General features: G+C 46.2%; 1 pseudogene; it reads right to left on the reverse strand.

Moving 5' to 3' along the window:
• Positions 1-6,988: 6,988 nt before the first annotated feature.
• On the reverse strand, positions 6,989-57,578 carry LOC139052054 (regulator of chromosome condensation-like; annotated as a pseudogene).
• Between the last annotated feature and the right edge of the window lie 14,511 nt (positions 57,579-72,089).

Here is a 72,089-nt window from a genome sequence, read left to right on the forward strand (position 1 = left end):
AACATTGCATTCCATCCTAATAGCACAAACCAGCGCTAACAATTTCTCTAATAAAGCTTTGTAGCGTCAGCCAAACGCTAATGTCCAACTGTTATAAGCTTTAAAACCGTCAATGTTGCGCTGTGTCATGTCACAAACAACGCAACATTTTAATCCATCCTAATAGCACAAACCAGCGCTAACAATTTATGTAATGAAACTGTGTAGCGTAAGCCAAACGCTAATGTCCAACTATTAAAATCATTAAAACCTTCAATCAGTGTTGCGCTGTGTCTTGTCACAAGCAACGTAACATTGTATTCTATCCTAATAGAACAAACCAGCGCTAACAATTTATGTAATAAAACTTTTTAGCGTCAGCCAAACGCTCATAACCAAGTGTTGAAATCTTTAAAACCTTCAATCAATGTTGGTCCATGTCCAACGCAACATTGTATTCCATACTAATAGCACAAACAAGCGCTAACAATTTCGGTAATAAAGCTTTGTAGCGTCAGCCAAACGCTAATGTCCAACTGTTAAAATCTTTAAAACCTTCAATCGATGTTGCTCTGTGTCATGTCACAAACAACGCAACATTGTATTCCGTCCAGTGCTAACAATTTATATATTAAAACTTCGTAGCCTCAGCCAAACGCTTATATCCAACTCTTGAAATCTTTAAATCCTTCAATCAATGATGCGGTGTGTCATGTCACCAACAACGCAACATTGTAGTCCATCATAATAGGACAAACCAGCGCTAACAATTTATATAACTAAACTGTGTAGCGTCAGCCAAACGTTAATGTCCGTGTGTTAAAATCTTTAAAACCTTCAATCAGTCTTGCACTGTGTCATGTCACAAGCAACGCAACATTGTATTCCATCCTGATAGCACAAACCAGCGCTAACAATTTATGCAATAAAACAGTAGCGTCAGCCAAATGCTAGTGTGCAACTGTTAAAATCATTAAAACCTTCAATCAGTGTTGCCCTGTGTCTTGTCACATGCAACGCAACATTGTATTCTATCCTAATAGAACAAACCAGCGCTAACAATTTATGTAATAAAACATTTTAGCCTCAGCCAAACGCTCATATCCAACCGTTAAAATCTTTAAAACCTTCAATCAATGTTGGTCCATGTCCAACGCAACATTGTATTCCATCCTAATAGCACAAACGAGCGCTAACAATTTCTGTAATAAAGCTTTGTAGCGTCAGCCAAATGCTAATGCCCAACTGTTATAATCTTTAAAAACTTCAATGTTGCGCTGTGTCATGTCACAAACAACGCAACATTGTAATCCATCCTAATAGCACAAACCAGCGCTAACAATTTATGTAATGAAACTGTGTAGCGTAAGCCAAACGCTAATGTCCAACTGTTAAAATGTTTAAAACCTTCAATCAATCTTGTGCTGTGTGATGTGAGTAACAACGCAACATAGTATGCTATCCTAATAGCACAAACCAGCGCTACCAATTTATGTAATAAAACTTTGTAGCGTCAGCCGAACGCTAACGTCCAACTGCTAAAATCTCTATAACCTTCAATCAATGTTGCGCTCTGTCATGTCACAAACAACGCAAATTTGTATTCCATCCTACTAGCACACACCAGCGCTAACAGCCTATGTAATAAAACATTGTAGCGTCAGCGAAATGCTATTGCCAACTGTTAAAATCCTTAAAACCTTCAATCAATGTTGCTCCATGTCATGTCACAAACAACACAACATTGTATTCCATCCGAATAGCACAAACGAGCGCTATCAATTTCTGAAATAAAGCTTTGTAGCGTCAGCCAAATGCTAATGTCCAACTGTTAAAATCTTTAAAACCTTCAATCAGTGTTGCGCTGTGTCATGTCACAAACAACGCAACATTGTATTCCATCCTAATAGCACACACCAGCACTAACAATTTATGTAATAAAGCATTGTAGCGTCAGCCAAACGCTAATGTCCAACTGTTAAAATCTTTAAAACCTTCAATCAATCTTGTGCTGTGTGATGTCAGCAACAACGCAACATTGTATTCTATCCTAATAGCACACACCAGCGCTAACAATTTGTGTAATAAAACTGTAGCGTCAATCGAAGGCTAATATGCAACTGTTAAACTCTTTAAGACCTTCAATCAGTGTTGCGCTGTGTCATGTCACAGACAATGCAACATAGTATTCCATCCTAATCGCACAAACCAGGGCTAACCATTTTTAAGAAAACTTTGTAGCGTCAGCCGAAGGGTAATGTCCAACTGTTAAAATCTTTAAAACCTTCAATCAATGATGCGCTCTGTCATGTCACCAACAACGCAACATTGTATTCCATCCTAATAGGACAAACCAGCGCTAACAATTTATGTAGTAAAACTTTGTAGCATCAACCAAACGCTAATGTCCCACTGTTTTAATCTTTAAAACCTTCAATGTTGCGTTGTGTCATGTCACAAACAACGCAACATTGTATGCCATCCTAATAGTACAAACCAGCGCTAACAATTTATGTAAGGAAACTGTGTAGCATCAGCCAAATATAAATGCCCAACTGTTAAAATCTTTAAAACCTTCCGCCAGTGTTGCCCTGTGTAATGTCACATACAATGAAATATTGTATTCTATCCTAATAAGACAAACGAGCTCTAACAATTTATATAATAAAACTTTGTAGCGTCAGCCGAAGGCTAATGTCGAACTGTTAAAATCTTTAAAACCTTCAATCAATGTTGTGCTCTGTCATGTCACAAACAACGCAACTTTGTATTCCATGCTACTAGCACACACCAGCGCTAACAACTTATGTAATAAAACATTTTAGCGTCAGCGAAATGCTATTGCCAACTGTTAAAATCGTTAAAACCTTCTATCAATGTTGCCCCATGTCATGTCAGAAACAACGCAACATTGTATTCCATCCGAATAGCACAAACCAGCACTAACAATTTCTGTAATAAAGCTTTGTAGCGTCAGCCAAGTGCTAATGTCCAACTGTTAAAATCTTTAAAACATTCAATGTTGCACTGTGTCATGTCACAAACAACGCAACTTTGTATTCCATCCTAATAGCACAAACCAGCGCTAACAATTTATGTAATAAAACTTTGTAGCGTCAGCCAAACGCTAATGTCCAACTGCTAAAATCTTTAAAACCTTCAATCAATGTTGGGGTGTGTCATGCCACCAACAGCACAACATTCTATTCCATCCTAATAGCACAAACCAGCGCTAACAATTTATGTAATGAAACTTTGTAGCATCAGCCAAACGCTAATGTCCAACTATTAAAATCATTAAAACCTTCAATCAGTGTTGCGCTGTGGCTTGTCACAAGCAACGTAACATTGTATTCTGTCCGAATAGAACAAACCAGCGCTAACAATTTATGTAATAAAACTTTTTGCGTCAGCCAAACGCTCATATCCAACTGTTAAAATCTTTAAAGCCTTCCATCAATGTTGCGTTGTGTCATGCTAAAAAACAACGCAACATTGTATTCTATCCTAATAGGACAAACCAGCGCTAACAATTTATGCAATAAAACTGTGGCGTCAGCCAAACGCTAGTGTCCAACTGGTAAAATCTTTGTAGCCTTTAATCAGTGTTGCGCTGTGTCATGTCACAAACAACGCAACATTGTATTCCGTGCTAATAGCACAAACCAGTGCTAACAATTTATGTAATGAAACTTTGCAGCATCAACCAAACGCTAACGTCGAACTGTTATAATATTTAAAACCTTCGATGCTGCGCTGTGTCATGTCACAAACAACGCAACATTGTATTCCATCCTAATAGCACAAACCAGCGCTAACAATTTGTGGAATAAAGCTTTGTAGCGTCAGCCAAATGCTAATGTCCAACTGTTAAAATCGTTAAAACCTTCAATCAATGTTGCTCCATTTCATGTCACAAACAACGCAACATTGCATTCCAACCGAATAGCACAAACCAGCGCTAACAATTTCTGTAATAAAGCTTTGTAGCGTCAGCCAAATGCTAATGTCCAACTGTTAAAATCTTTAAAACCTTCAATGTTGCACTGTGTGATGTCACAAACAAGGCAACATTGTATTCCAACCTAATTGCACAAACCAGCGCTAACAATTTATGTAATAAAATTTTGTAGCGTCAGTCAAACGCTAATGTCCAACTGCTAAAATCTCTAAAACCTTCCATCAATGTTGGGGTGTGTCATGTCACAAACAACACAACATTCTATTCCATCCTAATAGCACAAACCAGCGCTAACAATTTATGTAATGAAACTTTGTGGCATCAGCCAAACGCTAATGTCCAACTTATAAAACCATTAAAACCTTCAATCAGTGTTGCGCTGTGTCTTGTCACAAGCAACGCAACATTGTATTCTATCCTAAAAGAACCAACGAGCGCTAACAACTTATGTAATAAAACTTTTTAGCCTCAGCCAAACGCTCACATCCAACTGTTAAAATCTTTAAAACCTTCAATCAATGTTGGTCCATGTCCAACGCAAAATTGTATTCCATCCTAATAGCACAAACCAGCGCTAACAATTTCTGTAATAAAGCTTTGTAGCGTCAGCCAAACGCTAATGTCCAACTGTTAAAATCTTTAAAACCTTCAATCAATCTTGTGCTGTGTCATGTCACAAACAACGCAAAATTGTATTCTATCCTAATAGCAAAGACCAGCGCTACCAATTTATGTAATTAAACTTTGTAGCGTCAGCCGAAGGCTTATGTCCAGCTGTTAAAATCTTTAAAACCTTCTATCAATGTTGCGCTCTGTCATGTCACTTACAACGCAACATTGTATTCTATCCTAATAGCACACACGAACGCTAGCAATTTATGTAATAAAACATTGTAGCTTCAGCCGAAGGCGAATGTCCAACTGTTAAAATCTTTAAAACCGTCATTTTTTCGCCGTGTCATGTCACAAACTACGCAACATTGTATTCCATCCTCATAGAAGAAACCTGCGCTAACAATTTATGTAATAAAACTTTGTAGCGTCAACCGAAGGCTATTGTCCATCTGTTAAAATCTTTAAAACCTTCAATCGAAGTTGCTTCATGTCATGTCACAAACTACGCGACATTGTATTCTATCCTAATAGGACAAACCAGCGCTAATAATTTATGTAGTAAAACTTTGTAGTGTCAGCCAAAGGTTAATGTCGAACTGTTAAAATCTTTAAAACCTTCAATCAATGATGCTCTGTGTCATGTCACGAACAACGCAACATATTATTCCATCCTTATAGGACAAACCAGCGCTAACATTTTATGTAGTAAAACTTTGTAGCATCAACCAAACGCTAATGTCCCACTCTCATAATCTATAAAACCTTCAATGTTGCGCTGTGTCATGTCAGAAACAACGCAAATCCTAATAGCACAAACCAGCGCTAACAATTGATGTAATGAAACTGTGTAGCGTCAGCCAAACGCTAATGTGTGTGTGTTAAAATCTTTAAAACCTTCAATCAGTCTTGCACTGTGTCATGTCACAAGCAACGCAACATTGTATTCCATCCTGATAGCACAAACCAGCGCTAACAATTTATGCAGTAAAACTAGCGTCAGCCAAACGCTAATGTCCAACTGTTAAAAATCTTTAAAACCTTCAATCAGTGTTGCGCTGTGTCATGTCACAAACAACGCAACATTGTATTCCATCCTAATAGCACACACCAGCACTAACAATTTATGTAATAAAGCATTGTAGCGTCAGCCAAACGCTAGTGTCGAACTGTTAAAATCTTTAAAACCTTCAATCAATCTTGTGCTGTGTGATGTCAGCAACAACGCAACATTCTATTCTATCCTAATAGCACACACCAGCCCTAACAATTTGTGTAATAAAACTGTAGCGTCAATCGAAGGCTAATATGCAACTGTTAAACTCTTTAAGACCTTCGATCAGTGTTGCGCTGTGTCATGTCGCAGACAATGCAACATAGTATTCCATCCTAATCGCACAAACCAGCGCTAACTATTTTTTAAGAAAACTTTGTAGCGTCAGCCGAAGGGTAATGTCCAACTGTTAAAATCTTTAAAACCTTCAATCAATGATGCGCTGTGTCATGTCACCAACAACGCAACATTGTATTCCATCGTAATAGGACAAACCAGCGCTAACAATTTATGTAGTAAAACTTTGTAGCATCAACCAAACGGTAATGTCCCACTGTTATAATCTTTAAAACCTTCAATGTTGCGCTGTGTCATGTCACAAACAACGCAACATTGTATGCCATCCTAATAGTACAAACCAGCGCTAACAATTTATGTAAGGAAACTGTGTAGCATCAGCCAAACGCTAATGTCCGTGTGTTAAAATCTTTAGAACCTTCAATCAGTCTTGCACTGTGTCATGTCACAAGCAACGCAACATTGTATTCCATCCTGATAGCACAAACAAGCGCTAACAATTTATGCAGTAAAACTAGCGTCAGACAAACGCTAATGTCCAACTGTTGAAAATCCTTTAAAACCAATCAGTGTTGCGCTGTGTCATGTCACAAACAGCGCAACATTGTATTCCATCCTAATAGCACAAACCAGCGCTAACAATTTATGTAATAAAACTTTGTAGCGTCGGCCAAACGCTAATGTCCAACTGTTAAAATCACCTTCAATCAATGTTGCGCTGTGTCATGTCACAAACAACGCAACATGGTATTCCATTTTAATAGCACAAACGAGCCTTAAGAATTTATGTAATAAAACTTTGTAGCGTCAGCCAAACGCTAGTGTCCAACTCCTAAAATCATTAAAACTTCAATCAATGTTGCGCTGTGTCATGTCGCAAACAACGCAGCATTGTATTCCATCGTAATAGCACAAACCAGCGCTAACAATTTATGTAATAAAACTTTGTAGTGTCAGCCAAGCGCTAATGTCCAACTTTTAAAATCGTTAGACCTTCAATCTATGTTGCGCTGTGTCATGTCATGTGAAAACGCAACAAAATATATTGATGAAAGAAAAAAATTATTATTAGGCAACTGCCTATATCATGTGGCGAGGATGACAGGATGTTGGCCACCTCCGGAGATGACCAGCCCCTTTTGGCGGTGAGCTCATCTGCGACAACCTTCGGCTCAAACAAATCATTGTCGCCGCCATGGCCCAGTTGGCCATTTGTGCGAAAGCCCCAGGAGTGCAAGCGTCCTGCTAATTATTGCACCATCAAGAAAGGGAGAGAGTTGTGTTTCAATTCTGAAGCCCCAGTATAACTTGGTACACTCCATTTCACATATATGGGGTGATAATTGTTAAGTTTTCTGGAATTCATATATTTGCGTAAGCAGATAGAGTAAAACCATGGTGATACAATCACGGCTGGTGCAAATTTCAGCACGATATAAATTTCTAACATTCCCTGTCCGAAGTACATTGCTTACAATACGAAAAACATCCGCAGTTCCGAACGCATTCCGAACCAAGCCAGTTTAGTCGCCAAGCAACCGGCTACATCACGTGGCTGCGCAATCTCTCATTAGTGCCCCGTCGAGTGGACGGGGCCATATCACACAGCCCGATGCTTTGAGCAGCGAGGAAAAGACCACTGCAGCAACGACAATCGCGGCCTTAAACGCTCCTTGCCCTCAACATGCTTAGGCGTTCAGTGGCATGCGAAAACATTCTTAAGGTCACATGCACGCACTTTTACACCTTCTGCAATGCGATCGTTGATTTGGGCAAGAAGAAAACGCACATCGATAGTAGAACCTCGTTCATGAACATCTTGAAAAGGCCTGCAAAAATATCTAAGAGCCAGGAAAACGTAACTGTGAGGGAGGCCACCAATCGCCACAGCTATGTCAGAAACAGCTCTGGAATGGCTTCCAGTACAACTATTAGATGTCTCAGCGCACATACTGTTGACAAGGATGGTGCATGCACGTGTGTATAATAAATGGACATGTACAATGTTTTGTGACAGTGGCCCCTTTCTACTCTTCATATGCTTGAATGCAATATTTTGCTTATGCTTCACCGTATAACATGGCTTAATTGCGGCGAAGCTCAATTCTTACACGCCCTCTATTGTAATGCGCACCTGTTTTCCTTGACAAAAAAAAAAGAAGTCCTTTACAGTACCATGCCCCTCATTCTTTGATACAGGAATAGAACTTTCTCTCATTTGGAAAAACAAAGGTTTACTCCCAATACACTAAGGAGTAAATAAAAAAATCTTCCAGTTTCGCCCGAAAGGCGAAGCATCGATTATGGTAGCAAATTAGTAGACAGGTATACGAAACGTAAGTATAGTAGTTTTATCAGCCGTATAAACTTTTAAACTTTCACTTACAAACTAAATTAACAAGTATGGCGTCACGTGCGCACGAGCAAACACGAACATGTCGCACGCAATGACCGCGGAAACTCGGTCAAAACGCTGGAGTAGGGAAGTGTGGACAGGCCGCCATTGGAATATGAACTTGGCAACGTTTAAGGCTAGAACTTTAACTTTAACTTTGGCAACGTTTAACGCTCCAAATTGCTGAAATAAGCGTAATGCACATGGCGCCGCACAGACAATTGCGCAAAAACAAAAGTGCTGCCGTTGTAGCATACGATATTGGACCAGTGCATGCGCCATGCCGCTTACGCTGTATGCCTCCTCCTCCTCCCTGGAGGCCTGCCTAAACACGGGCGTCTTTTACGGCTTCCCAAAGCTGCACACGGCTGTTGCTCACTGATCTCGAAAGCTGTGCCATCGTGACGGTTTGTCCAGTGCGGGGCGCAAGCTGCCATGCACTTTCTTTTTATTGTGACTGGGCTCAAAGCGTTCGTTGTAAAAATATGGCGATTTAAAGAATGTTCGTTATATCTGGAAGCAGTTTTAATCGACATGGACAGCAAATCGTAAATAAATTGAAATGTGGTCATTATAGCCGATAGATGGTTATATGTGGGTTCGACTGTACTGCAGTAGAACTTCATTAAACTGTATCTGCTTAAACGGTAGTTTCGTTTTAAAAGTAGTAAAATCAAAGCTTCGACTCAGCGGCCACTGAGCATAACGCATTTTATATCTGCATAATCTGCACCAGCTTACTGTACGCATATGTTGGTTAACACGTAGTGTTTCCGCGTTTCGTCACACAATCACGGGTGCAGTGGTACGTTGGCCTGGCAGAACAACGAGCCTCACAGATCGGAATGACTTCCTAGCCCAAACGCAAAGGGTGCTTGGAAAGGTGACGCCACATCAACATAATTTCGGCGCCATGCCAGAGAGTTGTGTTGTGGCGTTATGCAAGCTAAGACTCGCGTCATGCCGAAACTTAGACACAAACCGCGTGCTCAGCATAGAAGAAAAATTGGACGTCATTCATGCTATCGAACAATGGCACGAAATAGTCGGCACTGGCACGCGATAAGGATCTACCGTTGACTACTGTGTGTAGCATTTGCAATGCGAAGGAGGAGTTGCTTAGCAGTGCTGCTGCGACCACGAAAAGATGTTGGGCACGAGTTTCAACTTTTCGAGGTTCGATTTTTCGCCATCGTTGCCTTGGTTGCCAAAGGGTCAGCTAACGACAGTGATGAGGACAACACGACAAGTGACAGCTCGGGCTATTCAGGCCCAACAGTGGCAGAAGTTACATCATTATGTACGGCATTACGTCAACCTGATTGGGGTGTTTTCAGAGAGGAGGCTGGCGGAAAAGCTGGCTCGCAGCTTAAGGGGGACAAGGTGAATAGAGTTACCCTTACCTATTTCTGAACCAAACTTGATAAAAGTAGGCATGCTTGTTTAGCTTCTTCTCGAGATTTAAAAAAATTAATTCCATGATTGAGACAACAATGTCTTTTGTTCTTAACTACAACAGATAAATAACAGTCACACAAAAATATACAAGTGTCATGAATAAATAGCAGAAAGCACATGACATGATTGGGTCAATATTTCTTACTTTAGAGTACATGGAACTCCACTGTTCTGAACATGGCCATGCATTGGTCACACAAGACAAATTTTGAAAACTCTGTGCTTCAAACATCTAGCTTCATGATGCAAAAAGAATTATTCTATATGCGATAGCTACTGAAGTATCACGGTAAATGTCTTGTTGTGGGTGCACAATTAGTCTTTTGCACAAATAAAAACAAATGACTCACCTTCCCTATAGTTACTAAATTAATAGATTAGGGCTTAAATATCAGCATACGAGATAAGAAACTTGGCAGATTAAGATACATTCAGAGTCTTGGTAGATGCAGAATCCAAATATGGTATTTTGCAGAGCTCAATTTTTTGGTAACCTTTTAGGCCTAAAGACCTATGTCAAGCGAGTTCGAGGCCGCTGTCGTTGCTGCTAGGCCGCCACGGCATCGAATGAAAATAAGTCTTTTGTTGCGCAAAGTGAATAAATACAGCATGTTTTTTGCCCTTTCATCGCACTCTTGCTGAGTTCCGTTTTTGAAAGGCAAGTGGGTGATCTCATGCCATTTCAGTTAAGCAGCGCTATCGTTTAGTACGCACTTTTTCCAAGCTCTGGCCAACTACGGTTTAACGAGTCCTTTTTCAGACTCCTTAGGAAACTTGAATATATCAGAAAAAATGTTCATGTATACCTTTTACTGTCACCAAGGGCTCAAACCATTTCAGGCCTGTCTTAAATACAGTAGACTCGTTAAACAGAGCCTTAAGGGACCGGATAAATATGTTCCGATAAACAAGAGTTCTAACCCGCCGTGGTTGCTCAGTGGCTATGGTGTTGGGCTGCTGAGCACGAGGTCGCGGGATCGAATCCCGGCCACGGCGGCCGCATTTCGATGGGGGCGAAATGCGAAAACACCCGTGTACTTAGATTTGGGTGCACGTTAAAGAACCCCAGGTGGTCGAAATTTCCGGAGTCCTCCACTACGGCGTGCCTCATAATCAGAAAGTGGTTTTGGCACGTAAAACCCCATAATTTAAAGAAGAGTTCTATTAGCTGAGAAAGATGTGAAGGCGTGCAGCACAGTATGCAATACACCGTTTTAATACTGTTATTGATGTTAGGCATCAAGGAGTATATGTACATAGCAGCTAGTTCATCCCTGGTTTGGGCGCAGTCAGCAACTTCTGGATTCACTAGGCTTCGCTAATTTTGGTTTATAGGAGGCACCGGCGGCTCATCAAAACAGATACATCACTCTTAGTACTAGAATCAGTGGCGGAATTAGCACGAGGTAGTGGTGATGGATCACAAGTTCTCTGATGGCATGCTGCAAGGCGCCAAATATTTCGGCCATCCAAGGCGCGAGTGGCAGTGCCGTGAAGCTGCCAGGACTGCGCATGCTATACATTACGTATATATATTAAATTTTTGCTTCCTTGAATCTTTGCCACCGTTCTTTAGGGATGGCATTCTGCTTAGATTACAAGAGCCTAAAAAATGATTTTTAAAAATTTTTCTGTAAAAAACAAATACTTTAGAGCTTGCTTCTGAAGTTACTTCTGTAGTTCGTGTACTCCCAGTACACCAACGAAAGTTTTTTCCATTATATAAATAAAACACCAACCAAATTAGACGCGGTTATTCCGTTTATTGGGCAGTTCCATTTAACTGATTTCCATTTAGCGAAATTCTACTGTAGCTTTGAAGGCCTGTCAATACATTTTTTAGGCATCCTGGTGTTCGTGCTGCAAGAGGAGGTGGCGGGTGTATGCGTAACTAAGGAATAGATACTGTCTATCTTGCCAATGGCCCCTTGCCACTCTTGGTATGCTTCACCACAATACACCATATATGCTTGACCGCGTAGCACCACTGTATGCAGGCGAAGCTGACTTTTTGGTAGTCGGCATTATGTAATGCTTGACCCTTGCAGTGCTTTCCACCCTTCAAAGCCATCGGCAAGGATGACAAGGTCGACGCCCTTGCTTGCACTGGCAGATCATTTTAAAGGAGTCCTGAACCACCAGTCAGGCTTGGCAAGAAAACGCAGTGCGCTGTAGCACACGCTGCTGTGAACATCTCAGGCAAATTTTACAATGTGCACGGCCTGCGGAGCTCCGAAGCTGAGCATGAACTTGCATATAGTTCTCAAAAACTTTACCAACAGTGCCTTCTTACCCTCTTTAAAGCTACTGGTGGCTTGTATATGTCGTCCTATGCAAAATTCATGTATGGTCACAGTAGCGCTGCAGAAGTCACGGAGCGCCTTTTTCATCGCGGGGTGCGGTTCTTGTCACGACGATTGCATTCATGAGGCTGATGTAACGCGCAGCTTCTGCCACTGTCAGGCCTGAACCACCTGTGCTGTCACTTCCTGTGTCGTCCTCATCACTGTTGTTAGGCGGCACTTTGGCAACAGAGAATGATGACGAAAAGTTGAGCCTCGTAGCCGAGATTTTTTGGGCGGTCGTAGCAGCGTTGCTCAGTAACTCAAATATTAATTATAATTATGGGGCTTTACGTGCCAAAACCACTTTCTGATTATGAGGTACGCCGTAGCGGAGGACTCCGGAAATTTCGACGACCTCGGATTCCTTAACGTGCACTTGAATCTGAGTACACGGGTGTCTTCGCATTTTGCCCCCATCGAGATGCGGCCACCGTTGCCAGGATTCGATCCTGCGGCCTCGTGCACAGCAGCTTAACACTATAGCCACTGAGCAACCGCGGCAGGTGCCGAGTAACTTCTTCATATTCCAAATGCACCACACTGTAGTCAATGGCAGATCCCTTTCGCATGCCAGCTCTGACTTCTTCGTGCCACATTCAATAGCACAAATGATGACCAATTTTTCTTCTATGCTGAGCACTTGGTGTTCTTTATCCAAGCTTCGGCATGATGCGAGTCCCTGCTTGCATGACACCGAAATGATGTTGACGATGTGGCTTCACATGCAAACGCACAGGGCACTTGGAGGCCACTGTTCCGATCTCTGAAGCTTGTTCTGACAGGTCGTCCGATGGGGACTATGCCGGACTATGCACCACCATGATTACATGATGAAAAGTAGAAACACTATGTGTTAACCGATACAAAAGCAATAAGCTGGTATGGTTTATTGCGGATACAAAACGCATTATGTTCAATGGTGGCTGAGCTGGGGATTTGACTTTACTACTTTTAAAATGAAACTACTGTTTAAGTGGGTGCGGTTGAATTAGGTTTTACTGTTGTACATTTTCGCTTGAAGTGCAGCACGCATTACCTTTTAGTGGAGTGTTTGCGTGTAGCACAAAAGCACTATTGAGTTTTTGCACGAAAAAAGTTTATGGTGTTTTCCCTATAAATATTAGGTTGCGCAAACCAAACCTGTTGAAACCGGTTTGAAACGTTTTTCTGTAGTTTGAAGATGATATTTAACAGCCATTTTTTTCTTGAATAGGAATGAAATTGAAAAAAAAGATATTTGGCAAAGTAATAGACATCAGAAAGTAAATTTAGCTGTGATGTCTACTTACCGCTGGGCTTCGGTATGGAGACTGGTGGGCTTGAGCAGCCCTAGTGAAGGAGTGCATGCTGTGCGCAGGGAGGTCCGCACAGGCACTCGTCCCAGCTGTCCTTGCTCTCCGCATCCCATAGTCAGCACATCACCCTTAACTGTCAGCATCACCACATGATCACTGCCGGAGGAAATGCGCGTCACGCAAGCAACGAATGCTTCAGATCGAGCCTACAAATAAATAACGTGCTGCCTCATTGCAGTTCTACCAGTGTCACAGAAGCCTTTTCAAAAGCCTTTGAAAAGAATTTGGCGACTCAGCAGCGAAGTGCCTGCCGATACCCTGGTAGCTAGAAAAGCTGACTATCCTCTACCAATATTTCAAAGGCCTTCAAACAGTGGCCACCCTTGTCGTTACCTTATTTATGCAACAAAATAGAAATGATTTCTGTTAAAGAGGCCCTGAAACCCTTTAACTAATCACAGAATGGCATCACTATTGTATTACATCACCTCAGGAAGCTCCTGCTGCAAAAACTTGCGAATCCTTCAAAAACAAGTGAGGTCAGACGTATTTATTGAACCAATTATTGGCTTTCAGTCTCGGTTCATTTCCACTAGCGACTAGCACGCTGGAAGCTACACAGCGGAAACGGCAAGGGAGTGCAAGGGACCAATGCTCCACTGCCCCCCCCCCCACCCAAAAGAATTTGAATGCGAGACTCCTTGTGGCGACACCCCATGAAATTCACAGTATCTATGCTGTGCTTCTTGTCTTGGAGACAATGCGCAGCAGATGCAGCAACACGCAACTGTCTTTAGACCGGCAGTACGAAGATGAAATAGTTATTCTCTCAGAGATAGCACACACACATATCATACATATGTTTTATTCCTTTAACTGAAATGAGCAATAAGCATACAACTGAGCACATTCGCACGATCAAGAAATGAGCCAATAGCTATTGTGGGTCCATCTGCTTGTGACGGTGCTGCATGATGAGATTGCAGAAGCGAGAGCAAGGCATATTTCATTGCTTTTGACACAGCCTTAAAAAACCCCGCTGCATACAGTCCAAAAATATTTCATTCGCATCTTTACAGTAGCCTCGTTAACAGATCAACATTTTCCTACTATGTTCAAAAAGTGTTTCAGGACTCTAATTGGACTGACGAGATCAACAAAATCGTTCGAATTCGGCGTGTTGAATGAAACAAGATACAAAAAAACGCCATAACAGCACCGTTTTATTCAGCAGATCTTTAAATCTTCTAAACAAAGATCTAACACGGTCCGGATTTTTTAGCAAGAAAAAATGTGCAAGGGTCAAATATTTGTTGCACAATGGCAACCGGTTTTTAGAGTCAGCTTCGCCGCACGATTACAAAATTTACCGTCGCCGCAATACACAAGTGTCCTGCGGTAAAGCAAATTGTAAAGAAAAAATTTAAAATCGAGAATGTGCAGTCGGTAAAACAAAAGATCGACGACATTTCTTCTCACCTTAAAAGTGAAGTGCATGCCGATAAACAACGCTACTACGGTGAATTGCTACCAAGTTTCATAACCACGGCTCCAGAGAAATTTTGGTGTTCTATTTCTCCGACCTCCAAGGAATGTGATTTATTTCATGTTGATGGTAAGGCAGTTCACAAAAGCAAAGAAATGGCAAATTCGTTTAACAAACACTTTAAATCCGTCTATACAAATGATAATGATGTAATGCCACCTTTCGAAATGTCTGTGCCGTCAGTACCCGATGTTCAAATAAGCGAACCAGGTGTACTAAAGATGCTTTTACAACTGAACGCTAAAAAACCTTCTGGCCCAGACAACATACCAAACGTATTTAAAACGGTATGCAGAATGGACATCAAAGTACTTGCACGTTCTGTTCACAAGGTCATTGTGCGAGGAACAAGTACCGAGTGACTGGAGGACAGCCAGAGTGAAGCCACTACATCATCATCATCAGCAGCAGCCTGTTATGCCCACTGCAGGGCAAAGGTTTCTCCCATACTTGTCCAACAACCCCGGTCATGTACTAATTGTGGCCATGTTGTCCCTACAAACATCTTAATCTCATCCGCCCACCTAACTTTCTGCCGCCCCCTGCTACGCTTCCCTTCCCTTGGAATCCAGTCCGTAACCCTTAGTGACCATCGGTTATCTTCCCTCCTCATTACATGTCCGGCCCATGCCCATTTCTTTTTCTTGATTTCAACTAAGGTGTCGTTTACCCGCGTTTGTTGCCTCACCCAATCTGCTCTTTTCTTATCCCTTAACGTTACACCCATCATTCTTCTTTCCATAGCTCGTTGCGTCGTCCTCAATTTAAGCTGAACCCTTTTCGTAAGCCTCCAGGTTTCTGCCCCATATGTGAGTACTGGTAACACACAGCTGTTATACACTTTCCTTTTTAGGGATAGTGGCAACCTGCTGTTCATGATTTGAGAATGCCTGCCAAACGCACCCCAGCCCATTCTTATTCTTCTGGTTATTTCAGTCTCATGATCCGGATCCGTGGTCACTACCTATCCTAAGTAGATGTATTCCCTTACCACTTCCAGTGCTTCGCTACCTATCGTAAACTGCTGTTCTCTTCCGAGACTGTTAAACAATACTTTAGTTTTCTGCAGAATAATTTTCAGACCCACCCTTCTGCTTTGCCTCTCCAGGTCAGTGAGCATGCATTGCAATTGGTCTCCTGAGTTACTAAGCAAGGCAATATCATCAGCGAATTGCAAGTTGCTAAGGTATTCTCCATCAACTTTTATCCCCAATTCTTCCCACTCCAGGCCTCTGAATACCTCCTGCAAACATGCTGTGAATAGCATTCGAGAGATCGTATCTCCCTGCCTGACGCCTTTTTTTATTGGGATTTTGTTGTTTTCTTTATGGAGGACTACGGTGGCTGTGGAGCCGCTATAGATGTCTTTCACTATTTTTAGATATGGCTTGTCTACACACTGATTCCGTAATGCCTCCATGAGTGCTGAGGTTTCGACTGAATCAAACGCTTTCTCGTAATCAATGAAAGCTATATATAAGGGTTGGTTATCTACCTGATTGATAGTGTGAATATGGTCTATTGTTGAGTAGCCTTTACGAAATCCTGCCTGGTCCTTTGGTTGACGCAAGTCTATGGTGTTCCTGGTTCTATTTGCAATTACCTTAGTAAATACTTTGTAGGCAGTGGACAGTAAGCTGATTGGTCTATATTTTCTCAAATCTTTGGCGTCCCCTTTCTTATGGATTAGGATTATGTTAGCACTCTTCCAAGATTCCGGTACGCTTGAATTTATGAGCCATTGCGTGTAGAGGGTGGCGAGTTTTTCCAGAACAATCTGCCCACCATCCTTCAAGAAATCTGCTTTTACCTGGTCCTCCCCAGGTGCCTTCCCCCTTTGCATAGCTGCTAAGGATTTCTTTACTTCTTCCGGCATTACTTGTGGGGTTTCAATTTCCTCTAGACTCTTCTCTCTTCCATTATCGTCGTGGGTGCCACTGGTACTGTATAAATCAGTGGCACCCACTGCATAAGCCACTGCATAAAACAAGAAAAAAGCACTGCATTCATAACTACCGTCCAATTTCTTTAACATCTACGGTATTTAAACTTTTGGAACACATAGTCCACAATCATATCTCAGAATTCTTGGAAAACAGTAATATGTTAACAAAAGATGAACACGGATTCAGAAAAGGCTAATCTACAATTACCCAAGTAGTTTTAATAGTGCATCACTTTGCAAAAGCAATTAACAAAGGGAAACAAATAGATGCTATTTTCATGGACTTTTCAAAGGCTTTTGACAGGGTCTCACACAAAAAAGCTACTTTACAAATTGAGCAAGATACTGAAAAACTCCAGACTAATTAATTGGCTCACAGCATACCTTGATGGCACAGAACAGTTTGTTGTTTTTAATAATCACTCTTCTCAACGACTTCCGGTAGACTCTGCTGTTCCCCAGGGCTCGATCCTTGGACCTCTCTTGTTCCTTTTATTCATTAATGATATGCTGCATGGTATTCCCATTTATGGTTAAGCTTTATGCTGGTGACTGTGTATTGTACTCAGAGATAGACAATATTACTGACCAGGAGTTGCTGAACAATGCTTTTCGACAAATTGTCGAGTGGTGCGATGCCTCGCAAATGTCAATTTCGAGTAAAAAATTTTTATATCCATTTCACATAAGGAGCATAAGCTAACGTTTGCGTACGGTATTAATAAAATATTTCTGAAGTAACACTTTATAAGTGTCTCGGACTCTGGATCACAAACGACCCCACTTGGGCTAAGCACCTTGAATATGGCGTAGCTAATGCTAACCGCAAGCTTTATTTTTTAAGGAGGGCTTTGAAACTTTCTACTCCCACTGTATGCCTACTCGTATATAAAGGTGTAATTCTGCCGATGCTAGACTATGCACGTGTAATTTGGGACCCTTATACTAAAACTGGCACTAACAAGATAGAAATGGTGGAAAGAAAAGCAGCTCGTTTGGTTTATAGCAGCGTCGGACGCACTTCAGTGACAGACCTCTTAACAAAAGCAAACCTGTCACCATTAATGCAAAGAAATCGTGTATCACGACTAAAATTCCTTTTTCAACTTGTTAACGTTCATTATAAGAGAGATCTCACGGGAATAATTACTTTTTCATCTGGTTATGCTACTAGGCAGCGACATAGCTTAACAATAACCCCATTTAATACATGTAATAATTGTGTTAAGTATTCCTTCTTTCCCCGAACAGAGGTTGAATGGAATCGTGTAACCAAAGACGAAGTTTAAGATCATCACTTTCGGCATTTCTTTCAAGTATTGAGTAAAAATTTGTTATCTAGCTGTGCCACTGCTATGTTCAAGCTCTGTTAACCTGATTTGCATTGTTTTCGTTGCCTATGCTATAGTGTTCTTTACATATGTATTGCTTCCCACCCTGCTAAAATCCCCAATTGGGATTGCAGTATTGATAAATAAAATGAAAATAAATAAAGTTCGGGCTCAGAAATGCATGGGCGCCGGCCAGAACCTTCGGTCGGGATCTTATTAACTGAAAGATCAAATTGAACAGTCAAATTAGTGGAAGTCTACTGTAATTGACTTGTAAAAATCCTACTTTTCTTTCCCAACAAGTGCCAACAGCACACAATGCAGCCAGCAGGCTCGATGGTGCCTATGCGCTCAAACAAATCCAAACCGTTATCAAGATCTAGCCTTGCCTTCATTCCTTATGTACACTGTATCCCATAACAGTGAAAATTGCGGCCAAGGCAAGAGTGAGGGTGGTGTGCACTGCCCCTAATCATCTGAGCGGGTTGTGCAAAATAGTCAATACGGAGGATACTGTTGCGCACAACAGCTGTTATAAGAATCATGTTCGCGGCTTCATCGACTGTACAACGCAGGTCGTCTATAAAATTTCGCTTGATTGTAAACGTTGCAATATCGGGCAAACAGGGAGGTGCAATAATGATCGCCTGCGTGAGCATGCCGCTTCACTGAAAAAAAACCCGTGCAGTCATCTGGCTGCCCACTGTATTACATGTGGTGGCACCCCGATCTTTAAAAAGTGCGAAATAATTGACAAATATAGAAAAGTGTGTGTGGGAAATCTGAGGTATGTTGCATATTCAAAAGTGGTGATGCGTTCGTCAGCTCTGCGTCCGTCATGCTCTCAACAAAAGAAATTGATTAGTATCTTCGTGGATGACGCTTATCCTTTTTTCCTGTTCTTTATGTCCCCTTCATGATGTATTTATATGCTGCTTCTGCAAATAAAGCATTTCGTTGCTAGTCAGCGCTTTGTCCTGTGCTCTTTACTCGCTGATCCTGTGTTGCACTGTTCCAGTTTTTATTCTAAATGCACAAAAATTTACACCAAATATGCAAATGTAACAATAGCTGGTATTGCAGTGCATCAGCATGACAGTTATATAGCCCACAGCAATGGAGATGTACGTTTAGGTAATTAGAACAATATACAGGGCTGGGCATTTTCGTGAACACAGAATAGATGCTCACAATGGTAGCACATTGAGCTTGCTGCGAGATTATTGAATGATTTTATTGGTCTATGTGTTTGCCCCAAAGCGGTTCTCCAATGTTTTTGCAACAATAGTGAACAAAACGGTAGCCCTCACCTCGACTAACTACTTTGCCAGTTCCTCTAGTGATGCTTGAACATCTACAGAACAGTTGAGCATGTAATATACTTCCATTAGTTCGGTCTTTATGGCACTAAAGAAATTGACCGAATTATCACGCGGGCTGAATAAAAAATTTGCAGATAAAACAGACATTGGAATCGTTGAAACGAAGCTGTTAATGAAATTATAAATTTGCCCATTTCATTCCTTTGCCTTTGGCATGAAGCAAAGTCGCACATGTGTTCTTGCATTCCCTCACTACACTATGACAAGTTCTATATAGGCTCACATTTCTTAATTTGTTGCTCATTTTAAACATACTGGCCACTTAGCCAGACCCCAGTTTCGGGTACGTGCAATACAGTAAAACCTCGTTAATTAAGTTGAAGGGAGGGGGTCGTAATTGCTTCGTTATAACCATTAGTTCGTTCTAGCCACTATCCATTTCTAACCACAGTTAGCAAGGAAGAGAGAATGTACTCACCACCAAATCTCGCAACAACCCACCACGCGAAAAAGAAAACGGCCATCGCATGGAAAAAAACAAGCGAAAAAAAGATAGCAAGGAATCGCTACTTTATTCACGCTAAATGGCTCATCATTGATCGATCGACAGCACACTAGCTGGCGGCTCACTTCACAGAAAAAAAGTCCTTGATAGATTTTTGCCACATCTTCAGGCGAATGACGGCTTATGCAGCTGCAGCCGCTATTTCGAGTCCGTCCTCGCCGTCATTGCGAGAGCCTAAGAAGCGGCGCAGCAGGTCTACCACATCCAGCTTTTGTGCGGGAGTCGGTACGTCGAGTTCGCCAATATTAGGCTCCGGCCTGTGGTCGGCATTCGTTACTGTCGTCATTAGGCACCCCTGACAGCGCGCACAGAATTTCCGCCTCCGGTAGCGCTTCCGTCATCACCGCATCAGCATCGGCACTGACGTATGTGCAGAAGGTGTCACAGTCGGGCACAACAATGGTGTCAAGGAGAGCGTCCCACGGTGCTAGGACTTGCTCGCCCGCGGCACACTCATTGGCGGCAGCACAAATATCTTTTTTGTAACCACTTCTGCTGACGCCAAATGAGGCATGCCGGAAGCAATGGGCGTCTTGCGCTGGAGTTTGAGGTATAGTAGCGGCGCCTGGTGGCGGCGCGGGAAACGACATCTGGGTCGTACCAGCTTGGGTCGTATTGAGCTCTGGCTGTGGCGAAGCACGTTTCTAGGCTGAGTTTTGCGTCGATTCGCACTTTCTTCTGCCGTGTTGCGAGTGCGAAAAGGCTCGTCACTTCTCGCAGACCATGCCGACCACGCTGCGAGCTCGCCGCAGCCTATAGTTTAACGAAAACGGGCTCTCCGTGTGCCGTGGGACGTAATGCTGGGAGCAGACGGAATCGGTGACGCCGATCCGGAGAGACCTAGCCCAGCCTCGAAAAGGCGTCACCGTCATTACTTCTGCGTCGTGGCCTGCCATGAACAAGAAAGAAGGCCTGAATCCCAACATCAGATTCTACCGTTTTCCTTCAAGGCCTCACGAAGTGGACCGTCGGGCGCGCTGCATAGCTGCAGTTCGTCGCGCTGAGTAAGCGAAACTTCGCGCCATATGCTGACTGCTTCGCCTGTCTTGAAGCTTGCTTGATAATCTGCGTTCTAAATTTCGCTCTTTTGCACCTACAGTCCCGACAGCGCACCGACATAGCAGCAGGCATGGCTGGTAATTCACGATTCGAGACCCGGCCACAGCGACAATTGACAATTCGGCCGATGCGAAGTAGGTAAGTGACCAGGTGTGTGCAAATGACCACAAATGGCCGGGCTGATTCGGTGACAATTCACTACCCCACTATGAGCAGCACAGGTTAGAGAGTTAAATGTGCTCATACTTGACCTCAAGTCAGCATGTTGAGGCAGCGCAGCAAGGTAGTATTGATTACAGCAGATTGATGTTCGAGCGCTGTCATTAAAAGCTACGTCAAGCGAGCAGCGCACGAGCTCGCGCTGCAGCGCGATTCGCACGTGCGTGCGAGCTCATATGCATTGCATCAGTTATTACCAGTTACTAAAAGGGACAGATGGCCGCTACGACAACGCAGGCATAACTACTTGTTTAGCGGCATGCAGTCAACAAAGATTGCAGGAGGCCCGCCGTTTCGCGGCATGTCGAAAGACCGCTACCTTCGCGGCGCGTACGATCGTGTGCTCTAGCAGTTCCGTACACATGATGTCTGCTTATCGCTGCGGTGGATTCATTTATATCAAGCATTTCCTCGAGTTTGTGCGCCTGAATCTAGCAGCGTGCAAACCTAACCTGAAGTTCCACTTCGTACGCGACTCGCTTCACTTGCGATTGACACCGCGATAAAACTTCGTCGCCTAATTCTTGAACGGCATACAGGTATTCGGCACTGCATAATTTCTTGCCTTTACGCAGCGTGCCACCCCTGAAAAAATTTTCGGCACCGGATATTCGCTGAAGACCGTGATACAACACAACCGAAAGTGGCGGGTCCATATTGTAAACGTGCTTTCCGAAGCAGACGACCGAGCTTGGTACGACCCATTTTAGGACAGAGGGCGCTTTTTAGCACCTTTTTCGCAGCGCCCCCTGGGCAATGCAAGAGCCCCATTGGCGATCGTGCCAAGCAGCCTGTAGCATCTCGATCGCCATGTGCAAGTCAATCGTGGACTTGCGCTTCATGCTCATATTGAGCAGAATCCGGTCAATCACACGCTTGCGATAGCCCAATTTAAAGTTCATGATAATGCTTTGGTCGAGGGGTTGCACAGGTGCAGTGCAGTTTGGCGGCAAGAAGCACCGCTCGATGTTTTTGAGCACAGCGGCAGTGTGGTGGGCTGCGCAGTTGTCCAGTACGAGGCATATCTTCCGGTTCAGCTTGCCCAGCTGCACGTCCCACTCCCGCAGCCATTTGCGACAATTTATCTCATAATCCAAGCCTTACGGTTGGAGACGTAACTCACTTGGAGCTTTCGTTTGCCTTTGAAGCATCGTGGTGACGCACTTTTGCCGACCACGAAGGTAGGCACAAAGCAACACAGTTACGTGGACCTTGCTCTGCTTACCACCCTGGCAGCGTTCACCTTTGAGGGCCAAGGTTTCTTGCGGCAGCATCAGGTAGAACAGGGCTGTCTTATCCGCATTAAACAAATCCTGGGCACCGTATTTTTCTAGCAGCAGTCCAACGCTTGTCTCCACCCACGCCACTGCAGCTTCGCAATTGACAGACTGCGTTTCCCCACTGACAGCCCTGCCGACTATGTCGTGGTACTCCTTGAAACACTGCAACCAGCCGACACTCGCCACAAAATCATCGTGCCCCATGATGCACGCAAAGTCCCTCACTTTGCACTGCAACAGTGCCCCGCTCACAGGAGTGCAGCTTGCTCTTGCGTCCAAAAATCACTTGAAGACCACCTTCTGTACAGCTTCGAAAGCGGGGGCTTGCAGCTTCTTTCTGTTGCCTTTTACACCATATGCGACAGCACTGGTGATGGCGTCTTTGCTGCTCAAAATCGTCGACAGCGTGCTCAACATTATGGCGAAATCTTCGGCCACGTTTTTTCTTCTTCACGCCGGACTCGACGGCTTTCAGCATAGCCACCTTCTGCTCGATTGATATTGTTTCGCGCTTCCGTTTGCCGTCGTCCATCTCCTTTCTGGTGGTGGGAACTCGCACAAACCAATCGATAGAAACACTGATATCGCTGATGCACAAGGAGACAACGACAAGCAACAACAAAACCACAGTCGGTGCCGCCCCACACACGCAGCGGAAGAGCGGGCCGGTCCACCAGTTATATTATTATACATATTTATATCATAATATAAACTGTCTGTGAGCCTCGGGCAATCTGTCTGGTGCGGAACATTTCGCACCAGCCCCCGCAAACGGAGCACAGCTTGACGCAGCTGCCTCGCTTATCGGGAGGTTGCGGGAGACAGAGCGTAGGCGCATAGGAACATTGCGCAGCAAAGAGATTTTTATTTATTTGTTTATTACATACTGCCAGCCTGGATATGTACACCACTCCTGCTTTAGGCAGGAGTGGTGTACGTAACAATACAGTATATAGGAATACAATGTACATTTGGTCGAGCAAGTACGGCATTAGAAGAACCGACATAAGACATACAAAACGAAGTACAAACAATGTGCCCCGACAATGTGAAGCATCGTTAGCTATTGCGGAATGCACTCAAGAAAGAAGACACCGTCGAACACGAACAGTCAACCACATTGGCAGGTGGGTTATTCCATGTGTGAATTGTGCTCGGGAAAAATGAGGCTTTGAACACATTTCTTCTGCACAAGAACTCGCTCACCTTTATTGAATGAAAAGAACGGGTTTGTCGCTGGGTAATTGAATGAACATATGCATTTCTGTTTATTCCAAGTTGGTTACGGTAAATTAAGAACATTTTTAGTCTTTCGTGGTGTAGTCTTACCTGCAGGGTCGCTAAATTGGCTGCTTGCAAAAGGGCTTATGGGGATTTTTTCCAACTATAGCAATTGTATATGAACCTGACGCATTTGCGTTGGACATTCACAAGTTTGGTAATATTGCAATGTGTGTGGATCCCAAACAATCGCTGCATATTCTAGAAGTGATGTAATCAAAGTTTTGTACGCGAGCAGTCTAATTTCTGTAGAGGATTTACTAAGGGTTCTTAAATATCCAAGTTGTTTCATTGCCTTACTTACAGTGTACGTTATGTGGTCATTCCATTTCAGATATGATGTAATTATGACTCCTAATTATTTGTATTTTGTAGCCTGAGATAAGGTGTTATCGATGGTGTAGTGGAACTTCAAAGGATTAACTTTGCATGTCAGTCATAGCTACTGTTTATTTATAATTAATGCCCATTTGCCAAGTTGAACACCAGGCCTGACTTTTACGTGAAGACATATTTATTAATTCCTGATCGTCGTGGCACAAAATCTCATGGTAATGCATACAATCATCGGCAAACAGACGTATTTTAACTGATATATTGGCAGCAATATCGTTTATAAAAACCAATAAAAGTAATGGTCCCAGGACGGAGCCCTGAGAAACACCGGACTCTATAGGGGCAGGGTCCGAACCGATTCAATCAATATATACTGTTTGATACCTGAATGATATGTATGCTGGTAGCCATGCGAGCAATATATCATATTTCAGAATAGGTTTAAGTTTCAAAAGCAGTTTTTGGTGGCACACTCTATCAAAAGCTTTCTCGAATTCCAGAAATGTCATGTCTATTTGATTACCCCTATCTTATGCTGCTGCGAGGTCATGGACAATTTCTAATAACTGCGTTACCGTGGAATGTTTGTGACGGAAACCATGCTGTCAGCTATCAATAATGCAGTTTTCCTCAACAAAAGTGGAAATATGTGCAAAGATAATGTACTCGAGTATCTTTGCACATGTACATAATAAGGAAATAGGCCTGTAGGAAGAGACAAGAGGCGGGTCGTCGGTTTTCGGTATCGGTGCGATTTTAGCATGTTTCCAGTCGTTCGGAAGTTGAGCACGGGGCAATGATTTGTCAAATATCAAGCATAAGTACTTTGCGCACCATTCAGTTTAACGGAAGAGAAAAGAAGCAGGAATGCCGTCAATTCCCAGCGAATTTGTGACATATAGATTGAGCAGAAGTGTCAGTACACCCTCTTCACTAATAGATAGTTTATTTAATGCAGGAATTCCGTCAAAAGCATTGAATAATGGTATTACATCATCCCTGGTGAACACGGAACAGAAGTAAAGGTTTAATGCATCCGCTACATCCTTTCGATCTGTTATGGCAACACCATTTATGATAAGGTTCGAAACTGATTGCTTCTCTGGTGAAAAGTGATGTCAAAATTTTGCCGGTGACGTAAGAAGAAACTCTTTTAAACGTACACATTGATAGTGGTCTTTACTTTTTTGATAGCATTCTTGAGAAGCAGTCGCAGTTCAGATAACTGGCGTGTGCCCTCAAGGGAAGGGCGTTGTAGAAACCATTTCCTTGCTTTTTTGACTTTATGGCCTGCACTGGCTATTTCTTGAGTCATCCAAGGCTCGCAAGTATGTTTTACAACCTTATTGTGTGGAATGAAACATTTTGTGCAGCGCATAACTAAATCTTTGAAGAGCAGCCATGACGTATCAACAGATGTACCATTACATTCATTATGGGAAGCAAAGAAGAGATTGAATTGTCCAATGCATCGAGTACATCCACAGCATCGAGTACATTTTTGTCACTGGCGCGACAAAAATCGAGTACAAAGGTCTCCGCCTGTTCCAGTTTTAAAACTTTCTTCAATTCCATGATAAAGGACACTATTTAGTGGTCTGAAATTCCTTCAAAAATTTGCACGCTCGTATTCATACTAATAACTTTGTCATTAACGAGGAATAAATCTTAAGTTGACGTACTTCCACCGTGAACACGAGTGGGCAGTTTCACTGATTGCGGTAAATTGTGTAGCAGAACTATGTCAACAAAAGGCTCCACAGTAGGAGAGGGCGTATTTGGGAACTCATTAGCCCAATGAACATTTGGAAAATTAAAATCACCTGCCAACAAAATGCTACAAGATTGGTTCCTATATTCGCATGGAAATTCATTCAAGCTTTCAAAAAATGCAGGGCTGCAGTTTGGAGGGTGATAAAATCCCGCAATTAGAAGATGAAAATCTTCAAGAACAACCTTTACAACAATGCGTTCCATTCCAACAAGGTCAGGTTGTCTGGACACATTCAAGCACTCCTTAAAAAGTACGGCTATGCCACCACCTCGGGAATTTCTGTCGTTACGGTTAATTCCATACCCTGCTGGAGTGATTTCGACATCGTTGATACCTCGATGTCACCAAGTTTCAGTAATAATTATGACCTGTGGGTTATGGACCATAAGAATACTTTTCAGATCTGCTGTTTTGTTAATTATACTACGTGCGTTCACGTTGAAACAAGAAAATGTACTTTCAACAGGAGAGTCGAGTCACATTGTCTTCTCAGACGCAAGTGAATGTGCAACGACAGCCACTATTTTCCTTTGGGTACTGTCCCACTGAAACATTTCTTTGTCGATGCGAACTTTGTCGTATATCAATTTGATCTTTCCTCCCTGCCTTTGAATGTCAGCCGTATTGTCCCACAAGTATTTTCTTAGTTGCCTCGTGGCTCCCGAAAAGTCTTCACCAACAGAGATTTTCTTTTTTTAACTTGAAACAGTTTTGAAGAACGTTCACTTTTTCACGGTCATCAACAGGCTTAAGAATTACTGGTCTTGGTTTGTGTGGTTTCTTGCTGCCAATTCTGTGTATCCTTTTTACGGACGATACCTGTACGCCTAGTGTAGTTTTGAACAAGCCATCAACCACATCTTCCATAATTGACGTAGACGTTTCATCGCGGCGCTCAGGAACGCCAAACACAATTAGGTTGTTTCTCCTACTCCTGTTTTGAATGCCGACTAACCTTCTTTCCATAGTTTTAATTGTTCTTTCCATATCGGCGATTTCCGTTCCTACCTCCTTTACTATTGCTGCTGATTCCTCCACCTGCTTAAGCTTTGCCTCGATTGCGTCCAATCTTTCCTGCATACTCTTCTGACCACCCAGAAGTTGCAATAGCAGCTCCTCAGTGTTCGGCCCGGGATTATTCTCGACAACACCACAGAGCGTCAGCAATGAAACCAAAATATCCTGTACATACAGGTACACCGCACAGGCACTTTTGGAGCACGCCAGCAGGACGAGGCAACGGTTGCTAGTTTTTACTGGGGAAGAATTATTACTGACGTGCGCAAAAAGCAGGAACGGGTTTGACATGGTGTTGACCGGTGGCCCGCTGACATGCCCACTGAAGTGATCAGCGTACGACGAGCTTCTTATAAGGTCGTGGCCGTGGAACTTGGGGGCGGTGCCGCCCAAGCGTCGACGTAATGCAGCAGTCTTGGCGCGCAGACTCCATAAAGTCTGGCAGTGGTCGCATGTGTTGCTCCATCGGGTGTGCGTGCCGGTCCAGTCAAGCTGAGTACAATCTGCGCAAGAGATGGCAGCGACTGACTGATGCTGCTAGCAAGCCATGTGAAGGTAGCTTTGTGTTTTGGCCTGGGAAGCGCGCACCATGATCCGCTGATACTGAGCCGGCGCTTCGGCAACTGGAGAACACCGCGCGGTCGCCGCCACGGAGGAGGAGGGGGGGAAGGGGTACACACAGTGGTGAATGGCGGCGGCTATGTGTTTCGGCTTGGGCAGCAGCACATCGGGGTCAGCCGCCACCGAGCTGGCGCTCTGATTGCCGCCGCACATGGGTGGAATTGGAGGAAGAGTGAAGAGAGCAAGGCACATGCCGTGTGCGAGAGATGGCACCAGGAGGTCGCGCAGCTACAGCAGCGTGCTGGCCCCGGCTACGCAGCTGGTTATGGAGAGGCACGACGGCACCTCGAAATCCAGAAACGGGCGCTAAAGAGCTGCGCTCTAAAGAAATGGTTCCTTATACTCATTGCGAGGAAATTTCAGCTTCGTGAAAACAAGGTTTTCAATACATGGGCATCCATGGGAATTTCAAGGCGAATCACGACAGCTTCGTTTTATAAATTAGTTTGTTATATCCAATTTTGTTATAACGAGGTTTTACTGTAGTATGGAAACCATAATTATCAATCGTCTGCAGCTTCAATCTCGAAGACCTAGCTCGCATTAGAGCGTGTTGCAAATGGGTCCCAAGCCCCAAGGGTAGCGTTGGCCTGGCGGCCTGGGGCACAGCTGGAAGCATTCGAAGGTCCTGGCAAAGGATGAGTCGACTGCTAACAGAACAACTTGTTTATTCTAGCATCGCAAAAGAGCGGCCGGTCTGGTCGACCAAAGTGGAGAAATGGGAGACCACGTTACTCGACTGACTAAATCGAAGCTTCTCTTGGCGTCCGGGGGCAGCTGCTTTTATACTCTCGGAGTCGAGGGCAAAAATTAACGCCTCGGAAGAGGTGCACGTGACGGCGGCGCACGGAACACCTCGCGACAAGTCTCCGCCGGGCCGGCGCTGGTCAGACATCCTCGCTTCACAGTTGGGGAGCTCCTCTCCCCGACTGCCGCGCTTTGACAAGCGTGGGCACTAACATGCACACACACGCACACGCGAAGACACGTGGCATTGAAGCATGCCTGGACGCGCTTAGCAGGAGGTGTCGGGGCAGCGCTGAACTGGCCAAAATGTCCGCCGCTGTGAACGAAGCCTCGGCGTCCGTTGCATCCGCGCCGGCTATACCGCACGTCGGAAGCGAAACGTAACAGACCACCCCGCCGGGAGAAGGAGATCCCGATGGTCAGGGGGCTGCATGCGCTGTCCGGAGGGATGTCGCTCGATGATGCTCATAACCGAAGTCGGTCGTCCCTCGGCGTTTCTTGAGCGCAGCGCACCGAGAAGGCCTCGTTCTCACGTTCAGGTTCACACAGGACACTGCAATGTGACTTCGGGAGAGTTGCCTTTTTTTCTCGTACCCAGCAAGCGTTATAACTACGCCGAAACTCAATCACTCAGTCAGCAAGCACGACACAACCCTCACTAAGCCATGCCAGGCTCTTTCCCCTTTTATACTACTGCCTAGTTCCTGACAGTAGTCTAGCAGCACCCAGAACGCGTCCACAAATTGGAAAATTGCACTAGAAAGCGCGTCATGACTTTTAAACACTAAACAAAATCAATATGTTAAAATCCTGCCTCAGGAAGAAAAACATCAGTAACAAACAACTTTGAGGCTGATTCCTACGTTAGGGGCCTCGACTTAAGCCATCGACGTTACCGTTGAGACTCCCCTTTTTGTAACTCTCCTCAAAAGAATATTGTTGCAAAGTGAGGCTCCAGCGCCGGAGGCGGCCATTTTTGGAAGAGATTGTTTGCAGCCATTGGAGAGGGCAGTGATCCGTCTCAATGATAAACCTCGAGCCGGCTAGGTAGCATGACAATTTCTGAACGGCCCACATGAGACGCGCACACTCTTTCTCGGTGGCGCTGTACGCCTGCTCACGACTGGTCAGCTTACGACTAGCATACAGGACGGGGTGTTCCACTTCTTCATTTTCCATTTGGCACCGCCCACGCCTAGCTCACTAGCATCGCACTGAACAACGAACCCTTTTGTGTAGTCTGGTGATCGCAGCACAGGCTGGCTTGTTAGGGCGCTCTTTAGGGCGCTAGAAGCTCTTTCCCTTGTCTCGTCTCAGACGACCGTTTGGGGCTCTGTTTTTCTTAGAGCATCCGCCAGGGAAGCCGCGACATCAGAGTACCTGGGGATGTACCTCTGATAGTAGCCGGCGACACCTAAAAACGACCGAATATCGGTCTTCGTGCGCGGTTGCGGGAAGTCTCGTACAGCGGCCACCTTTACTTCAGAGGGGCGGCGACGACCCCGTCCAATCGCGTGACCGAGGTAGACAACCTCGGCCTGTGCTAACTGGCACTTGAGAGCCTTGACTGTCAAGCCCGCTTCGCGCAGGCGGGTTAGCACTGCCTGTAAGCGTGCCATATGCTCAGACCAGGATGCGGAGAATATCGCTACGTCGTCTAAATACGGTAAACCGAAGTCTTCCTGTCCCCGCAACACTTTGTCCATGAGGCTTGAAAAGCAGTATGGCGCGTTCTTCAAACCAAAACTCAAAACTTTAGGACGGAATGTTCCCATTGGTGAAATGAACGCCGCATACCTACTAGCCTCCTCTGTAAGTGGAGCCTGCCAATAACCGCTGACAAGATCTAGGGTGGAAATAAACTGAGCGCTACTAACTTTCTCAAGGCGCTCCTGGATGTTAGGGATCGGATAAATTTGATCCTTAGTGATGGAATTAAGCCTGCGGTAGTCGACGCAAGGACGAGGTTCCTTGCCCGGAACCTCAACTAAGATCAAAGGGGAGGTACAATCACTCTCACCCGCCTCAAAAATACCAAGCCGTAGCATTTTCTTTACCTCAGCCTCCACAATATTGCGCTGGCGGGGTGGCACCCGGTACGCCTTGGATCGAACTAGCTCTGGGGAGGTAAGTTCTATTTCATGAGTAAGGACAGAAGTCCTACCAGGCCTCTCAGAGAACTGACCTTGAAACTCTTGTAAGAGCAGGTGTAGTTCGGTTTTCTGCTCAGGCGACAGCGATGCTTTACTGATTAAGTCACTAATGACTTGATCGGTGTCTTCCCTGTTCGTCACTGAGCAAGTCCCGGAAGCTCGACCGGATGCTCTTCGGGAACGTTTACCATCATACACACCACTGCTTCCCGTTCTCTATAGGGTTTGAGCAGATTGCAGTGGTAAAGTTGCTGTGCTTTCCGTTTTCCTGGCAGACTCACCACGTAGTTAACGTCCGACAGTTTTTGTACAACCCGTGCTAGGCTCTCCCACTGCATGTCGAGTTTGTTTTTTAGCGACGTGCGCAATATAATTACCTCATCGCCCACCTCAAAAAGACGGGCCCTGGCTGTCCGATCAAATAAACTTTGGCCCTCTGCTGGGCCTTTTCCATTGCTTGACCTGACAACTCCTGTGCCGTTCTTAGGCGTTCGAGGAGCCTAAGCACGTACTCCATCACGACTGGGTCGTCGTCCCTGCCTTGGCGTGAGTCTCGAAGCATGCGAAGCGGAGACGGCAGCGAGCGACCGTACACCCGCTCAGCTGGCGAAAACCACGTAGCCGCATGCGGCGCGGTCCTTAATGCAAACATCACCCCTGGCAGACACAGCTCCCAGTCAGTTTGTTGTTCAAAACACAATGCTCTCAACACGCGCTCCATGACGGAGTGGAGCTTCTCAACAGAATTCGACTGTGGGTGGTACACTGAGCTGTGTAACAGCTTTACCCCACACCCTTCGAGAAAGGCTGTCGTCAAAGCGCTAGTAAACACTTTGCCCTGATCTGACTGGATTTCCGCAGGAAAACCAACTCGCGCAAATATGGACAGTAGTGCCTTGACTATCTCAACTGAGCTGAGTTCTTTAAGCGGCACTGCTTCAGGGAACGTTGTCGCTGGGCAGATCACAGTCAAAATGTGTCCGTACCCCGTGGTTGTTACCGGCAGAGGTCCAGCTGTATCAATAACGAGCGGTCTAAAGGGCTCCGTAATGATAGGCACCAACTTCAACGGCGCCCTCGATTTGTCCCCTGGTTTGCCCACCCGCTGACAGGTGTCACATGTCCTCACAACGTGTTCTGCGTCACGAAAACACTCTGGCCAATAGTACTCTTGCAAGAGACGGTACTTAGTCTTCTTAACTCCTAGGTGTCCGGACCACGAACCTCCATGCGACAAGCGCAACAGATCCTGACGGTAGCACTGAGGCACGATCAGCTGATCGAACTCCACTCCCCTGTGGTCTAGATACTTCCGGTACATGGCCCCACTTCTTTCCACAAAACGAGCATTTTTCTTGGCAATACCTTCCTTGACATTGCAGCGCATGTTTTCTAGGCTGCCATCCTTTTTTTACTCGGCTATCAAAGCCGACCGGCTGACATTTAGCAACCTATTAAGTCCATCTGACGTAGGCGCGATGAGCAAATCTGCAGATGGCTCTTCTAACTTTCCCGTGTCGGGCATTTCCTCTCCAGTATCTGGTGCCTTCAACGCTACAGGCTCAATTTTACTCAGTTCGGACGTGCTCTGAATATCAGCTTGCTGCTCCTCCGACCCTTTCTTATTGTTCGACAACGTCGGCCCTGCAACTACCACCTTTGCAGCGAGCTCCCGAACTCTCGATGTGGTTAAGGCCTGAACGCTAGCCTCACCAAACAAAAGCCCCTTCTCGTGCAGGAGGTGATCGGACCTGTTCGAAAATAGGTACGGGTACTGGGGGGGCGCAGCATAGATGACACTGCGGCCTCCGTCTCAAGTGCTCCGAAAACTCCTTCAATAAGCACTTTGGTACGGGCAGAAACACGCTATGAGCTTCCACGGCTTGCTTGATCTATGCGTACTCGCCCGTGAACATATCGGTTTTTACGTAAGAGGGGTGAACTACATCCATTGTAGCTGCGGAATCACGAAGCACTCGGCACTCTTTCCCGTTCACGAGGAGGTCTCGCATGTAAGGCTCGAGAAGCTTCATGTTCTCGTCAGTGCTGCGTAATGACAAAAACACGACTTTGGTTTTTGTTTCTGGACACTGCGCCGAAAAGGGACCCGGCTTCTGGCACGTAAAACAAACGCGCGCTTGCCTCGTCTCGAACCGCTTTCTGCGTTCGGCTTCGGCTGCCGCCGTCTCCTTACATTCGGTCGGACTGCTTTCACTCGCATCTGCACTACGTGTGTCCCCCCTTGCTCTCATGGGCGTGAACTTCGGCCTCTCAAACTTGGAGCCAAATTCATCCTTCTGACCGTCCTTAGCTCCGCGAGCCCGACGCGTCACAAACTCCTCGGCTAGCTCGGCGGCTTTAGCCACCGTGCTAACGTCTGGCCTATCCAAGACCCAGTACCGCACGTTCTCAGGTAATCGACTATAAAACTGTTCCAGCCCAAACCAGGCCAAAACACTGCAGAACTTTCTCGTGGTCACCAAACGCTTTCTCTTCTTTGAGCCACTCCTGCATGTTTGACATAAGCCTGTAGGCAAACTCTGTAAATGACTCACTTCTGCCTTTCTCATTTTCCCGAAACTTCCGACGGAACGCCTCTGCTGACAGCCTGTACTTTTTTAGCAGACTCGATTTCACTTTGTAGAAATCCTCTGCCTCCTCTCTCTTCAAGCGAGCGACTACGTCGGCCGCCTCGCCGGGTAACAAAGTGAGCAAGCGCTGTGGCCACGTATTCCCGAGAGACGCCCTGCTTCTCGCACGTTCGCTCAAAATTACCCAGGAACAAATCAATGTCCTCTCCCAGCTTAAACGGCTGCATCAGGTCAGTCATTTTGTACGATACTCGTTCTCCTGCACCGTGTGCCTGACTTCCATTACGAGCGCGTTCCATCTCTACCTCGAGACGCTTCATTTCCAAAGCGTGTTGACGGTCGCGCTCCTCTTTCTCTTTCTCTTTTTGCTCTTTACGTTCGCGCTCCTGTCTTTTTGCCGTCTCCCTCTCCTCAATGGTCTCAAGGCATTCCGACAGCTCGTCATCCTCAGCTTCTAACTCAAGAATAGCCCTTAGCAGTTGTGGTTTTCTGAGTTTGAGACATCCAGACCCAACTCTCTTGTAAGCTCCAGCAATTTCGTTTTGCGCAACGACTTCAAATCCATGGCTGCTCTGAATGCTGCTTTCTCTACTGCCTACTATTGTCTTGCCGCAAACTAACCCGCAGCAACGACAACCACAATTACCAGCTCCGTTTCTGACACTAACAAAAGCCTGGCAAAACTCAGAAGAAAGTTCCGCACTCACCAAACCTCGCAGCCAAGAATTCAGCGCAGTCGTTCTGCTACAGGCAACCAGTCATCACACAGGGCTCGTTGCACTGCTCCCGGATGGTCGTTGTGCTGCTCAGCATGCAGTCGACCGCATATCTTCGCTGCTGGCCTGCGTTGTCTTGATCCCATCGCTGGCAACCAGTTGTTGCAAATGGGTCGCAAGCCCCAATGGTAGCGTTGGCCTGGCGGCCTGGGGCACAGCTGGAAGCATCCGAAGGTCCTGGAAAAGGATGAGTCGACTGGTAACAGAACAACTTGTTTATTCTAGCATCGCAAAAGCGCGGCCGGTCAGGTCGACCGAAGTAGAGAAACGGGAGACCACGTTACTCGACTGAATAAATCGAAGCTTCTCTTGGCGTCCGGGGGCGGCTGCTTTTATACTCTCGGAGTCGGGGGCAAGAAGGAACGGCTCGGAAGAGGCGCACGTGACGGCGGCGCACGGAACACGTTGCGACAAGTCTCCGCCGGGCCGGCGCCGGTCATACCTCCTCGCTTCACAGTTGGGGAGCTCCTCACCCCGGTTGCCGCGCGTTCACAGCGGCGGACATTTTGGCAATTCAGCTAGAGGCGCTGAACTGGCCAAAATGTCCGCCGCTGTGAACGAAGCTCGGCGTCCGTTGCATCCGCGCCGGCTATACGGCACGTCGGAGGCGAAACGTAACAGGCGATATGTACCTCCCGCTTCTTGGTTGTAGGCATGTAACAATGTACCACCCACTTCTCGTATCGAATTAACCGATAAATCTAATCAGATGGAGTCGAATTAACAAAAGTGTACAGTAACATTTTCAGGGTGTCTACCAAGTTGACATTGCCAAATTCCCTGAGTTTTCCAGGTTTTCCCTGAGCACCTTTGCGAAATTTCCTGAATGAGCCTGAACTTTGTTTTATGTCAAGACGGGCTGACACCATACTGCCCGATGCTGTCATTCTCTAGCAAGCATGTTGAAAAAAACGATTTAATCCAGTTAAACTAGTAAGGAGCCATATCTATTTTATTCAGAAAGAAAACACAAAGACTGCGATAGTAAAAAGCACAGCGGAAAAAGTGGTAAAACCTATTCCGAATCGAGTCGAACGTTTTCAAATACGAATGAAAAGGAGATGCATACAGAGAAGTAAATATTTTAGAATATGAGCTATTTCTATCAACTGATAGCAAGCTCATCGGTATGAGGCCTGCACTTTGTCACAACCAAGATTCTCCCTCAGCAGCCAGGATGTCAACTTAAACTGGCCTGACATACTCTCGGCCTGTACACAATATCTCAGTGTTGGGTTTCACTGCTTTAAAGAGTTTATTTTGGTTTGGATGAGGGACACCCGCATCTCGACGTCAGCCAACACTTTTTTTTTTCTTTTTTTGAGCTCAAGCTCCTTCAAAGAAGCGGCGGCCCGCTTCCGTTCTCGTTAATTCCTCAGTGCGTCGGTCCTTTCTGTTCTCATCTTTCCGCCACGCATTAGCCCTATGGATCATCTGAATCATTCTCTTGGTCAGTTCTACAGTCAACGTCCGATTTTTCGGTCTCCCTAGGGGCTGCGAAAACATCCGAAAAATCGGGCAGTCCGAAAAAAATACATGCATATCTTTAACTGCCCTTAACTCTTTTACCACGTATGTTAAAATCGATCCCAGGTGATCAATACTTTAGATCACCGATTTCGACATGTTGGAGCTGTTTTATCGACTTAAGAGGAAGCTTTAGCTCGGGCCCAACTCCGACGCGGCCTATTCAAATACATGTAAAAACGCAATAACGTTTTTCTGAGACAACCCCTGGACCGATTTTGATGAAATCTGTTGCATTTGAGAGAGTTAGGTAAATTCTAGTGACTGTTGGAAGCAGAATTTTGATTTAGGGCTTGAATTTTGTTAGAAAGATTTTCGAAAATTCAGAAGTTTGAAAAAAATAGAAGCATGAAGTTTACAAACTAATAGCTCTGCGTGAAGAACAGATATCGCGGTTCTGTAAACGGCATCCATTAGATCATTCAAAGCGGACAAATATTATATGTCATTTTACATCTTACGTGAATTTGTTACATTGTTTACGAGGGTTCTGCAAAAGTTGTAAATACATATTAATACATTTTTTGAGGTTCATGTATAAGATGTCAAATTTGTCCGCTTTAGATGTGCTATCAGATACAATTCACAGAATTGCGATATAATTTTTTCTTATTGAGTTACAGAGCTGTAAACTTGATAGTTTCGTTTTCTGAAAATTTGCAATTTTCGTCAAATTTTATAAAAAATTGACGACCTAACTAAAAAATTCGAAACCAACAGTCACTAGATTTTTAGTTTTTCTTTTAAATGCAGCAAGCCCAGTCAAATTTGGCGCAGTGGTTGCCGAGAAAAACGAATTCTCCTTTTACATGTATTTAAATAGGAGCACCCGAGCTAAAGCTTCCTCTTAAGGCCATCCAGTAAGTTAGTACAGGCACTGAACATTCAGAATCAGTTAAAATTTTCAAGCTCCCGAGATGTTGCGATTCTTGACAGACCTTCTTCCGAACGAATCCGCGTATGTTGTAGCGAAAAGAGGCGTGGCCGTCACCTTCTGCCACGACTGAGAAAAAATCATGTCGCTCACGATTACACTGCACTATCATCAAAATTTTGTAATCAAATGACTCCCAGTAAGTAAAGAAATAAATTATATAGCTGGCTTTGCCATCCTACAGTGCTGAGCGGTGATAATTAACCATACAATGTCGCCAGCTGTTCACTAGTGAGCTTTGGTTTGAAGTCCGAGTCGTTTTATTTCACCAAAGTGTATTTCTGAAGGTTCGCCGCATGTCTAGCATGTGGACCTGGCATTTTCAACCACTTTCCAAAAGTATCGGTTTCGCTTTTCGTAAAATCCAAGGAAGGGGCACTGCTGGTGTCACTGCGAAGTTATTGAAAGTGGCTCCCATGACGTCATCCCACGCGGCTGCCTCGCGAGAAAAGCGTTGTGCTCGAAACTATGCTGCACCCGCACTGCAATTTAGTAATAAGGACTGGAGTTATGATTCCGAAGCAAAGGAGATTCAAGCTCTGATGGCGACGATGTTTTGAGTCAGCATGGGACATCTGCAGTTGTTCACCGGCAAGTTTCCGTTACTGCCTTGAGCGGTCTCCTTTCTTGTGTGCACTTATCTGCCGATCTTTCCACACGACCTGAGAGCTCTCCTGATTATCATCAGGGTGTATACTCCGCTTGTTTATGATGTGCTGCCATCGGTAGCAAAGATACTTCCGTTCACGCCAAGAAGGCCGCCCATAGCACATCTCGGCCCAGCACCGCAGATCAGCGCAAGACATCTTGCAACGGCGTGGGATTTCTTTCTACTCTTCTTCTCTGCAGAAGTGATAATGACAATCTGCAAAAATGCAAGTAGATATGCTCGGATGCACAATCTTGTAGTTGCCCAGCTAGGCTGAGAGCAATAGCTCCTGGAAAAGGCGCATGACTCTAGGTGAACTGGTGAAGTACGTTCCCTGGACTTCTTATCGGACCATCCTCAGAAGATGCCGAAAAGACGGAACTGCAAAATGTGTTTCGAGAACCGCAAAGATGACATTTTGTGGGAAAAGTGCGGAGTGCACCTATGCTTCACAAGATCCAGGAACTGGTTCACCACATGGCATGAGCAATGAACTGGTCTTAGTTTCTTTTTTGTATCCGAAGAACGACGGTGTACTGAGCATTTATTTTTTCAGACACTATTCCCGATTTATTTATCTTTGAAATGTATATTCGGAATTTTCTTTGATATTATAATGTTTTAGCAGATATAGTTTTTTAGTGTTTTTTATCAACTGGTGGCGAAATTGGCACTGTCTAGAACTTTTGTGTTACCTAGAAATTTTTTTGTTTGGCAACGTATGTTTTTGGAAAGAGAATTTTATTATTCACAACAGACTATGCTGCAATATGTGCTGGAATATAATTTGTAGTGCTAAACATTTTTTTCCCGAGACCTATAAAAAACTACTATTTTCTTGCGGTAACGAAAGAATTAAGGGCTCAAATTGCCACAGACACGTCCGAAAAAGCTCTTAAGGCCTGCCAGTGAACTTATTAGGCATCTTGGTGCTCGTACTGTGACAGGAGACGGGGGTGCACGCGTGTATAAGTAAGGAAACATACTGTGTCTCGTGACAATTGCCCCTTCACAGGCTTGTTATTCTTCACCGCTGAACATTCGTGTAATGAGGCAAAGCTAACTTTCTGAGACTGGCATTACGCAAGGCGTTGTGCTTTGCGAGCTTCGAAGCCAATCGCGAGGATTACAAAGGCTGAGTCGGTGCCATTGCTGGCAGCGGCGAATTCTTTCAGTGAAAAACACGGCAACGCACGGCAAGAAGCTAGCGAACGTAGAAACAACTAGGGCTAACGTTGCGCGGTGGTGGCTGCGGCTGCCAGCGGATCTGCGTGCGAGAGCACCCGTTCGAGGCGGCGAGATAATCAAAAATGGTGGCAGTGGTGGCTTTGATGAATGCCATTTACGACCTGCAGCCAGGGCAATACGCATCGACTCTATGGAGCACGGGCGGTGCCGCGAAGCTGTGCGAATTATCGGGCATGTCCGAAAAATTGGGCGTCTGGAAAATCGGTCGTTAACTACTCTGGCAATACCTCGTGCCGATGACACGGTGTCAATGACGATTCGTAGCGATTCCTCTATTACTGGAGCCAGCATATAAACGACTTTCGTTCTCTTTCAATAAAATTACAGCTAATATTTCCTGACGGAAGCACAAATTCCCTGAGTATTTCCAGATTATTCAAATTCCCTGTGAATTCCCGGTTCTCCCGGTTGGTAGGCACCCTGGTTTTAAAGTGAGCTTGGGTAATGAAAGTGGCATGCCATTGTCAACAACTTGCACAAGAACTTCTGTTGCCAACTTATATTGCCAATGGGGCTTGCTCAGCCAGTAGCCAATGCTGTGAACATTGTTTCGCTATTAAATTAAATTAAATCGAATATTAATGAAAGTCCACAATGCAACAGTGAGCTTTTGTTGTGAAAATGGCACACCGATGTTGCCAACCGGCAAAAAATGTCATCCTGCAGCCATCTTGCAATGACTATGGCAACTACAATGGCTCTGATGCCAATGACATGAATACGATTTTGGTACTGCATTTAAATTGGTATACTATGAAGTTCAGGCAATTTGCGAACCCTCCTTTTTGTGTAAAATGGGCTGCACTCCAGAAGTGGGTAAATATGGCCCACGAGAAATAAACCTTGCCTGCACAATGTTGGAGACAACAAGCTTTGGCTCCTGTTCGGCCTTGCCCTCCGTGACAAGGCCCATCTGTCCTCGGGAATCTCTGAAGTTACCCCACAGGAAGACTTTTCCAGAGACGGTGAGCGCGGCTGAGTGGGAGTCACCCGCTGTCAGTTGCGCAACTGGCTCTGGGAGCTCCACGGTTCCTGGTGTCGTCTCGGTGCCATCCAGGCTTGATGTCTGGCGTCCTAGCGCGCCCTCATCGTTGCACCCAAACGACCACACCTGTGTCAAATGGGGAAGAAGCCAGTGGTCGCATTATTTAAGGATTCTTTTCGTGTTAGATATTTCTTGCATTTCCTCACCAACTCGGACGCTGCTCGGATGGCGTGCTTCGAGCGTGCCACCTCAGCATTGACGTGGAAGCCAGTAAGAAAATGTGAAAACAATTCTTACATAATATGGCCCCAGTGTACTGAAAGCTGCCTCTGTTCTTCAATTATCATGCATAGTCATCTATTTTTTAAACCTTACAGCTCTATGCATGTAATTTAGTAAGGGCAGGTTCCTGGATTAGTACAAGAAAGAGGAGCAAAAAAGTAGATTAATACAAAAATCGGGAAGGAAAGGAAACTATGGTGCAAGCTAAAGAAACGGGCTCAAGCAATGTCACACGGCAGTGAACACAAGGTTTCAATGCAAGGGTGCCCTTTATAACGGTTTTTACTTGAGCATCATTCGCCAACATTCAGACGAGTACTTCTCTTGTGCCTTTTTGTACATTTCTCATCTGCTTTCACTAAGGAACTGCAGAAATGCTTTGCAAACGAGTAGAAAAGGCAATGTACGTGTTTATATGGAATTTATTTTTCACGTGTGTGTATACATTTTTGTTTTTGATTGCTGCCTAATTGAGGCACCGAGTGCCCGAGTTTCTAACAGCAGCACAGTCTACGCACGCTGCCTTGCCGGGCCTGAACTGTCACGAACCTCCACCTCAAGCGCATCCACATGTGGAAGCAAGCTGTTGACTGATGACCATGCGCCTCGGCAGATTACACTACGCAAGGAGAAAAGTCGGCCAGGTACAGAAGGGGAGCAGAGGGAGAGAGCGAGGAAGGGAACTGAATGCCCAGTATCCACATTTGACAAGTTCTGCCAAGCAAATTGTGGAGTTGGCACTGCTGTCTATCTTATTCTGTGGTCAGCTCACACAAAAGGAAAACACTGACTCAATCTATATTGTTCGCCATTATGTTTGAGGAACCCTGCTATATGTGCATTACGCCAAAAGACAATTTAGCTGCAGATAAAATTTTAACTAATGGTATCCATGAAAAAATCCTATCAAAGATGATCGCATTCAAAAGGCTTCTCTTGCACAAGGGCTTGTCCAGATTTCACAGCACTCTGGAGCCCACTCCCTCTTGACAGGAAATGACACTAATGAGATGGACCGTAACAGCACTGACCAATCACTGACAGATCTGGTGCAACAGCACTTCGCATAGTGCAGACCTTGGTTTCATTAAGGTACATTATGAAATGTGCCACATTCCACACTATGTGATAATTTGGGCTACTTGGAAGAGCGTTTTTGGATATGGCTAGAAAAGACAATATACATAAGTGCTAACTGGTAAATGTGATGTCTAGTCATAGTGAAAGACTATATATATGCGGTCATCACCAAGTGAACAAGAGCATGACACGTTTACACATTACAGTCAAGACAGAGGTAAACCTTGATATAGTGAAGCTCGTAAAAGCAACACTACCTCGTTATGCCGAAATTTCATTATGCAGTCGAAACCTACGGTAACGAAATCCCGAGGCAACAAAACATTTTTGAATTCCCAGCGTCAATGATGTCAATGCGTTTCATATCTCACGACACCTAAATTTTGTTCGACAGCAAAGCCGCATTAACCAAATCTTCTGAAATGACAGTCCTCATTATCTACTCAACGTAACACTAACAAAGTCGAAAAGCTTCACAAATGCATTGGTTGTGCCCTTGAATTGCATAAACTACAGGCACAGCGTGCTAGCGGGGCCGCCACCATTTTTGTTTAAAAAAGAAGAACCGTGCATGGCTCCGTCTGGCAACAGCGATGATGGTGGTTCATCCTATGCAACGGGTGCATGCTGTGCAGTGTCCAGACTAGAAATGTAATACGATTTTAAAAAATGCAAACAAAACAAAGCGGAGGTGTCCTCGCAGCGGGCCCATTTATATCGTATTGGCCATCATGGCATAGGGTAATGCGAATTTATAACTAAACGCAATCTGCATCCACACATGAAGACGCCAATGTCCCTTTGTGGGGCTTTATGTACAACACACATGATTGTGTGTACAGTTGATGCTAGGGTGCATGAGCTGCGTGTGTGGAGATCGAACCATCTGCTTTGCCAGCCTGCCAAAATGCCGTCTCCATCTTGTAGCGTCAAAATTTTTTCCACTTTTTGGAACTGCAAGATAAAGCTGCAATTATCGCCAAGGTTGAAAAAGGCAGGAAGATGATGAGTATCACTGAGTGGAATTGCGAAAAACAAGCCCTTCATTCTCGGTGTGCTCGGACATGGTGGAAGTGCAAATAACTAAATGGTGGCGGCTGCGGCGTTCCCAGATGTCGACAAGGCAGCTTTTGCTTGGTTCTGTGAACAGCGTGCCAACAAAGTGCGACCGTACGACAGACTGCTTCAACCGAAGGCGCTGAGCATTGCGTGCAAACTCTGGCATGATAATTTTAAGACAAGCGCTGGCTGTTTGAACCGTTTCAAGCTCGCCACGACCTAGCAGCCAAAGTCAGTTCCAGGGAGGCAGCAGCCGTCAACCCGGTGGCATTGTGGCATCTGACCAACAGAAGTACTGGACCAGTAGAAGCCCTCTGACATCTACAATGTGGACGGGTTTATTCTACGAGATTCTTCTATTGAGTTCATCTGTGCGGATGAAGACGCTGTGCACAAAGAGATTACTGACAAGGCCATCATAAGTAACATGCGTGAAGCTAACGACGCAGAGGATGACCAAGAACTAAAGCATCAAGACGAATTTGCAAGATGTGCAAAACACTTTCGATACAGTTTGTTCCGTCTTTCAGCAAGCACAATGACAACATGGCAATGGACTACTTTTTGTAGTGTGAAGGCGCAGCTGCCAAGTTGCTGCTAAGTGAGACTAGGCAAAGTAAGCTTACCGACTTTTGGTAATATATTTCTTTTTCAAGCCCTTTCCATGTTTTTACTGTGTCATTCACACACCAAGGAAATTCCAGCGAAAGACAAATTTTTCGCATTCCCTGGCAATTTCGCTATTGGGGGTTTCGACTGTATGGAAATTCAACCTTTTATGCAAAGAGGTAATGTCACAGACGGATTTTACACCAACAGGGCGGTGAAATGTTTCGAATTATTAGGAAAAAAAATTCAATGAGAACAGGATGTTTTGTTGAAATTGAGAGTTGGCAAATAAAGATGGTTTAATGCCTTGTCAACAGTATCTTCACATCAGTGGTACAAGTTGAAACCTGCGATGCTTTTGCATCTGCTTCGTCGCCGCATCTGATTGTGTCGCCTGCAGTGGGATGACACTATCATGAACGAGCAAGGAGAGAGGAGAAAAGTTTTGTCTGTCTCTCACTTTAATGTGTCTCTGAAATTAGATTAGGCGACCTCTAGCATTAAACCTGCGGGAAGACAGCACACATGAAGCCTTGGCCATCTTAACCTTGTGTATTACGTACACATTACATATAAGTATGGGTGTGCAAGTCGCATCTGCGCTCCTATGGGCTGACATCCATGTGCCACCACGGCCACACAAGGAGAGGACGCACATGCTCGCAAGTGTTAATTATGCATCCATGGAGCATATGTACGTTTGCTAAAGAAAACAATAAGAAAGGAAGTTTCTGTATCTTGAATGATGTGCAAATGCGTCGTGCCCTACTACGGCGTTCCACGGACAATTCCCCTACAAAAGATTTACGCAATTATCTCACAAGGTTCCTGCGGTCCAGCCACAGTTCAGGCTCTTAATCTTCTTCCACATAAGCTCCACTAACCAACTGAAACATTTCTGCTAACATGTTCTGCACTTGGTGAAACTTGTGCAGATTAAGCTATCCTTCACTATGCTCTTCCTCCATTCCGTCAAGTTGAGCACAGTGCCCCCTTTGGCTGATGAACACCCTAGGCTCCTCAAGAATGATCATGGATGACCATGAAAGCTCAGCGACCACTTCTGTCAAGGGGTGACACTGCTGTCTACTTTCTGGAGCCAAGGTGTAGTGCCGACTGAAGGAACATTCTAGAATATGGGGAGGGGGGCTAGCCTTATTTCTACACATCAGCAAACACTGTTCTATGCAATGCCTTCAGATAATGACGATGATGGTAGGACTGTCGTCCCGAGGCCAATTTTAGCATAAAATGAAAATATCTTGCGTTTACCAGCCATTAAGCTTTCCAGGTGTCTTACGCATAAGAAGCCCCCGGCAGTTTCTGTAATATTGAAAATGTGGGTCAGTATTCCTTCAAAAGGAAGTCATATGTATTACGCTTTTATGGGACGTGAAATAAAGCAATGTAAGCCCATGTGGGGAAAAAGTCACTGGCAACTACGCTGTCATAGCAGGCAGATTCACTTTTATAGAAAAGGTGCCTGCATGCACAAATGCATTGGCACACCGGGCGCAGACCATGCAGCTGAAATTGAGAAAATACATGCTCATTGCAACCCAAAGAATTGATGTTCAGTGCTGCAAATAGCCACAGGTGCATCGCTGGTACAAGTGTGTATTTTTTACATTATATGCATCCATTAACTTGCATGGCAAGGCATCTTTGCTTCTGCCGTATATGTGGTTGTTAGGATGACTTGACGCATATGAAGGAACAATGGTGCAGAGGAAAAGGTATAGCTGTCTTATTCTTGACAGAATACTCGTGCTCCCGTGCCGTCATTAACCCCTTCGGGCACCAATTCATTCCGTGAAAAACTTAACACTTTCTGGGTTACTGAGGTAAATATACGGCGCCGCAAATAAGTCCAAAATGGTCGATGCCATATATTTACGGCACCGTCTGTATGTTTAAAAAGCGTGCCAATTTTGTAACTTCTTTTCTGTCATGTGCTGCCACTATGTGCGAATACGGGGAATTTTTTCGCACACCTCGCTCTCTCGGTTTTCGTTGCGTGATTTGTTTTAGAGCTAGTTTGCTTCGGCACGTCTATATACTACCCCTCGCGCGCTGGCGGGCGGCTGTTTGGGTTTTGTTCCGCGGACGGTTTTGGCTTCTTGCGCTTGCAAAACTGACGGCCGTCTCGTTACCAATCGCTAAAAGGGCGACCGCTTGTTTCTCACTCGTTTAGCGCTCACAGGGGTGCGCATAGGACGGATACCACCGTGGATGTCTTTTTGTTTCTTTTTTGAGACTCGCGGAAACTAACTGCCTCTGGTTGGCGATAAGATGAAGATTAGCAGAAGTTTGTCACACGTTTTGCTTTCTTGACGGGCACACAACCACACAGTTTTCTTGAGTGTGCGCACCTACACAGTTCTAATACGCTATGGAAATACATATTAGAGTAAGAGCAGGAACATTTGAGACATGCGAAATATTTCCGTCTGCGCATTTTCGAATCCTTGAACTATGTGTATAAAAATGCGTCAAATTTTAATTAATTTAAGCTTATTTCTTTTCTTTGTTGTAATTCATTAATCAAGAGTACATATATACCAAAAGAATGCTTTTTTCCAACTTTACGGTCACCCTAGAAAAATTACTGTAAATGTTTTTCAAAATACGTCCCAAGAAGAATTGGAGTCTGCAATAAAAAATCTACCCTGGGCGGTCACATATGGCAAAAAAGCGTTAATATCCTCACATTTCTTGCATTGTCATAACAACAAAAAGCCCACAGCTTCTGAATGGATTAGGAATCTTGAATTCTTCAGCCATATTTGTTAAGCTTACAGTTTGCAGGGTGTCTAACAAGTTATCACTTCCAAGTTCCCTGAGTTTTTCAGGTTCTCCTTGAGTGCCTTTGCAAAATTCCCTGAATGAACAGAACTTCGTTTTATATCAAGGCGGGCTGACACGATGCCACCCGGTGCTGTCACTCTCTAGTAAGCGTGCTAAAACATTAAGAAACGGCTTAATCCAGTTTCGATAGTAAGGAGCAGCATTAATTTTATTCAAAAAGAAATCAGGAGGGACGGGTAAGTAAAACGCACAGCAAATAAAATATCTTTGAAAAAGAAAAGGTAAAACTTAATGCAAATCGAGTCGAACATTCTCGAATAAGAACAAAACGTGATGCACACAGAAACAAATATTTTCTAATATCCCATTCAGTCACAAATTATGATCGACTGTCAGTAAATATCTGAAGCATAGATGGTGCTGTAGACTTCACTGAAAGCAAATTAAAGCGGCAGAATGACTGATCATTTTATGCTGAGTCATCAGAATTGGAGTAAATAATTATTTGAATATTGTAAAGTCAGTCGGGCTACATTTCTTTATACAAACAATTAAGTACCCCGCTCGAATTCAAGAAAGGAAAAAGTATACTTCAAGGTTGCTATCAACATGCCCCACGTCAAACATCACTTGAAACACAGTAGGGCCTTCACCAAAGCAATACATACCACTCGGAAGTAAAATGGAATTTAGGTTATCAGAATGTTCAATCTACCCTAAGCTTGATGTCTGTTCTATTTTTTGCTGCCACTGGACAGAAATGGCAAAAATAGGTTGCGTCCAGAAATGTGTTTGCTGTGACTGAAGGGGATATGAGCTGTATTTCTATCAACTGATAGCAAGCTGATTGGTATGAGGTCTGAACATTGTCACAAGCGAGATTCTGTCTCGACAGCTGGTGTGTCAACGTCAACTGACCTGACATACTCTCACCCCACGCACAATGCCTCAAGGTTGTGTTTCACTAATTTCACGGCCCATCTACACCCCGATTCTGTAATGCCTGCATGACTGCTGAGGTTTCGACTGAATCAAACGCTTCCTCGTAATCAATGAAAGCTGTATATAAGGGTTGGTTATATTCCACACATTTCTCTATCACCTGATTGATAGTGTGAATATGTCTATAGTTGAGCAGCCTTTACGGAATCCTGCCTTGTCCTTTGGCTGACTGAAGTCTAAGGTGTTTCTGATTCTATTTGCAATTACCTTAGTAAATACTTTGTAGGCAACGGACAATAAGCTGAGCGGTCTACAATTTTTCAAGATCATGACTGCATGATCCTCAGATACCCACTATACCTGAAACGTGGTTGCATGAAAACATGATTGCACTGTTCCTCCCGGTTACAACACATTCGGAAAAGACAGACTCACGTGTAGGTGGGGTGTGTATAATGGTTAAAAATTATCTGAATGTTTCATTGATTGATTGTGAAGTACCAGAAACTCTCTGGTGTAAATAACTCGTAAAATACCGTTTTATTTATCGGAGTTGTATATCGGCCACCGTCAAGCTCCCCTGATGATGATGATGATGATGATGATGATGATGATGATGATGATATGTAGTGTTTATTGGCGCAAGGGCCAAGTGTGGCCAAAGAGCGCCAAGGCAGTGGTGACGAGTACTGAATGAACTAATGGCTGATGTGACGTGGCTGTAGAGAGGCCTAAAACTAAGAGCTATAAGTTGCATAAAATACACAAGGAATAAAAATATGAGAATGGCTGAAGTAGGGTATGCTATAAGTATAGGATGTACAAGAATGGTGTAATAGTGTTACATGAATAAAAATGGAAAGGTGATTGTTGTTGACGAATAGCACAACAGCCTCAGCTGATCCCTTGAGTACAAGGGCCTGGAGGCATGTGCTAGAGCAAACGTTCACATCGCAACAGTGGCTTCTCGCAAGAGGCCGTGTTACGAATTTCTTGCACAGAAAACGTGCAGCGTGTCAACGTCGTTTAAAAAGGCTAAGGTAGATTGCACGTGAAATAGCGGTTCTCTGCCTAAAAACAGTGCCAGGTGAAGTGGTATACACTTACTGCATGCTAAAGGGAAGTGTTTTTTCCTCTCGACTAGTGTTTCGCGGCATTGTAGGAAGACATGCTGAACACTGAGTGTCTCCCCACATCTACTACACATTGGACGTTCACCGCCACTCAACAGAAAGTTATGTGTACCGTAAGTGTGCCCTATTCTGAGACGACAGAATAGGACATCACTTCGTCTGGACTTGGTCAGTGATGGCCAGTATCCTAAATGTGGCTTAACTGTGTGGAGTTTATTATGGGTTTCAGAGTCCCATTTATGCTGCCAGTAGGTTCTGAGTTTTTTCCGTAAGTATGGCTTTAGGTCTGAGACCGAAACGGCTGCGGACATGTTGGAAACTTTTGTGTCTAAGGAGGTAGCAATTTGGTCTGCCAGGACGTTACCTTCAATACCTCTGTGTCCAGGCACCCAGCATATCGTTGCATGTTGGCCAGAGGCATAAATGGTACAGAGGAGAGAGAAAAGATCTGCAATTACTGGATGTGTGTGGTTGAAGCATGACATCAATGTTTTCACAACGCTTAATGAGTCTGTGTATATGACCGCCTTACGTAATTTTAACTGTTTAATGTGTTTCGCAGCCGACCACAGTGCATACGCCTCTGCTGTAAAGATGCTTGTTTGATGGCGCAGAACATCGGACTCTGAAAAGGATGGGCCGATGGCTGCGTATGAGACGCCAGCATGTGATTTAGACGCATCTGTGTAATACTCTGGACAAGGGTATTTAAATTGTAATTCCAGAAAATGCATATGAATGCGCGCCTCTGGAGCATGCTTCGTTACCTCCACAAATGACGTGTCACAGTCAATGATTCGCCACAACCACGGCGGAAACGGCTTGGCAGAAGCCATTAGACTATTTTCATGAATAGGAACATCCATCTCCTCGCTCAGCTTTGTCACACGGATCGAGAATGGCTCTCTGGCTGTAGGTTTGTTATGAAAGAGTGTTGCAGAGGTCATATCGTTTATGGTGGGATAACAAGCATGGTTTTTGTTAGCATGTACTTTCAGAAAATAATTAAATGTAGAATATGACCGCTGCAGATCGAGCGACCATTCATTCGATTCGACATAGAGGCTTTGAATCGGACTCGTCCTAAAGGCGCCGGTGGCGAGGCGGGTACCAAGATGATGCACAGGGTCCAGCATCTTCAGAGCACTGGGTGTAGCTGAGTGATACACAACGGCACCGTAGTCTAAGCGCGATCGTACAAGGCTCCTGTAGAGGTTCATGAGGCATTTCCTGTCGCTTCCCCATGTTGTATGTGACAGTATTTTCAGGATGTTCATTGTTTTAAGACATTTAGCTTTCAAATACTTGATAGAGGAATGAAGGTTAGTTGTGAGTCGAGTATTATGCCTAAAAATTTATGTTCAGTGTTGAGTGGTATGTGTTGTCCATGCAGCATAATATCAGGATCTTGTATCAAGCCTCTCTTTCTAAAAAAAAGTACACAGGAGCTTTTGAGGGGGTTTAGCTTGAAGCCATTTTCGTTTGCCCACGTTGAGACCTTGTTCAGTCCTAGTTGGACTTGGTCACATACTGGTCACAGATTGGTCACACACTGAAAGGTATTGCAGACCATGCCTTCAATCTCCTGATGTGCAAGAATTGTGCCACTGTGGATGCAATTATAAAGGAGTGCCGGCGCTTCGAACAAGCGAAGGGCCACCGCGTCGCTCAAACTTTCGACCGACTGCCCAATACCGCCGCGACATCTTCTTGCGAAGACCCGCCGCGGTTCGTTCAGCCCACAGGACCGGAAGATATCACGCGCATTGTTCGCCGTGAGCTTGAGGCCATGGCTCCGGCTCCAGTTCGCTCCCACTGTCGGGAAAGCGTGGCCGCTATCTCCTTTATACAAGCGGTCGTTCAGGAGGAAATAGCAAGTTTGAGCATTCCATCTCTCTGCTCGGTCCGCCATACAAACACCTACCAGATTTGTACAGCCGCTCGCTCCAAGACGCAAAGCTTTCCGCCACTCTGTCGCAACCCAGCTGACTGGCGCACAGCGGATGATAAACCCATCTGTTTTAATTGCTCCGGTATTGGACACATCGCCCGTCATTGCCGCAACCACTAGTCGTCGCCTCCTCGATGGTCGTCTCGGAGTCACGACCGCCAAGTACCAGACAATCGTACTTTCTCGCCCTATACGCCGACTAGGAACATCAACACCGACAGCGCTCCACGAAGATCCAGCCGCTCCCCGTCTCCGCAAGGTCGTAGGTCCCGTTCGCCTCTCGTTCACCGCTCTTCGTCCCCTTCTGCAACCGGTCACTTCGCTTCGGGAAACTAGGCGGTGCAGCTCCCGGAGGTGAAGCTGCAACTCCGACCCGGGCCACAAATCCTCTGTTCACCCTGCCTACATGTGGAAACCTACTGGACATTAAAGTTGATGGCGTTCCTGTTAGACCTCTCGTTGATACAGGCGCGCAGCTTTCAGTTATGAGCGCTGCTCTCCGCCGAAGGCTCATAAAGGTTCTGACACCCGCGGTACCGGGCACTGTGCGAGTCACCGATGGGAGTACTCCACCTGTCCTTGGAATGTGCACGACCATTGGGGACCATTATACCGTTGTTCTATTTATCGTCCTTGAACACTGTCCGCACGACCTAATTCTCGGCCCCGACTTCCTTTCGAAACACTCTGCCCAAATTTACTGCTATGCGGGTGTTGTACAGTTGGATCTGCCACTTCCTGCCAACGCAACAACTTGTGCTTCACACCGCTTGTGTTCTGCTGAGTTTGCAAGGCTGTCTCCACAAGCGGCTACAAATGTCCTCCTGACGCCCTGTACGGGAGGTACCTGATGGCGAGTACGTCGTGTCGCCGCTTACTGGCGTGGTTTTTTCGCGCAATATTGCCCTGCCGAGCACCCTAATCCGGATCCGCGAAAGCTGTACTCGGGTGCCCATCCTGAATTTTGGATTTTCGTCGCATGTGCGGCCACATGGTATCGCCATAGCGCATATCACTCCTTTGGAAGAATTCGAGGTTTCTTCTCTTACCTCTGAATCTTTCCTCAGTGCCAACGGACCTTTGTCACCCACTCCTCCGTACTCGACGCCCGCGGACGATGTTACTAAGATGATCGCCCCTGACCTTCCTTCCGACAAACAGCAGCTCTTCGTCACCTCCCATCATCTTATCGGGACATCTTTGATTTGGATGACCGTCCACTTGGCCAGACATCTGTTGTCACGCGTCGCATCAACACCGGTGACGCCAGCCCCATTCATAGGCGGCCATATCGTGTCTCCGCAACAGAAAGGACCATCATACAGAAAGAGGTAGACAGGATGATGGACAAAGACATCACTGAACCTTCCAGTAGCCCGTGGGTATCACTGGTTGTCTTAGTAAAGGAAAAAGACAACTCGTGGCGCTTCTGCGTTGACTACCTTCACCACAACAGGATAACAAAAAAGGTTGTTTATCCCCTGCCTCGCATTGATGACGCTTTTGACTGCCCTCACGGATCCTAATACTTTTCATCAATTGACCTCCGCTCCGGCTATTGGCGGATTAGCGTCGATGAGATGGACCGCGAGAAAACCGCCACCTACATTCGAGCGAATGATGGACTCTCTCTTGCGCGGCTTGAAGTGGTCTACATGCCTCTGTTACCTGGACGATGTGATTGTGTTTTCGCCGAACTTTGAGAGCCACCTGTGGCGCCTCACAACCATACTCTCCGTGTTTCGCAGGGCTGGCCTTCAGATAAACTCCTCCAAGTGCCATTTCGGTCGCCGTGAAATTAACATGCTCGGCCATCTCGTAAACGCCGCCGGAATCCAACCTGATCTACAGAAAGTTCACGCCGTGCGAAATTTTCCTGTACCTTGTTCAACAAACGATGTCCGTAGTTTTCTGGGCTTATGCTCTTATTTCCGGCGATTTGTGAGAAATTTTGCCGACATCGCTCACCCTCTCACTTACCTTCTCAAGAAAGACGTCTCTTTCTCTTGGGAACCACTGCAGGAGAAAGCCTTCGCTACCCTGATTGAGCTGCTTACAACTTCACCAATTCTGTCACACCTTGACCCTTCTGCTCCCACTGAAGTGCGTCTGGAAGGTTCCGCGCTCTAGAACTAACCACGGTTGTCAAATGTTGTGTAAGAACCTTCCAAGATTACTGAATTTATGCGACAAAGCAGGCTTCAATTTACAGGATTTATCACTGTCAGAATTTAAAACTCTATTGCTTTCACTTTAGAGCACGTTTTTTAGTGATTAATAATGTGTGTTATGTTCCTCTTTTTTTGTCTGCTACCAAGTGTATATCATTTATTTATTTCAATGCCGCAGTGTGTTTTGCATTGTTATTGTGGAAATATTTCACTGTTCTTTCATATATTGTATAACTGCAATGGTTTATGGCCACTAGATAAATGTAATTTATATGGCGCTTGATGTGTTACTCCATGCAGCCATATTGTACCTAAGGGGGTGAGGTTACCTCAAGCCGCGTCTGTGCGGCTTTTTTCCCTCATCCACCTCCATTTACCACTCCTCTGTACATGTGTGTGTGTAAATGGAAATCAATAAATGAAATCAAATCAAACTGACGCGAGTGGTCATGGCATCGGCGCTGTTCTCACTCAGCGTCAACAGGGCCAAGACCGTGTCATCGCTTACGCTAGCCGCCTTCTTTCCACGGCCGAGCGAAATTACTCCATTACTGAGAGAGAATGTCTCGCGCTCGTATGGGCTGTCGCGAAATTTCGGCCGTACCTTTTCGGTCGGAGCTTCTGCGCCGTAACCGATCATCACGCCCTCTGCTGGCTCTGCTCTTTGAAGGACCCAACTGGACAACTTGCATGTTGGGCATTGCGTCTACAATAATATGCATTTTCTATTCTGTATAAGTCAGGGCGCCTGCATAAAGACGCTGACAGCCTGTCCCGCTATCGCGTGGATCAACCGGATGATACCGATGCAGACTCGGATATCAGTGTTCTATCCCTCTCCGGCTTCCTCCATATTGGTGACGAGCAGCGCGAAGATCCTGTTCTTCGAACACTTATGGAACGCCTAAGCTCCTCGCCCAACGACCCGTCCCTCCGGATGTTCACCTTGCGCGATGGAACTTTATACCGTCGTAGCGTTCGTACCGACGGCCCGGGGCTCCTCCTAGTCGTTCCCAAGCACCTTCGACTCGCCGTGCTCCAGCAATTTCACGATGCTCCTACTGCTGGACATCTTGCATCACTCGTACATACGACCGCCTGCGGCGCCGCTTATTCTGGCCCGGCATTTATCGCCCTATGCGCCGTTATGTCGCTTCTTGCGACCTGTGTCAGCGCCGGAAGATGCCTGCTATGCCTCCCGCTGGTTTGCTGCAACCAATAAAAATCCCTACGGAGCCCTTCTTCCGTGTAGGCCTAGACCTCCTGGGCCCCTTTCCAATTTCCATCCAAGGAAACAAATGGATTGCTGTAGCAACAGATTATGCCACGAGATATGCCATCGCACGAGCGCTACCAACCAGCTGCGCTACAGATGTCGCCGACTTCTTACTATACGACGTCATCCTGCACCACGGCGCCCTTCGCCAGTTGCTGACGGATCGCGGCCGCTACTTTCTATCGAAGGTCGTCGATGATCTGCTCCGCTCCTGTTCTACAGAACACCAGATTGCTACCTCGTACCACCCTCAAACGAACGGCCTCACCGAGCGACTCAACCGCACGCTATCTGAAATGCTGGCCATGTACGTTTCCAACGATCACCGCGACTGGGACGTCGCTTTACCGTACATCACTTTCGCATACAACTCGTCCCGTCATGACACTGCCAGATTTTCACCATTTTACCTGTTGCATGGCCACGACCCCACCTTGCCCTTTGACACGTTGCTACCTTCCGCAGTACAATCACCCAGCACTGGTTACGCTCGCGATGCTATTGCCTTAGCCGCCCAGGCCCGAGAAGTCGCCCGTCATCGCCTCACAGTCTCGCAAGCTTCTCAAAAGCGAGGCTACGACCTTTGGCACCGAGACACCCATTTTTCACCTGGTTCCCTTGTACTTCTCTGGACGCCTTCACGTCGCGTCGGCTTCTCAGAAAAACTACTTTCGCGTTATTCTGGTCCGTACCAGATCTTACGCCAACTGTCCGACATGACACACGAGATCGCCCCAGTTGGTCAACCTTCAGTGCCTCCCAACGTCACTAGCGATGTTGTTCACAGCGTCAGACTCAAGCCCTATGTCCCCCCATTAAGTGAGGCTCTATAACTTGCACCGGGACGGAGCTTCTCCGCCGGGAGGGTGATGTTACGGTGAAGAGAAGGAAAAAGTTGAATTGGACTAAAGGAAGACGAAGTCTGGCAGTTGCCTGAGCGCCATACACCTCTGTTGTAAATATACATTATTTTATACCCGTGAGCCTGCTTTCTTCCTGCAACAATATAAATCAGAAATTCGAAACCAGCAGTCACTAGAGTTTAAGTTTTTCTTTCAAATGCAGCAAACCTCGTCAAATTTGGTGCAGTTGTTGCTGAGAAAAACGAGTTCTCCTTTTACATGTATTTAGACAGGAGCACGTTAAAACGGACGTTTGGGCGAGTTGGTAAGCCATATTTGCAAGTCAGCGCTCGTCTGTGTCGTTTCTCCCTGCTTGTCCCCGTCAAAAGTGCGCTGTTTTGTTTTTAACATAGATAGGAGCACTCGAGCTAAAGCTTCCTCTTAAGTCTGGAATGAAGCCGCACCCACGCCCTCATAACCGCCAGGCACTGTTCCTCCGCGAGGCTGCAAGTAATTCGTACTTCAAGCTTTTTCTGTTACCCAAATAAGGCGGTAACTACAAAAATAAAATTATTAGCGCGTAACTTTATACCTTTTCCCCCACCTATTATAGTTGAATGGCGAATGCCTAATTCTTTATGGAACTGAAATAAAGTGCTTGCTTCGCTGCAACTGTGCACTATGTTGTCAAATTTCATTTCAGTTGGCAGTGAAGTTTTATTATTAAAACGGGCGCAGCAGTGAAATGAACTGCACAGCAGACTTTTGAAGAGTGAAATGCTCAGGCTCGATACATTTTGTCCATGTCTGTTGCACACCTCATTCTTTCCGCCCATGAAAAAACTTTTGAAGAACAGCAGACGCTCCGGAGGTATCAAGTACGACGCCATCTTGAAAAAGCCGCATGACGACGATTTTGTTTGCTGCTGTCATTGGCTGGCGGAGTAACACAACTCCGCGTGGTCCGTGTGCCTTTGTTGCCAACTACTGTTTTTAAAGTTTTATTCTACTAAAGTAATCTTTATTTTACACTTTCGCTTCTTGTTTTTGCCAGTGTTGTTCCTGCGCTTCTTTCCTGCGCAAGTCCATTTGGCGTGGTTCTTTGTTTTCCAAGTAAAGGAGAGGTGTATCGCACAGGCGTACCTGTAAAATACACATAATTTCATTTTTCTTTTGTGGGTTTACGCGTTTTTATGGCAAATTGTGGGCGTTATTGACAGTAGTACTAGCAAAGGTACCCCCCTCATTTGCATAGAAAAGTTATGTTGGGTTGCCCCTCCCCCCGGAAAAAAATCTTGGGTACGTGCCTGTACCAGCACGTGTTCCTCAAGGCTCAGTCCTGGGTCCACTTCTCTTTCTAATCTATATTAACGATCTTCCGAACTGCGTTCTTTCCTCTTCCATAAAGCTTTTCGCGGATGACTGTGTTCATTACCGTAAAATTATAATCCTCCAAGAGCTGCAGGACGACCTTAACGCGTAACTGAGTGGTGTTCTAATTGGTGCATGCAACTAAATTCAAATAAATGCAAGGCCGTGCGTATATCTCCTAATACTGCCACGCACGCGTACTTTTTTAATGGTGCACCTGTGACGTCAGTTACCTCTTACAAGTACCTCGGCCTTCACATATCAAATAACCTTTCATGGCACTCGCATATTGACTATGTTACTAAAAACGCTAACCGCATGCTTGGTTACTTGAGCCGTAATTTTAGCTCTGCCCCTTCTTTCCTGAAGCTAACTCTTTACAAAACTTTAGTTCGCTCCAAACTGGAGTATGCATCATCCATTTGGGATCCGACTCAGTCTTCATTAGTTTCTACTCTTGAAAGTATTCAAAACCGCGGTGCACGCTTTGTCTTATCTAATTATTCTCGCTATGCAAGTATCTCTTCGATGAAACGAACTCTTAATTTACCTGATCTTTCGTCAAGCCGCAAATATTCACGTCTCTCCCTTTTCCACAAAGTTTTTCACTTGAACCCCCTTTTAAAAGAAACCCTTCTTGCCCCTCCGTCTTATATTTCGGCCCGCACTGACCACAGCCTTAAAATCGGTCTGCCATTGTGCCGTACAAACCGGCACAGTGACTCATTCATCCCTAGGACAAGCACGGACTGGAATCGCCTTCCCGCATCAATGGCACTCATCACTGACTCTACCAACTTGAAGACCGCTGTTCAGAATGCCTTTTGTTAATATTTTTGTTAATAATTTTTGTTTGTGTTTTTACTGCATTACTTCTTGTTTTGACTCCACTCCTTTCTGTAACGCTTTCAGGCCTTGGAAGTGCGTGAAATAAATAAATAAATAAATAATCACCCGCCACCTACCTTTCCCTGTATTTCCCACTTCCCCTTTCCCCAGTGAGGAGTAGCAGGCTAGAGACACGCTCTCCAGGGCGACCTCTCCTCCTTTTTTTCATTAATATCTACTCCTCCTCCTGGCATGCAAGCCGACGTTCCAACATAATGGCGTGGCGAGGCAAGAGTGTACAAACCGGCCAACAGCACGCCTTTCTCGGAGCTTCCTGCTCTCCTTGCAAGTATATGCAATGGATGGGCGGCAGTGTCATTGCTGCTGCTCACTGCCGATCCTGCATTATAAATAACTTACTCGAGGAGCTCGGTACCTGGTACGTCGTTCCGATTTCTATTTCCACCTCATCTTATGTGTACTCCTGGAAACTGGTCATACCCCGTCGTCTTAGCCTACGAATTCGTTTTTTTTTTTTCTTCTTTTAACTGGCTTGTTTTTCTAAAGCACATTTGAGTTATCGCAACCCCTTTTCAATTATTTTATAATTGACGTTTTTCCCCGTTACGCCTTCTAGTGGTGCGCCAACACCAACTGCTGCAGTAGCGCGCCAGGCGTGCCTAAATTGTTCGCCCCCCCCCCCCCCCAAGAAAAAGAAAACCAAAAGGATATATGGGAGTGAGCCCACATATCTTTTTGGTTTTCTTTTTCTTGGGGGGAAACAATTTAGCCACACCTGGCGTGCTACTGCTGCAGTTGGTGCTTCCACGAGAGGCACGCTGGTGCTGTGACGTCACAGCCAATGGGAACTTAAGCGCCGTTTTGCTGCTACAGGCGCCGGATGCCGGCTTTTTCGCTCAATGAGCAATCTGACGTTTTCGCATCATAATATTAACTTGCTTGGTGTGCAGCTGTGCAACGTCTGTTTCAGTGATCCATTTTCTTGACTAGTTTGCCTTTCAGCGAACCCGCGCATGCGTCGTTCCATTCTTTCCCCTTTATTTAGACTGAACACTGCATGTGAAAAAAAATACTGAAATTATTCTTACGTAGTAAGCACATTCAAGCACATTCACCAGAATTGAGTAAAATTAGAGACAGCTTTCTTTCTGCTCTAAACTACGCATTCTAAGGGACCTCTCTTTACCCTTGAACACTGTAGCTGTAACCAAATTTTACACGTGTGCCACGCGGTCGATGTTCATGCCGTTAAGGTTAAAGCAACGTGACTTAAAAAAAGAAAAAAACATTAAAGGGTTATACGTGCCAAAACCACGATATGATTTCTAGCACGCTGTAGTGAAGGACTCCGAAATAATTTTGACCACCTGGGGTTCTTTATTAGGCATCTAAATCTAATTACGCAAGTACTTTTGCATTTCACCCCCCTTGAAAAGCGGCCGCCGGGGTCGGGGTAGACACCGCGACCTTGGACTCAGCAGGGCAACGTCCTAGCCAACAGGCTTCTGCGGCTGGTGTGACATTGAGTTTTATAATGTCATTATAACTGAAGTTGCTGTTACTCGCGCAGTTTAATAACATTTAATGGTGCAATGACAATAAGTGTACTGAACGCAGATAGTTCACTTGCTAATTGTTGTGATTTCATAAAAAATTTACTTCGCCAACAAAAAATAACGAAAGCAACAAGGCAGAAATAAGATACACGGACGCCGCAAGACAGAAGAGAGGGGGATATGTTACCTACATAACCAACAAGCAGAACGATGAGATAGCAGCTGCGTCAGTAGTTGCTAGGGGCACTGAGGTAGCCGAACTGGTCGCCATAGCAATGGCCATACATACCTACCGATGAGAGGTATCGGTCATCGTCGTCACAGACTTGCAGGCAGCCTGTCGCCATTTTCGGGCAGTAAGAATTAGAAAGACGGCACTCAACACCATCAAGAACCTGGACATCCCTAAAACGTACATTGGTCTGGACCTCGGGACACGAATCCTTTTTGGGAGACCAAGGGGCTCAAGCCGCCGCCCGAGAATTTGTGCGCCGGGCAATGCCGCGAGATCAAGACGAAAGGATACAAAACAAATGCTACAACATTCTAGACAATTATAATATGATCAGGCGGGAATACGCGCCACTAGACTATAAGCTTGACAGAGAAAAAGCGGTCATGCTACGCCGACTTCAGATGGACAATTACCTCCATGGCACTCTACTATGTACCCTTCAACATATACAAAAGATTGGCAATTCTGCATTACGCCAAGTACCCTTTACCACATGATCTGGGAATTCAGAAAGAGCGAACGGACAATGCTCATCCAAGCACCAACAGAAGAACAGTGGGAGACCCAGCTGACAAGTCTTGAGGACGAGCTACGGCTGATGATCAAGTGTAGGCTATCAAGCACATGGCTACAGCTAAGTGAAATAGGGTGACCACCCAACTTCGGGCATGAACAGCTGGGTCTCCCAAATAAAGTTTTGTAACGAAGAAGAGTAGCCTGCCTGCGCCACAGCACCGTCGCTACCGGTATGAGCTCGTAGTTGCTGTCCTTGGCCGAACGCTTGTGGCTGCCACCTATTCGCTTGTGCCCGTTGCTAATAAATCTCTTAGCAAGTGGTGGACGTGCTGGGTTTCGACCACCATGGAACTTCGGAGTCGCACTCTACCCCCCATCATGCCCGACGACGCATGCACTCCTCCAACTCCTCCAACGGCGCCGGCCACCTTGGTTTGTGCCGGTGCCTTGCGTCAGCGAGATACCCCTATCTTTTCCGGCACATATGATAAAGACGTTGAAGATTGGATCGCCTCTTATGAGCGAGTGAGTGCCCATAACCAGTGGGACGGTGTTATGAAGCTGAGAAGCGTCGCATTCTATCTTATGGACGTTGCGAAACTATGGTTTCTGAACCATGAAGCCCGAACTCACTTCGTGGTTTGTCTTCAAGACCAGCTTTACCCAAGTTTTCGGTCGGCTAGCAGTACGAAAGCTTCGTGCAGAACAACGTTTCCGCACACGATCCCAAGAGGCCGGAGAGAACTTCACGAGCTACATTGAGGACATTGTTGACCTTTGCAAACGGGTGAACGCGTCGATGTCAGAGGAGGAGAAAATCAAACAGATAATGAAGGGTATTGAGGACAACGCATTCCAAATGTCATTGCCTAAGAGTCCTCACATTGTCGCTGAAGTGATAGAATTATGTCAGAGTTACGACGAGTTGCGCAGGCAACGGCTTCACATCCGACGTCCCACTCCTCCAGCCGACTCTCTGTCAAGCCTTGGAGTCGACGACAACCATGCTGCTTGTTCATAAAAATTCAAGAATTCGTTCGCGCAGAGGTCGCCCGCCAGCTATCTTTGATTTTTTTCTGTCCCCGAACCACCACCCGCTTTGCCTCCTACGATCCGCGACTTCATTCAAGAGGAAGTATCTCACGCCGTTCCTCCAGCCGCTGAGCACACACCAGTCACTGCGCCTCTCACTTACGCTGAAGCAGTTTCCCGAACACGTCCACAAACGCTCTTGTCGCCCTTTATGCATCGACAGCCGACATTTTTGCCGCCATCTATGCCGCTTCACGACCGACAGCATTTTACTCCTATGCCGCTACCAGACCGACAGCATTTTCTGACTCCTCCACTACGACTCGGACCTTACCCCCCCCCCCCCCCCCAGTGGCGCACCTTCGATGACCGCCCGATATGTTTTGCTTGTGGTGGTGCTGGTCACGTGGCGCGCCATTGTCATTGTTGCATGCTTCCTCTTCGGAACATCCGGCGAGCGCCACCTTTCCCCGCTCCGTTTTCCTCTTTGCCTTCCAGCCTTCCTACCTCTTCCTTTTCCTCTGACCGCCCAATCAAGTCTACCCGCCGCTCACCATCTCCCCGTCGTCGCTCGCTTCCTCCGAAGCGCGCCATCCCGTGTACACCGAGCAGGAAAACTGATGGCCGCAGTTCCCGAGGAATGAACTGCGTCCACGTCGCACTGCCCAAGACCTCGTCCCTCTCCAGCCAACAAATTGAAGTTTCTGTCGAAGGAATCGCCGTCCGGGCACTCGTACATACAGGAGCCATCGTATCCGTAATTTCCGCCGAACTCCGCCGCACACTACGAAAGGCTTTGACGCCTCTCTCTGACTTCACTCTTCGAACCGCGAACGCTCAAAATATTACGCCTCTCGCTGCCTGCACGGCTCGCATGTTGATTCAAGGACTACTGTATACCGTCGAATTCGTCATGCTGCGCTCATGTTCCCATGACATTATATTAGGCTGGTACTTCCTTGCAGATAATAACGCCGTTATTGACTGTTGTCATGCCGAACTCGAACTTTCTGCACTTCCCGACCCTGAGACTATCGAAAACGGCCCTTCTAGGGCTAAACTGTTTGTGTCCGAAGACACTGACTTGTGTCCGAAGACCCTGCTTGTGCCTGTGTCAGTCGCCGCTATTTCTGATGGCACAGTTCTCTTTACGCCCTCTTAGGTGTTCATTCGCCGCCGATGTTCTCCGCTGCCCTTTGCTCTCCTTACTCTTCGCAGTGGCGTCACGAAAATGGTCATCGACAATCCTACGGCCTGCCCTTTACCTTTATTTCGTGGTGAATGACTAGGCCTCGTTCAACCGGTCGACACCTTTTGCATCTTTGACGCTACTGCCGTTTCTAGTTCTACGGGCCTCGGCGCACTTACTTGTTACCCTGCAGTTGATCAGCCACTCCTCGACGCTTTCCACTGCTCCATCGACGACGGAATGTCACCTTCAGAACGAAGCCAGCTTATCGCTCTCCTGCAGAAGTTCCGCGCTTCTTTCGGCAGCCATTTTTCCGGTTCGGGTCGCAAACCGACCGTTTTTCACCAGATAGATACCGGCAGTCATGCACCTTTACGGCAGCGCCCTTACCGAGTATCCGCCTGTGAGCGCCATGTCATTGACCACCAGGTTGCTGACATGCTCAATTGTGGCGTTGTGCAGCCTTCAAACAGTCCGTGGGCATCGCCGGTCGTTCTCGTTAAGAAAAACGATGGCTCTATTCGATTCTGCATCGACTATATATCGACAACTGACCAAGATAATGCGCAAGGACGTTTACCAGTTACCGCGCATCGACGACGCCCTCGACTGTTTGCTGGGAGCGGAGTTCTTTTCTTCACTGGATTTACGTTCCGGATACCGGCAAGTCCCTTTGGCACCATCTTATCGACCTAAAACAGCATTTGTAACACCTGACGCATTATACGAGTTCATCGTAATGCCTTTCGGCCTGTGTAACGCTCCAGCCACTTTTGAGAGAATGATGGATAATATTTTACGCGGTCTCAAATGGAACACGTGTCTATGCTACCTGGATGACGTAGTTGTGTTTTCCACTGATTTCCGAACACATCTAAGCCATCTCGAGCACGTTCTGAAATGCATAACCGATGCAGGACGTCAACTCAACTTAAAAATAGTGTCGTTTCAGCGCCCGAAAGCTCCCTATTCTTGGCCATGTTGAATCGCGAGACGGCGTTAATCCGGATCCAGCCGAGCTCCACGCTGTCACCGACTTTCCACAACCAAAGAAGTTAAAGGAGCTTCAAAGTTTCATTGGCTTATGCTCGTATTTCCGACGTTTCATTCGAAATTTCGCTTCCATGAGTGCATCCCCGACAGCCTTTCTAAGGGGCGACAAAGAACTTTCCGCTTGGTCGCCCGCCTGTGATGACGCCTTCACGAAATTACGCCATCTACTAACCTCACCACCTATCCTCCGCCACTTCGATCCTGCATTGGCTAGACTCAATATCCCAGCATACCTCATTTATCTCACAGAGCAGGCCGTACCTCTCCCTCCTTCGATGAGATCCAAAATTACAGTAGCCCCAATTCCAAAGAATATGCACCCAGAGTACAACAAAGAAAGGCGCAAAGCACGTGCACAACACATTCAATCAGCGTACTCTAACAACCATAGGTACAACACGTACTACACGGACGCAGCTATGTATGCAGAGGCGACCGGGCAGCGCTACCAAAGAAGGTACGCCCTGGCAGTCGTGAACGCTGTCAGCCAACAGCAAATTACCGCGTCGGCCATGGCGGGATCCCCAACCTCGGCTGAAATATTAGCAGTGGCGATCGCACTCGCTCACGCGGAGCGTTTGCAAAGGGACTCGGTCGTGGTCACGGACTCCCAGGAGACATGTCGCATGTTTCTTAAGGGGCACATGACTGCGGCTAGCCTCGCGATAATCCCCAGATCCTTCAACCACCATCATCGCCTATTCTGGTGCCCGGGCCACGCGGTGGTACAGGGGAACGAAAAGGCTAACGCGTTAGCTCGAGGGTTCACTAACCGAGCGACGGCGTCCTCTTCTAACCCCAACCACCCGCACTACCCCTCACAAAATTCCACCGATTTAAATGCCAAAGACATCCTTGCTCATCAGCGTGGAGTCCGAAGAAAATACCCGCCGCCTCACCCACAACTTAACGGGGAAGAGGCCGCCGATTGGCGTAAAATACAGACCGGGGTGTTCCCCCATTTAAAATTGCTAAACGCCATGTATCCCACTCGTTATAGGGCCAACTGTCCTTGGTGCGGTGGCATACCTACCCTAATGCACATAACCTGGGAGTGCACTAAGCACCCTCATAGGCCAAACACCAGTAGGACAATGGAGCAGTGGGAAGCACAGCTCACCCGCTCCGACCTGGCACGACAAAAGTCCTTAATTAGCCAGGTCAGGCAGGCGGCAGAGGCCAGTGGGGCCCTGGACTGAGAGGCTCCGACCACCCCTCCTTCAAATCTTTAGAATTACAATAAAGTTTCTCTCTCTCTCTCGATCCTGCAGCCCCCAGAGAGGTACACACCGATGCCAGCGGCGTCGGACTCGGCGCCGTACTCGCGCAACAAAAAGCGGGGTTTGATGAATATGTCGTTGCCTACGCGAGCCGAACAAAAGCCGAGGCTAATTACTCTGTTACAGATAAAGAGTGTTTATCCATTATTTGGGCCCTTGGAAAATTCTGTATTTATTTGTATGGTCACCCTTTCGATGTCGTCACTGATAATCACGCCCTTTTTTGGCTGTGTACCCTTAAGGACCCATCTGGCCGACTTGCTCGCTGGGCCCTTAAGCTACAGGAGTACAACATCCGCGTTATCTACCGTTCCAGCCGCAAACACTCGGACGCTGACGCCCCTTCTCGCGCACCGGTCTCCGCTGACTGCACTTGCCTATCCGCCCTTGAGCACACACTTACATCTCATGCACTGCGCAACATGCCGTCGGAGCAGTGCAAAGATCCCTGGATCAGTGCCCTCATCAGGATCCTTTCTGATCCATTCACCTCTTCACCATCTAGCGCTCTTCGCCGCCAGGCTGCCCACTTCTGCATTCGCGACGGCCTTCTTTGTCGTCGTAATTACCTCTCTGACGGTCGCAAGTGGCTTCTTGTGATACCCCGCCATCTCCGTCACCTTATCTGCGACCCTTTTCAGGCAGACACTCAGTGCGCGCATGCCGGCCTCTTCAAGACGTATGCTCGACTACGCATCCGATTTTATTGGCGCGGCATGTATAACTACGGCCGAAAGTTCATTCGCTCCTGTGCTCAGTGCCAACGCCGAAAATTACCTCCCGGACAAGTCTACCCGTCACAACCCTTTCCCTGCTCTAGTCGGCCCCTTGGTCGTGTTGGTATAGACATATACAGACCGCTACCCTCCACTCCAGCAGGCAACCTCTGAAATATTGTTGCAGTGGATCACTTGACCCACTATGCTGAAACAGCCACTCCGCCGACTGTCATCGCACGCGACGTTTCATCGTTTCTATTACGATATTTCGTTCTTTGCCACGGTGCCCCTCGCGAACTTCGAAGCGATAGAGGCCACGCGTTTCTTTCCGATGATTTGAAGGCAGTACTTGACGAATGCCAAATCGTCCACCGCACCAGTACAGCGTACCATCCCCAAACAAACGACATGACCGAGCGCTTCAACCGTACTCTTGGCGATATGCTCTCGATGTGCGTCGCCTCTGATCATTCAAACTGGGACCAAGTTCTCCCTTTCGTCACGTATGCCTAAAAAACTGCGGCCCAAGCAACTACTGGATTTTCCCCTTACTTTCTCCTTTACGGACGAGAACCTTCTACTACGCTCGATACCATTCTTTCATATACACCTGACGCGTCCGAAAGTACTGCGCTATCTGAAGCTGCTCGTCATGCCGAGGAATGCCGCCAGCTTGCCCGCTCTTTTTCCACCGAGGACCAGTGGCAGCAGCAATCCCGCCAACCTGCCGACAGGTCTGCAGCAGCTTTTTCTCCTGGCTCTTTCGTGTGGCTTCGGGTACCCGCTATCACACCTGGTCTCTCCGCAAAACTTGTCGCAATATACCTAGCACCCTACCGCGTCCTGGAGCAAACGTCCTCGATCAATTACATCGTAGAGCCCCTCACGCCATCGAGGGACCTACGCCATTGCAGCCGCGAACTTGTCCACGTCTCTCGCATTAAGCCGTGCCTCAACCCAATAGTAGACTCTTCGCCTTAAGCCGCCAGGATGACGCCTTTTTCTGCGGAGGGCGATTGTAACGAAGAAGAGTAGCCTGCCTGCGCCCCTGCACCATCGCTACCGGTATGAGCTCGGGGTTGCTGTCCTTGGCCGAATGCTTGTCACAGCTACCCATTAGCCTGTGTCCGCTGCTAATAAATCTCTTAACAATTTACTCACTCACTCCAAAAGTTCAAGAAATGCCACTAAAACGCAAAAATGGGCATAATTTATGTAGAAAAATTTACGTTATTTCAGAAATATTCTGTCATGGGCAGCCGTAACTGCCAACATCAGAACGTGAGTACGCATTCAACGGCCGAACGAGTTCAGAGAGGGCGCTACGCCGCAAGCGACACTAAGTTTAAATGCCAGTTAAACACTCGCTTACACGAAATTTTCTTTGTGCTAAATTATTTGCAAACACAAGTTTGAAGGAGGCTTGCGGGTTTTTATGGGTCCGACTTTTTCGAAGCTTTCGAGCCTTTTTTCGTCATCTAGTGGTACAAACTTGATATCATCAGACCCGTGAAGACGAGAAGAGTGAGCGGATACCTGACCTTGAGGTGGCCGGGCCACCCCTTTTTTTGGACTTTATTGGAACTTTTGTGCTCACGCCACGCTGGCCGAGAGCTAGTGTCTGGTAGACCTAACGCGGCATGGCAGCAATGCACGTTGAAGGGGAAGTGCTCCCGGCGGATGACTTTACTGAAGACCTAGGATGGCGAACAGTGTCCAGCCGAAAATCTAGAGCTACAACGAGGCCTGGATTGGGTGACGGTGGTTCGCCAAGCGAGATGCCTGAACTACGGGGCGCAGATGAACGGCGTGGAGGCTCGGCAATCAAGAATCGCATTGTGAAGGCGTCGCGCATGCCACCGATGCCACAAGAACACATCAAAATAGTCATTCGCCCACGGGGTGGACTGAATTTGGAGAAAGTTAGCTCTGCAGCAGTGGGCAAGGCAATCGTAGAGGCGGCAGGCCTCAGTATTGAGCAGATTAGGGAAGATGTTATTTGCCCTAACTTTATGCAAAATATCTTGGTGGCTAGTACGCCAGAAAGGAGCAACGCTGAACGATATGTGAGACTCAGGTCAATCAGAGGGGCAGACAAAGATATTGAAGTCAGTGCGTACGAGACGGCCCCACACACTACGTGTAAAGGGGTCATTCGCAATGTAGACGTTATGGATGGCCCCGCGACATTTGAGCGGAACATTGTTAACGATCGCAACCCGCTGGCTATGGCGGTCAAACGAATAAAAAACACAGGATCAGTCATCATTGTTTTCGACGGGTTAAAGGTGCCCAATTTCGTCAGATATGGGCAAACTCTGGTCCGGTGCTTCCTGTATCGAAAGCAGTTGGATGTGCGTTATGCGTGTGGCAAGCTTGGACATCGGGCGGATGTCTGCCCGGCGCCCGATTGTTTTGAATGCCGAGGATGCGGGGCTCGGAACCCTGAAGAGGATCACAACTGTGTGCCTTGTTGCAAGCATTGTGGCGGACGACACCTGACCGCGGATAAACAATGCAGACAACGATACCAGCTTCCCTATGTCGTGCGTGTTCGACGACAGGAGAGAGCCAGGGCAGAGCTAACGGCGGAACAGGAGGCAGCCGAGATGGTGCAGCTGGTGAGCGCCCGCCAACGCTCTAAGAGATGCTCGCGCTCTAGGAGCCGCTCCAGGTCGAGGCAGCGGCCATCCATTGGGACTCCAACGACCAGGAGCCGATCGGTTTCTAGGGAGGCGCGGGTGCGCTTACCTGCAGCTGGTGGAGACGGCGGCGCAGCTGGAAGCCAGACCACCTGACCTGACAAGGTCAAGGGTGGCATCAGCACCGGCCAAGCGCGCGAGCAGCGCCAGGAGCATGTGAATGGTAATAGGGATAGGGATAGGATTGCGCAATTGGAGAGAGAGAGTCATAGCTTAAAAGCAGCCATTGACGGGATTATCAAAGAGATAGCTGAACTTAGGAACGGCTTGCCTTCAGGTAACAGCGGTAGCTTAGGACAGGCTAGAAAACATGACTCGGTTGAGGTACCAAGGTCTGTGGAGGTCGCAGAAGAGACCATGGTGGACGAGGAGACGCCTGCTCCGAAAAAGAGGGCCCTATCCTCGACCATGCGGATTCAGGGCAAAGTCGGTTCCGAGCTTAAAGCAATGATGGCGACATTGCAAGAAAGTGTAAATCAGATCATTAGTAGACTGGAGCGGATAACGCCTTCTTATGATTGAACCCCCTACAATTCCACTGCCAAATACTAAATGAACTATTTAATAGAGCCATCTTGACCACGAAAATTTGGTGAACTAGTTTTGAGCTCAAGTCCACTCGGCGACTTACCCTGCTGGGCTAGCGGCCGAGTGCACTCCCGCTCCATAACAAGGACCACCGTCTCGTTTAGATATATTTCAATTTTGCCTAATCTTTGATCCGTGATATTTTCCCGTTCTTCTATCCGATAGGATTGCGCAATTGGAGAGAGAGAATCATAGCTTAAAAGCAGCCATTGACGGGATTATCAAAGATAGCTGAACTTAGGAACGGCTTGCCTTCAGGTAACAGCGGTAGCTTAGGACAGGCTAGGAAACATGATGACTCGGTTGAGGTACCAAGGTCTGTGGAGGTCGCAGAAGAGACCATGGCGGACGAGGAGACGCCTGCTCCGAAAAAGAGGGCCCTATCCTCGACCGTGCGGATTCAGGGCAAAGTCGGTTCCGAGCCTAAAGCAATGATGGCGACATTGCGAGAAAGTGTAAATCAGATCATTAGTAGACTGGAGCGGATAGAAGAACGGGAAAATATCACGGGTCAAAGATTAGGCAAAATTGAAATATATCTAAACGAGACGGTGGTCCCTGTTATGGAGCGGGAGTGCACTCGGCCGCTAGCCCAGCAGGGTAAGTCGCCGAGTGGACGTGAGCTCAAAACTAGTTCACCAAATTTTCGTGGTCAAGATGGCTCTATTAAATTGTTCATTTAGTATTTGGCAGTGGAATTGTAGGGGATTCAATCATAAGAAGGCGTCTCTGCAGCAGTTTGTTAGAACGCATGGTGTGAAACCTCAAGTTATCATGTTACAGGAAACACTGACGTCTAACGTGACCTTAACGGATTTCAAAGCGGAGGTTAAGGATGATGAACAGGGCAGAGGACTCGCTACTCTCATTAATAGGAGGTTGCCGTATATTACACATGATCTTCACATGGCGGATTGCAAGATTGAATATATTATGGTGGAGGTAATTTTAGGTCGGCAAAGGTCATGTCAGAGGAGCGTTTACCTGCTTAACCGGTAGAGTAGCCCCCGGGACACGAAGCAGAGTTTCAAATCTCTCTTGACCAAGGCAACCAATCTGGCTATGGATGCACCGCTGCTTATTGGAGGGGACTTCAATGCACCATATCATGTGTGGAAGTATGTTTATAGCACTATTAAGGGGGAGAGACTATGGCAGCAGGCATTAGACTTGAATTGAACTCTGATTACAGACCCTTCGTATCCCACCAGATGTGGCACGTCGACATGTAGAGATTCGACACCTGATCTCACTTTCGTTCCGGGGGCGGTGGATTCGTCCTGGTCCAATTCTAATATAGATTTTGGTAGCGATCATTACATACTTATGATTACTATGGTAGTGGCTAATAAAAAGGAGCGCACATTCAGGATGGTTGACTGGGATGCATTTAGGAAACGAAGAGCGCAGAGGATCGATGATGAGGGAAATGAGTTGACCTTGGAACAGTAGACTAGTCAGCTGAAAGGTGACGTTGAGGCGTCCACTAGAGAGGTTCAGACCGATATTGACACGGAACACATGGATAGTCGCTTGGCGCATTTGTTGGAAGCGAAGCAGTCGATGTTAGCGAGATGGAAGGGTCAGAGATTGAATAGAAGGCTTAGAAAGCGTATAGCAGTGGTTAATCAGGAAATTGAATACCATTGTCGGGTACTGTGCAAGCAGCAATGGGATGAAGTATGCAATTCTATTGATGGTCGCATTAAGAGGGGAGGCGCATGGAGTCTGCTCAGACATTTGCTAGATGAGGCAAACACTAAATCTAATCAGAGGACTGTGATAGGTAAGCTGGTCCATCAGGCGTGTCCGGACTCCATGGAGCAGGAGTTGCTGAAGGATTTGGCTGAGAGATAGCTTCCGTTGGAGACCTGGCAAGATACACCTGACGTGATGTTGGAATATAGTGGGGACGAAAATGCAGCTATGGATGAGGAATTTACTGAAAGTGATATCAGGATGGCGCTGCAGAATCTTAGTGGTCGATCGGCATCAGGGCCGGATGGCATTACGAATAAAATGTTACGGAATTTAGACGACGGGTCAATTGAGTTCCTTACGCGGGAGATCATTTACCGATGGCAGGAAGGCTCTTTCCCGGAAGAGTGGAAACTTGCAACTACTGTTCTGATACCCAAACCAGGGAAGGCCATAGGGCTTGAAAATCTCAGACCCATTTCCCTGACATCGTGTTTGGGGAAAGTCGCTGAGCATGTCGTTTTAAATAGGCTAACGCGTTATGTTGAGGGCAATGGGGTCTTTCCGCCCTCGATGATAGGATTTCGGCCCGGCCTCTCGACTCAGGATGCTATGATCAGGATTAAGCATCAGCTCCTTGACCAGCGGACTAGGGATACTAAGGCACTAATTGGACTTGATGTGGAAAAAGCTTTCGATAAAATCCGACATTCTTCCATTCTACAGGCGCTATCGGACTTGAACATGGGGCAGCGGCTTTTCCATTTTGTCAAGGCTTTCCTTATGGATAGAAGGACATGTCTCAGGTTTGGGCAGATAAAGTCGGAGGTCTCTAAATTGGGTTGCTGTGGTACTCCGCAGGGATCCGTACTCTCGCCTATGTTATTCAATCTGGCGATGTCGAAGTTGGCTAATACACTGGACACTGTCCAGGATATTGGCTATTCTATCTATTCTATCTACATTACTATATGTAGTGTGGGTGGTATTGATGGAGAGCTTGAGGCTAGGCTGGAGAAGGTGGTAACGCTTTCGGAGGAGTATCTGGGTCTCGTGGGGCTCAAGTGCTCCACTAAAAAGTAGGAGTTGTTGATCTTCAAATCTAAGAAGCTAGGTCGTAGGCCGAAGGATTGGGTACCGGAAGTTGAGCCTTGCATTAGAATTCATACTAGGGAAGGGTCGGTGATACCCAAAGTCGAAGCAATTAGGGTCATGGGTTTTGTACTTGAACCGAACGGATCGAACATTAGAACAATTCAGCCTATTACCAAGAAGACGGAGGAGGCGATAAGACTTATAAGAAGGATCTCTAATAGGCATAGGGGTTTAGGAGAAGAAGATGCGATGCGCTTAGTTCACGTATTTATTATATGTCATTTCTCGTATGTGGCAGCTATGCTAAATTGGAATAGGGGGGAGAAAAATAAATTGGAAGCATTAATCAGAAAAGCCGTCAAGGCTGCGCTTGGTCTGCCTATGACTACGTCAAACGATATGTTGTTACGACTCGGTTTGCATAATACTTTAGATAAAATTGCCGAGGCCCAGCGTACTGCACAGAAAGAGCGGTTGCTAGGTACACCAGCGGGTAGGTATATTTTAGAGTCAATTGAAGAATCGGTGGCTGTGTCGCACGATAGGGCGCCCCTACACGAGTTGAACGTGAACCTCAGGGCAAATATCATGGTTCGTCCGTTTCCGCGGAATGTGCACCCCGTGCACAATGTAGGGAGGCGGGTCGCGAGAGCTAGGGCTTTGTTGCGCGAAACAAAGGATCAGGAGGAGGAGTCTGTTTTCGTTGACGCCGCATGGATTATTGGTAAAAATGCTTATTCGGTGGTGGTGGTAGATGGCAAAGGGAGCGTTAGAAATGCTGCTTCTATTTATACCAAAGATCCGGGGGTTGCCGAACAGGTGGCTATTGCTCTAGCACTAATTGATTCAAGAAGAGTTTTGGTGTTTAGTGACTCGCGATCTGCGATTAACGCCTTCTCGAGAGGACTTGTTGCGGAACCGGCTAACAGACTGCTGCAGGGTAGGGATATCACTTCGCATACAGTTACTTGGTTCCCTGCGCACATGGGGACAGTGGAGGGAGCCTCGCGTAACCTCAACCAGGTGGCGTACAGGGAGGCACGAGGATTAGTGTGCCGTGTACTCCCTGAAGAGGCTGGATCTCCCGCTCCTGAGTACAGGGACCAGCTGTTAACCTACAACGAAATCACCAAGCACTATTACCTAGGGCGCAGGGCATTCCCCCTGCCACATTCTAAATTAAATAGGCCACAGGCGGTTACAAGAGGAAGCTTTAGCTCGGGCCCAACTCTGACGCGGCCTATTCAAATACATGTAAAAACGCAAAAACGTTTTTCTGAGATAACCCCTGGACCGATTTTAATGAAATTTGTTGCATTTGAGAGAAAAAGTTAAATTCTAGTGACTCTTGGAAGTGGAATTTTGATTTAGGGCTTGAATTTTGTTAAAAGGATTTTCAAAAATTCAGACGTTTGAAAAAAATAGAAGCACGAAGTTTACAAACTAATAGCTCTGCATCAAGAACAGATATCGCGATTCTGTAAACGGCATCCATTAGACCATTCAAAGCGGACGAATTTGCTATGTCAGTTTACATCTTACGTGAATTTGTTACGTTGTTTACGAGGGTTCTGCAAAAGTTGTAATTACAGATTTCCCAATTTTTTAAGGTTCATGTGTAACATATCAATTTTGTCCGCTTTTGATGTGCTATCAGGTACAATTCACAGAATTGCGATATCATTTTTCCTTGCTTAGTTACGGAGTTGTACACTTGATAGTTTCATTTTCTGAAAATTTGCGATTTTTGCCAAATTTTTATCAAAAATTGACGACTTAAATCGAAAATTCGAAACCAACAGTCGCTAGATTTTAAGTTTTTCTTTTAGATGCAGCAAACCCCGTCAAATTTGGTGCCGTGGTTGCCTAGAAAAACGAATTCTCCTTTTACATGTATTTAGATAGGAGCACCCGAGCTAAAGCTTCCTCTGCAGACACGTACGTACCCTAACCCGGTCATCATGAACAAAATTAATCCGGACTGCGGGGTTTCACTCTATTGTAGTAAGTGGGGGGGGGTTTGCTCGATTTAGAGCACATGCTTTGGCGCTGCTTGGCGTTGGCCGGTGATGGTTCTCGAGGTGAACAGTGGTGGCAGCGGATGCTGCACAGTGAAGTGCTGGCGGACCAACTCAGGGCTGTCCAGAGGGCCCGTGTGACGGCAGACGGGCTCGGCCTCTGTACCGACGTGGGAGCGGCCCGCATCAGTCTCAGACTGATCCCTCAGGACCTAAATAAAGTTATTCATACCATGTCATACCATATACCACTAAAGCAAACTTGGTAAACCCGCAGGGCTGGTAATTCCATAGTTTTCTAGTTAGAAGCCTATAAACGACACCCAAGCAGAGGACGCGTACACCTGGTGGTTGTCGCTACGACGCAGTGCCCGAACGCCGCCTCATAGAAGCAGTCGCGGACGCCGCCTTATCTCGGAAGTCATGCCGAGGAGCCGTGCGCTGGATCGATGGATACTATGAGTGACCCTCTGAAACGGGGTCGTGGGTTGTGCCACCAATCTCTTGTTCTTATCATCATCATCAGCCTGCAGGGAAAAGACCTCTCCCATACTTATCGAACTACCCCGGTCATGTGCTAATTGTGGCCATGTTGTTCCTGCAAACTTCTTAATCTCATCCGCCCACCTAACTTTCTGCCGCCCCCTGCTGCTTCCCTTCTCTTGTAATCTAGTCCGTAACCCTTAATGACCATCGGTTATCTTCCCTCTTCATTACATGCCCTGGATGTCAT

The sequence above is a fragment of the Dermacentor albipictus genome, unplaced genomic scaffold (assembly GCF_038994185.2).
Source record: "Dermacentor albipictus isolate Rhodes 1998 colony unplaced genomic scaffold, USDA_Dalb.pri_finalv2 scaffold_17, whole genome shotgun sequence".
Classification (NCBI taxonomy): Eukaryota; Metazoa; Arthropoda; class Arachnida; order Ixodida; family Ixodidae; genus Dermacentor; species Dermacentor albipictus.